Source organism: Ahaetulla prasina, chromosome 1 (genome assembly GCF_028640845.1).
Source record: "Ahaetulla prasina isolate Xishuangbanna chromosome 1, ASM2864084v1, whole genome shotgun sequence".
NCBI lineage: Eukaryota > Metazoa > Chordata > Lepidosauria > Squamata > Colubridae > Ahaetulla > Ahaetulla prasina.
This window is the reverse complement of record NC_080539.1, coordinates 199567298-199639386: the sequence shown is the minus strand read 5'-3', so window position 1 is coordinate 199639386 and position 72089 is coordinate 199567298. Positions and strand designations below refer to the sequence as shown.

At 38.0% G+C, this 72089-nt stretch overlaps 3 protein-coding genes across 5 annotated transcripts; 2 read left to right on the top strand and 1 right to left on the bottom strand.

The window, feature by feature from the left end:
• Positions 1-25172: 25172 nt before the first annotated feature.
• Positions 25173-34670, top strand: C1H2orf69 (chromosome 1 C2orf69 homolog). 2 transcript variants are annotated; one of them, XM_058187763.1, is made up of 2 exons: positions 25173-26311; positions 32870-34670. In XM_058187763.1, the coding sequence occupies exons 1-2, from the start codon at positions 25946-25948 to the stop codon at positions 33695-33697; spliced, it is 1194 nt and encodes a 397-aa protein (XP_058043746.1). In that variant the 5' UTR covers positions 25173-25945; the 3' UTR covers positions 33698-34670. The 2 variants fall into 2 exon arrangements, with proteins under 2 accessions (XP_058043746.1, XP_058043755.1); XM_058187772.1 differs by having other exon boundaries at positions 26169-26896.
• Positions 34671-35931: 1261 nt separating this feature from the next.
• On the bottom strand, positions 35932-49232 carry TYW5 (tRNA-yW synthesizing protein 5). 2 transcript variants are annotated; one of them, XM_058187793.1, is made up of 9 exons: positions 49020-49232; positions 46867-47021; positions 45576-45645; positions 45377-45421; positions 44371-44508; positions 42617-42704; positions 40687-40803; positions 36866-37066; positions 35932-36661 (listed from the first exon to the last, which is right to left on the bottom strand). In XM_058187793.1, exons 1-9 carry the CDS (start codon positions 49089-49091, stop codon positions 36657-36659), a joined length of 891 nt encoding a protein of 296 aa, XP_058043776.1. In that variant the 5' UTR covers positions 49092-49232; the 3' UTR covers positions 35932-36656. The 2 variants fall into 2 exon arrangements, with proteins under 2 accessions (XP_058043776.1, XP_058043768.1); XM_058187785.1 differs by lacking the exon at positions 35932-36661 and having other exon boundaries at positions 36745-37066.
• A 14-nt stretch (positions 49233-49246) lies between these two features.
• On the top strand, positions 49247-64341 carry MAIP1 (matrix AAA peptidase interacting protein 1). The gene is made up of 5 exons (XM_058187807.1): positions 49247-49745; positions 50947-51018; positions 51828-51954; positions 53978-54128; positions 56697-64341. The coding sequence occupies exons 1-5, from the start codon at positions 49395-49397 to the stop codon at positions 56773-56775; spliced, it is 780 nt and encodes a 259-aa protein (XP_058043790.1). The 5' UTR covers positions 49247-49394; the 3' UTR covers positions 56776-64341.
• Positions 64342-72089: the final 7748 nt, after the last annotated feature.

The window sequence follows — 72089 nt, the reverse complement described above, 5'->3', positions numbered from 1 at the left end:
ATTTTTCAAAGACACTGAAAGGGAAATCAAACAACTTCACAATTGTTCTGTCAGTGGCTTAAGAAGGATACATTAAAAATATAAGGATAGGACAGGGATCACCTACATGTGTTCTGGACAGCTACTCTTCATGAGGAGATTGTAGGACAACAATTTTTCACAGGTCTGAAAGCCAGGAGATGACAAGATTAGCTGTCTTGTTCACAACCATGGCAGAGACTTTTAAAGGACACTTACGTTCATAAACCTCACTTTCTAATCAGTTTTGGAAATTGCCTACTAACTGTCTTAAAGCTGTTAGAGGCCTTTGGAATAACACATTTGAAAAGCATTCATCAGGTGAATTTATCCAACTCTGAACAAAAAAATTTATTAGAGGCTTAAGAACTTAAAAATTTTTAAATAAACAACAAAAAGCTACAAAATGTTATAACACTGGAAATATCAAAAGATGATTTCTGAAGAATGGAGACATAACTAGTACCTAGAGCGACAACACTGTCAGTAATGATGTCTGCTTCTAGACATAGATTATGTCTAAAATGTCAATGAGGTGATAACAGAAGTGGAGCAAATTTTGTTAGACAAGATTGATCAAGTACTGAAAGCAGAACTACAAATGACAGGCCAAGAAAACAATTTGGGAACTGATTTTGTGTTTGTTTGTTTAATCACATTTCTGTACTGCCCATCTTCCTCAAAGCTTTACTGGACATACAAAAGAAACTGGCTAAAGTTTTAAAAATTAAAAGGGGAATACAAATAATAAACCAAGAGAATGACCTGGAAAATATTTTGTTATTGGGTCTACAAAAGAGGCTCCTTAACAGAGGTGGTATTTAGCCAGTTCGGAACGGTTCAGATGAACCAGTAGCAGAAATTTTGAGTAGTTCGGAGAACCAGCAAATACTACCTCTGGCTGGCCCTGCCGCTGCTCACCCACTCATCCTGCCTGCCCCACCAATCCCTCCCTGTCCCGTCCCACCCTATATATCTTGCGTTCACCACACAGTCAAGCTAATTTCTGCGCCTTGCCTACTCTGCTCACCAAAGATAAGCATGCCGCCCACTCGCCCTTTGTCTCGGGTCGGGGCCCAGGGACATGCCATTCTCCAGCTCTGGCCTTGCCCCCAAGCCTTGGCCTGCTCATCGTTTGCCTTGCGCCATTCCCCGGCTCCAGCCTTGCCCTAGAGCCTCCACCCACTTATCATTCACCTCGGCTGGATCAGGGAACGCATCATTCCCCCACTGCGGCCTTGCCCCAGGCCTCTGCCCGCATGCTGCCATCCCCTGTGGCCTCAAACTATGGCCCATCGGGTTGAAGCAATTTATTCAGCCTGCGGCCTGCCAAACTAGGCCAAAGGGCCATCGGTGGACGCAGGAGGGCCAAAGCGGTTTGGGAATGGACCGGACAGTTCTTCTTACCTGAAAAAAGTCCCATCTGGAAAGCGCTGAAGCGCTGAAAGCGCTTGCAGCCGCTTCTTCTGTCCCTTGCTGCCCTTGCTTGCTGCCCTTGCTGAGCCTCGGTCATTCACAGAGACGCTCCACATGCTCTCTGGGTCGGCAGCTGCTTTTCTCTACTGCTGCTCTTGCTGGGAAAGCATCTTGTACAATTTAGCAGCTGTGAGCCACCACTTTCCTCTAAGTCCCATCTGGGAAGCACTGCAGCTGAAAGAAACAGCATTCAACTTAGCTGCTGCTTCTCTGTGCCGCAACGCTTTCCGGATGGGACTTAGAGGAAAGTGGCGGCTCACAGCTGTTGAATTGCACAAGACTCTCTCCCAGCAGTGCAGAGAGAAGCAGCCGCTGTCCCGGAGAGGAGAGATGGAGGGGAGCAGGCCCTGAAAGGCTGTTGGTTGAGCCTTGCCATGTGGCAAAAGCCGTGCATGCGCAGAAGCCATGAGGGCGTACATGCATGCACTCACATTTTCGGCAAACCAGTAGTGGAATAATTTGAAACCCACCACTGCTTCTTAAAGCCTTGAAGAAATCTGTGTGATGGAATAAAGATGAATTGAAGAAAAAAATCAATCCTATGATAATATTTGATTATATTAAAGATTAAGTCTCTTAGAAATAAAAGCAAGGAATATAAAGCTGTTTTATTGCTCAAGCTTAAAATAAGACTTTTTTTTTCAATTTTCTGCAACCCTTTATGGAATTTTGTTGACATCAAGATTTCAAAATTCATATTTTATGGATTTGCTTACAGATAAAGGGTGGGATGTGGAATGAAGAGTTTTCTGTTTAAATTTAAAGAGTTAAATTTAAAGTGAAGAGTTATTAAATTTATTTATACTTGTGATGAAGGCAGGAAGTTACTGTAAATATTTTTATTTTTATTTATTATGTTCTTTTTTCTTTATTTTTTCTTTTTCTTGCACTTGCTATTCTTTCTTTCTTTCTATTCTATTCTCTTTCTATAAATTTAGATATTTTTAGATTTTAATAATGTCATTCAAATTCTTAATAAAAATATGTTAATACAGATAGATTTTCAAAATACTGAGATTTTCTAATACAGAAAATGTATTAGACATTTGTAAGAAATTAACAGCTGTGGAACCAATTGATAATAGGATATATCTGCAATTGCATCAGGGCTTAAAAAGATTTTAGATTTTGCCTAAAATTGGAACAACTTTTCACAGCTCAACTACAAACAACAGCACTATTGAGCATCTCATATGTAATATGAGCTTCATGATTCCCAAACTCTTGACTAGGGCTTAAGTCATGAAGAAAAAAATGACCCAGCATCAGCTGTGACATACTATTAGTGGAATTAAAATACAACAGCATGGTCACACTAATCTTAGATATCGAAATGGTTTCATTTGTACACATACTGACCTTATCTCTGACTTTCCTCATTTATACAATGGATGACTTACAGCACAAGTCTTTGACAAAAAAAATGACCTCCAGTTCTGGCTTTCAACTACATACTGACACACACATCATTTTCAGCCAATGACCCAGTCAATCAATTGATAATTTTCAGTCACACTCTTAACGTAATTAATTGGCACACGTCCCACATATCCCAGTGCCAAAACCCGATCAATTGGGAATCCATCAACCATAAGAATTCAAACATATTTGTATTCCTTATTTGTGTACCATCCTGCTTTGTTTGTTCTACCAATACAAATATCTTTCCATAAGAATGATTCAAAAGGTTATAGTACCTCACAATTGAAAAATATATCGCAAATGCAGTAGCCAGAGAATATTAGCTGTAACTGCCTAAACTGTAAGATGCAACAGTAGATATTTAATAACTAAAGGAAGATATCTTGCCAATATTTATAAAAATGATTTTCTAAATTGGATGTGAAATGTTTAATTTAATGCATCAAAAGCTCCATTTGGTTTTGCAGTTAAGTTAGGATTACCACGTGGCAGGCTTTTCCTGGACAGACTCTGTTTGCATCATAGTGACTTTCAATCAGGATTTTCAGAACAGTCATAATGGTATGGTATACAATTATTATTATTTTGTATAAGTTTTATTTGCAGATTTTCCTTAGCAACTGATTTTTTTTGTGGACAATGTATTGACTGGATTAACATATTTTTCACACAGCGTTCACAGTAATAATACAATTACATATACAAAATTTTTATCTTCCAGTTTCTGACCTTTTATTTTTATTTTTTTGAATATACATCAATATCAATACATGAACAGTGAAGCATCTGGGTATCATTCATTTGAATGTAGTAATGATAGTATTAATATTATTTGTTATTTAAATCATACTTATGTAATTGTAATAATATTCTTATACATATTTGTATTAAAATATAAGCCTTCATTATTTAATTGTTTAACATTTTAGTCCTCCATTCTAACAACAGTATCATTAGAACATACATAGTGTCACCATCTTTCAACAGCTAATCTTTATACCTAGCTATTACTTTTACTATATTATATAAAAATATGCATAATAATATTCCCCCTATTTCTTGTGTCTACTTCTATTCTAGCTCCTAATAAAGCCAATCTTGTGTTACAAAACATTTCCTTTATCTGTCATTTCTTGCCCATTATATTTCAATTCTTATTCGTTTTTTCACTTTCCTCCCAAATTCCTCCCTTGGTTCTTCTTCTCTATCTACATCTTTCCTATTTAATTTAAGTATTTCTTCCACCTCTATTATCTTTTGTTGCCAAACTTCCAGAGGATCTGCCCAACTCTCCATTTTCTTTTCAAAGATATCTTTCTGTTTATCTAGTATTGTTTTTTGGTCTTTTAACATGTATTTTCCCTGAATTGCTTCATAAGCTTTTATTACCTTCTTCCACTTATCTTCTTGTTTTGTTTATTTTCTTCTGTTCCCTGGTCTCTCCATTGTCTCCTCTATTTCCTGGGCTTTTTTTTTTATCATTATTCATTATCCCTTGTGGAGCACTTTCTAACTTCCCATTTATGTTATTTATGAAGACCATTATCTCCCTGTGGTTTCTTGTTGCAGTATCATGAATGCTTTGAAACATCGCCACCAATTCTTTTTGCAACCCACTTATTTCCCCTTGCTGAAACATCTTGCTTTCTTTTTTGATAAGTCCAAATATCGCTCAGTAGTCTATCAATGTTCTATAACTGCCCCAAAGTCTCAATTATTTTTGCCCTCAGAAAATTGATGTGGAAACCATTTACTCAGTTCTAATGTTGCTCCTCCGGTAATACAGTAGTATGGTTCTTTATGTTGCACAATTAATCAATTTAGCTCTTTTAAAGTTACCCAGGAAAATTTCCAAATGCCTCCTTAAATCCCTGCTATAAGTTCAATCATAACTCCTGGTATTTAAAAGTCACTTTACTTAGATGTCTTCCGTATTTTCATTGTTACAGCTCCAGTAATCATGGAATAGATAAGTATAAAGCAATAGATAGCACAGCAGTCCTCCAGGTGTTGTTTCCACTTTCTCCTCTGTTTTACCAGTATTTTTCTCAGGGTTGTAGGAATATAATGTATTCCATTCACCAGTAGATGGTGCCTTCTGTTTAACTTCAATGTTGCATAGATTCTAACAAGTTCCATTTGCATTTATTCAAACAAATAATCAAAATTATGACAAGTAATTCCAGCATTTTAAAATGCCTTATTGCCAATAAAAATTAGAGATCCAATCTTTCTGTTTTTAAAGGTTTTGTGCTGTCTTAATATCCTTTTCTTTTCTTTCGGGTCTATGATTTTTCTCTCAATAATTGTTTGCCGCTTAAACAAACTTCAAAGAATCCCTTTTTCAGAGTTTATTTTCTTTAGGGTAGGTTTCAGGTTAAAAAAAAAAGTCACCTCACCCAATTCCAGTCACCATTTAGCCACACCACTCCAGCACAGTCTTTGTTTCTTCGGCTGCCCCAGGTTCACGGCAGCCATAATGGCTGCCTCTCCTCTTTGTCAGATGAGAGGGAATTATCCCTGGATCAAGCAGGAGAGCTGCCACTCTCCACGACCTGCAGGGCACCCCTCCACTCTTCGTCACCCCATAGGGTGACTTTAACCCCTTATGGGGCCCTCCAACGAAGGGATTCGGTGCGACTTACGGAGCCCCGCTTTTTGTGCCCAATAGCACTGCAATGTCAACTGGAAGTCCCAACTTCTACACCTTAAGGTGCTCATAATTGTAATATAGTCTTTTATATACTTATTAACTCCTAACATTTTGATATTATAGATGTCACTCAGTGTTCCACCACATTTTCAATATCTCAACTTTTTATAAACACCATTAAAACCAATTATCAGTAATTGGTTTTATCAATCAATCAGTCCCAAGTCCCAAGATCAGTCCCAGTCCCAAGTTTATATTCTAACTCCCCTGGTTTTATAATCCTTATAGGCTATATTTTTCCAATATATTTTTCCATCCTGTTAATCATAATAATACTTTTAAATATACCTAGTCCTAGTCTTTCTCTCCTAATCTTATTTCTCCAAATAGTAACTTTTCACAACATTGTTTGGCTTTTCCAGGCTTTTTATGTTTTAAGTTTTTTCTTTTACTTCTAAATCTTTAATCTTCCTCTTTAGTTTTTAGTCTTTAATTTTTCTCCATCAATCCAACCACTTTTTTAGTGTTTGGAGATCATTTCTGGAACTTTAAGTTTAAGTTAAGTCTCTAGGTAACAGTTGGAAATTTTTTCACCCAGTTTCACTGCTCTGTCCACACATCGCTCCAGTTAATGTTCTAGCTGTCCCAGCTTGTGACTGACCAAAAATGGCTGTCGTCACTGCTGCTGTTCAGGAGAGCTTTCTTCAGATCAGTGAGGAAATTATGTTTTCCTCATGATCAACAAAGTGCCTTTCCTTTCGTCAACTCTCCTCCAGTGAGGCTTAAACCTGTAGGGTCTCCCAGCAAGCAGTTGCCAACTGCATTTTATGGAGCCCAGTGGAGCTCCACTATTTTCCAGCCATTCTCACCGCAACATCAACCGGAAGTCGGTACAGTATACAATGTTATTACAAGGAAGAGAACAGTGATGCCCAGTTGTAGTATCTGGAAAAGGCACCTCACTGATGCTATCTGAAAAAGTAGTTATGGTCTGGATGGATTTAGGTGGTTTTATGCTATAGAAATGGATGCGTAATTTGATTTCAAAGCAACTGTTTTAAGTGGCAGACACTTGTCATTTCAAAACAAAACATTGGTTTAAATGGCACAGAATTTTGATTTTGAAATACTGCTGCATATCCAGTTAACTTATTCATTAATTGCTTGGGGTTTTTTGGTTTAGACTTAGATTGTTCCTACAATGGTAAATATTGTTTTTTGGGCCTTTTCATTTTGATGGGTGCAGCCAAAGGAGGGTATCTTAAAACAGACTGAGGAGGTGGACTGCATTTGACACACCAGCTCTCCGTTTTTTTCTGTCAGATACAACTTTCTTGATTTTTTTTCTTTCTTTCATGGGGGTGTTTTTAAATCATGAAAGTGTTCTAAAAAACCTTGAAAATCCTAAAAACTCAAATCCATTTCCAGAGGTGGGGAGCTGTTTGGAAGCTACCTCAATTAATATTAGTTGTAAAATCATCAATCACAACTACTGCATCCCCCAGTTATAGCAGAAAGTATACATTCCCTCCAGGATGTAAAAGATTACAAACTCCATATTAGGCAACTTTTTACCTATATTGTGCTATGTACATTTAATTTTGATGTATTATCTTCAACAGTATTATAACATGCACATGATGCCAAGCCTTTTACATATATGTTCTAAAAGAGGCATGTTTAGAAGAGACAAACTCATTGCTCTGTATTCTTATGACTAGGCAGAAAATTATGAAATGCCAGATGGACATTGTTTGTCATATAAAAGCATGTCATTTATTCTTCACAGTAAAGATGGAGGCTGCCAAAAGGATTAAAGATGCAGAATTCACAGTGGTGTTCAGTAAAATTTCCAGTCAGGTTAGCACTGTGTGTTTATATCTATAGCTATATCTGTAAATGTAAATGTAAATGTATAAACAAGGAAATATTGTGTACAACCAATCAGTGAGACCCCTCCAAAGCCAAAAGAAAGGTTTTTTTAGATGATCAATGACATCCTATGAATTATTTAATCTCCTGATTCAGATCCTTTTGTTTTTTTCTGCCATTATCTTTCAACCACTCATCAAGGATTTATAGTATGACACCAGAGGTCTGTGGATTTGATCAATTTGGCCATGATTCCAAGTAGACCTAACCCCGACCCTAGATTCATTTTCATTGACTATGGGATTTTCCACTGTACAAACATACACTGTACAAACTGTACAAACTGTACAAACGTGCCTACCGTTCCTGTCCTATTGTTTTTCTTTTCTTCTTCCTATATATATATATATATGCTTATACCTCCTAATATTTACTCATATATATGTTTATATACTATATAATCTTTTTATATGATGTTGTGACAAAATAAATAAATAAAATAAAATATTTCATTGTGGTTCATAATCAACTATGAAAGAAAAGCTATCAAGATTGCTTTTCTTAGAATACTTATAAGAATATATCCCAAGCATTCCTTCTTGGCTATCATTCCTAGTAAACCTAACCCTAATCCAAAACTTAACCCTAAACCTAATCCTAGATTTATTTTGATTGGCAATGGGATTTTCCCATGTAATTTACTGTGGGTCATAATCAACTCTGAAGGAAAAACTATAACTGTTGCTTTCTTGGAAAAATTCTAAGAATCCATCCCTAGCATTACTTTTGGGGCATGATTTCAAGTAGACCTAACCCTAATCCTATATTCATTTAGATTGGCAATAGGATTTTCCCATGTATATCTTTCACAATCAAATATGAACAAAAAACTGTCAACATTGCTTTCCTTAGAATATCCCTAAGAACCCTCTAAAATGAGGATTATGAACTAACATATCTGGAGGGCCTAGATGCAGGAAGACTGATCCAGGCAATTGTAGTATGTCCTCCACTAGCAAGCTAGGAGACTAACCTTTGTCATGTTTGGGTCCTGTAACCTGGACCATGTCACTTAAAAACCTACCCATAGAGTGTCTCTCTAGCTTGTAGCTGTTGTTAAATCTTGCCCTCCAGAAATGTCTAATTCTGCAAGCCAGTGGTTATTGCTAGCACTGCAATCACAATCTCTACAGGTAATGATGCAAAGAGATGATAAACATGTTTTCTACATACAGTACATATACAGTATAGATAATGTTGAATCTGGTGGTATAAGAGGCATTGAAAGATGGAAGTTAATGGGTTTTGGGCATTCTCTGCTTGATGATAACCAAAACAAACAAACCAGTTGAAAATGAAAGCATATGTCAGCTTTATTTTTTTTTTCACCCAAAAAAGGTGAATTATTTACATCACACTTTAGGGTACAAAGCCTTTCCAACAGTGGTGAAATGCTCTGAAGTCTGCTACCAGTTCACTGCATGTGTACATGTGTGGTGCATGCCAAATGCACGCTTCATGTGCATGTGCATCACAGGCGCTACCGCACAGTGCTGAAAAGGGAGGCTTAAGAAGCCTTTTCTAAGGTAAGTAGAACAGCGAGGAGGGGGGAACAGCTGTGCCACACGATTTAGATTCGCTAGAAAGCAGGATTTCCTGCTTTCTAGCTATTATAAATCGTGCGGCACAGCTGATCGTCGGAAATATCGATTCATCCGAACCGGTAGCATTTTTTTTACTACCGATTCACCTGAACCGGTAGCTTTTATTACAACTAGTTCAGGCGAACCAGTCCGAACCGGTAGCATTTCACCCCTGCTTTCCAACTGCTTTATAGAATCAAACCATCTCCTATTTTACTCATCCCCCAAATAAAATTTAGGTTTTTATTTCTTTATTAAATGTACATGGCTGCTGAAATTGTACACTGCAACTCTGGATAGCTTACAAAAAAATAACTCCAAATAAATTAAAATGAATTAATTCCATGAAAATATACAAAACAAGGTAATCAGGAACTTGCAATTATCCTCCTCCATATAGGGACACCCACTATTCTAGCCCCAATACCTGACAAAAAAAGTGGAATTTTTAATTCCTTTCTAAAGGCCAGCATGTTGGAAGTCGGGGGAAATTATTCCAGAGAACAAATATCACTGTGGAGAAAGGAAGTCCCCTAGATCCCATGTCCCCTAGGTCCCATCAGATGCTGCCCCTATTGGAATGAGCAGGACAGGAAGATACATTTGGACAGAGTGGTCCTACAAAAAAACCTGATGCTGTGACATATAGAGTCCAATAGGTAATAATCAGCTTTTTAATAATAACCAACAGTTCCCTTCTGTTCTTTATAATTCACATTATTGTTCCAATATTATCTGCTGACTTATAATAATGTTGATGCTTTGATAAGTTAGTTTAAATCAGGGGTAGTCAACCTTTTTATACCTATTGCCCACTTTTGTATCTCTGTTAGTAGTAAAATTTTCTAACCGCCCACTGGTTCCACAGTAATGCGCCATGTATCATTATCTGTGCATGCTCTCGCACATCGTGGATGGGGGGGGGCGCCGGCTACCAGCTCTGCTTGTCTGTTACATCTGGGTGGTGTGGGGGAGATGTGCGAATTATTCAGGGATGAGGCTCTTTTGTTTGCGGTCACACTATAGCGCCATTTAATTTCACTTACGTAACGTGAACTAAACTTATATGTGGGCGATACAAATAGTATATTTTCAGAAATTTAAATTGTCACGGGAAATTTTATGAAAACCTAATGAAAATGTTTTTAAATAATGCTATGAATTTTTTTAAAAAAGTTAATTAAATTTAAAAAAAGGAAAGTGCTTCAGTATTGGACAAAACCCCTACCATCCACCATGAAAGTTGGAACACTCACTAGTGGGCAGTAGGGACCAGGTTGACTACCACTGGTTTAAATTGTAGTCCTGATGCTTGATGAAGGGAAATCACAGGAAATCCAAGGCTAAATTGAGAAATCAAAAACTATTGCACAAGGCAAGTGGCAAACATCTGCAGAAATAATACAGATGTGTCTATGGATTTAATAAGACTTGAACTCAACTTCCAGACAACTTTATGTTCATATTTATTTTACAATTTCCAAAGTCCTGGAGGTAAGATGGAAAATACAGCTGGGTTCCTATCAATGTAGAAAACTGAGTACAGCCAGCTCACTCAAAGTTAAGTTGCAAACATTTAATACTATTCTATGGCTTCAAGGTTTTATTCCCTCATCCTTGAAATTCTGACTCATTATCTTTATAGTTTATGACCCAGACCTTGGAGAGAAACAAAGAGAGTGAAGAGAAAATAATTGGAGCTCTTAAGGCCAGGTTACTAAGGTAGAAGCAAAGTAAAACAAACGTATTAATTAACATCTGGCATTTATTTCATTTTTTGCAAATGCAAATGCAGAATATGTGTGACACTGCTTCAATAAATTACTATGAACTTTATTGTTAAGCTCTGGTTAAAGAATTTTTGTGGCAGGTTTGTGCCTAAAGCAAGAGGAATTTAAAAATGGATTTAAACAAGTATTTTTGTTAAACAGAAATATGCAGACATTCCAGTTCTGTTGCTTCTTTGAACAAGACTTTCTTTCCCTGGTAGGTCAGCTTGACCCCAAAGAAATTGCCTAAATCCAGAGGCAGAAAGAAACAAGCTCTCTGCTGTAGCTGAAGGAAGAATCACAGTATATTACAGTTGGAAGGAACCTTAGAGATCATCAAATTCAATCCCTTGTCCAGGGCAGGATTCCACTCCTACTTACTATCCGTGATGGAGAGAGGTCTTCTTTAAGAAGGGTTGAGTCACTGTCACTTTCACATCTGTCAACTTTACACCCCTTCCTTAATAGATTCTTTCAACTCATCCCAACATCATTGACTACAGCCTGTTTTTAGAGCAAAGGAAGACAATGAATAAGAACATTCATCTCTTGACTACAGTGGTTGACATTGATCCTACAGTGCTCAAAATCTTTACCAGATTTATTTCAGTTTTGACATTCATATCATTTTGCCCATGAAGTGCAGAACAATCTCAGTGCACTGCTTCTCTGACCAGAGACCCAGCCAACAGAAGGAATAACATCAGCCAGATCTTTCCAACAAAGCTCTACTCAGCAATTCACTGGGTATAGTACAGGAGACAAAAGAATACAGTTTTTGCCTCTTTTCTTGCACATGGTAGACTTATATTGTGTTTTTACCTGTGCTGAAATGTGCACATTATCTCTACCATCTGTTTCATTCATTCTATGCCCATCAGTAAACCAAAGAATCCTCTCAGCTTTGTATAAGTAGAGCAGATTCTCTGATGTTATCAAGTCCACTGTCTTGGCAATAAATATATAATTTTGGCTTCCTTTATTCTGTAATTATTCTCTCATTCAAAAATTATACAGGGGTTGTCTTCCATTTGTTATCCTTCCACAATTAAGAGGGAAATCTGAAGTAGTTGCATAGGATTTAAGAGACATCTGTGAAAATGTACAGAAATCTACTGAGGTGCAAGTCTACATTTGTAGCTGTAGATAGATATATGCTGAGAAAAGTAGAAGGAAGGAGAAAAAGAGGATGACCAGCAGTATAGTAGTTTCAATTCAATTACAACAGTAATGGTTGCCCTTATCGGAAGACCTGAAAGACCAGGTTGGAGACTTGGATTATCTTGGAGATAATCTATCTATGTGATCATTAAGAATCAACACCAACTCAATGAAACATACTCATGATCAGAACAGTTATAGTAGCAGTTGGAAGATTTTAAGTGGCAGATAGGCAACTGGTTACCAAGGATGACATGCAAATCCGTTGCATAACAAATAATGATTAGAATCTGCATTATATTATTGAAAAGAAAGATCAGTGATCTTATCAGATTCAATCTTGATCTAGATATACAATGCAGAATCTGCATACTCAGCTTTGTGACAAATAGTTGAGGTCTTATCCATTACTATTTAGAAACAAGTTCCATCAGATGTAACAGGATTTACGCTTAAATTGTTTTTTTTAAAAGAATAATGCTGTGTTTTGTCAAAAAATATTCAGAATTTTAAGGTTATATAATTCAGTTTGTGTTAATTCTGTTTATGCTACTTTTATATAGATAATTTCCTTTGCTTTGTGATGGTCTGCTGACTAGGCACAAATAAACAAATCTGAGTCTACTCTCAAGTAAATAGGTATTGCAACCCAAGTGTCCTGAACATGTGATGCCAGCACGCAATGAAATGAAAATATCATTCAAGCTAAAAGGTCAGGATTAACACATTCCCAGAGCAGCCTTACAGCATGAGAGAGGCAAGCCTGGATTAAGCAAAAAAAAAAAAGAGTGAGCACAGAGTCTTCATTGACCCCTCTTGGTATCTTATGGGGTGAAAAAGATACTGCTGCCTCCATTCCTTGGTCACCCAGCCGCTACCATCTTCTCCTCATCAGGGACATCATAGTAGGAACGATATTAATAGTTTATATTATGGTTAATAATACTCTACAAGAGAAAAGAATGTGTTGACGCTTTAAAGTTCTCTTCTCCACTGGCCAGGTTTCCTGGAGCTGCAACTCAGCAAGCATGAAAGCAGGCTGGCTGACTTTGGGCCAGTAACTTTCTCTCAGCCCAACTCACCTACCTCACAGGGTTTGTTGTGCCCCTCTCCACAGCCGGGCCCCTCTCATCTCCTGTTATCTCAACCAGAGACTGATAGTGCAGACAAGGGCCTGGCATGCCTCCAACCCCCAGTCCTGGCACCATGCCCAGACAGACTGAGCAAGACTAATGGCCTGGCATGCCTCCAGCCCCCAGTCCCGGCACCATGCCTGGACAGACTGAGCAAATAACCCCCCCCCTCCAGCGTGTGAGCATGAGGAGCATGAAGCCAGTCACGAGCTAGAATTGCCGGCAGCTGGAGGGTGGACAGATCCACGCTTCCGGAGAATGGAGAGGCGACGTCAGCAAAAGGAAGGGAGGGGCAGGCCTGGATAAGTGCTGAGTCATGGAGCCACACCCCATGGCCTATATAAAGGATCTGCTTTCTGGCATTCTTTGAGTCAGGCAAAGTCTAATCTGGTTGCTGAAGTCACACCTTGGATTCCTGCCTGCCCTGAGAACTCTGACAGGACCTTGGCAAAGCTGCAGAGGCTTCGTGGCCACACTTGAGACAGACTTTACAGACCCGGCCGTCAGAGGAGGAGTGGGACACGACAGGGTTGTTGTTTTGGGGAAAATACAAGGAGGAAGGTATATTTAGGTATATTCACTGCCTTGTTATTTATGACAAATAATAAAGGCAGGATTAAAATATCTAATAAACAAACAACATTTAAATGGCTGACAGTCTCATGTGATGGGTGAAAACTGGGGTGTTCAAAGTCCACTTACTTTAAGAAGCCGCTCCATATTCTTCCAAATCAACATCAATCAGTGGAGAATGAGCACCACACCCAAGCATGCATGGATTCTGACATACGCAGGCATATTCACAGAGGCAAAACATCCTTAGCAATAATATATTATAGTTTTCTAACAAAAACAAAGGGGATAATAAGCTTCATCATATAAATCTGAAAGGAAAACGCAGATCTTCATAATAATTTTCACAATGTATTAAAAAGATATAAAAGTTTTGTTTTAGTTGAATTCACCTCATGAAAACATATATACATCTCATGTATACATCTATTCGGTTTTCTCGATTACAGTACAAAAGTGATATATGTCACTGCTTTTCTTTGAGAGTGGTCTCTCAGACAAGCACTCACCAGTCCCAACCCCGCTTAATTTCAAATGAAGTTAGTTTCTGTTAAGGTGACAGCCTACAAGAATCTTCTCCTGATGTGTAACATTTGTTATGTTAATTCCCCCAAGTAGGTTGGCAGTGGTCAGTGACTACTACAGATAGCAGCTGCAGTAGTACTACAGATAGTAGCTGGAATCAAAGACTTATTGGCTGTTCAGGCTAGCCACCTTGTCTTACCACCATTTTGCTTTTGCCTCCTTAAAGACATGGGTACAGTAATACTACGTAGTAGCCTCAGACTGCTCAGCCATAACTCTAAGTTCTTCAACTCTATGCCCCCTGCAAGTTTAACACAGAGCTAAAATAACGAAATTGTCGAATGACACCATCATATACACTTTTCCTTCAAATCCAAATACAAAGTTGGATTTGAACTGGATTTGAAGGATTTGCCTATTTAAAGGAAAGAGAAATTGAAAAATCAAAAATACCGCACTGCATTACTGTGCTGCTTAGTTTCCTTCATAATTTTGATTTAATTTGTTAATGTTTGTTCAAGTCAAGCTATGAGAGAATGAGGGGTAAGAAGAGAAACATAGAAATTAAGAATGAGAGAGCCCTTTGTTCAGAGCCCTTCCACCCCAATCCCTTCTGCTGGGTTACATTTGGGGAATGTTTCCCCTGCTGGCTTATGCTAGGTAGCCAGGCTAGAGGATTTAGCCATTCACTTTGCTTATTACATGCTGCAGCTACACAATCAGGACACCACTATGTGGCTCTGAATAAAATAGAAGTTGGAGAGGGATTGCCAATGGGGACAGCAAATTTCACACCAATAGAGCTTTCTGCTTATTCAAATACTAGTGTGAAGCATTTTAAGTCAGAATTGGGGAAGATCTTTACTCTCAAAAAAGCATACATAAGATTGCAGCCAGAATGTCTTAAAACACCTCCTACAAAAGAATTAAAAATATTTCAAAACAATTCATATTTTTTGTTTCTGGGCAGTCAAATGGAATAAATATTAGTTTGATGGATCTGTTATAGTTACAATCAAAAACTATACCAAGTGCTGCTGTTTGGGATCAATCAAGATCAAGATTCTAGACCATGGGTGTCAAACTCTGGCCCGTGGGCTGGATAAGTCACGCGCTGGCCATGTCCATCCCCATTTTAGTGAAAGGAAAACGCAGATCTTCATAATAATTTTCACAATGTATTAAAAAGATATAAAAGTTTTGTTTTAGTTGAATTCACCTCATGAAAACATATATACATCTCATGTATACATCTATTCGGTTTTCTCGATTACAGTACAAAAGTGATATATGTCACTGCTTTTCTTTGAGAGTGGTCTCTCAGACAAGCACTCACCAGTCCCAACCCCGCTTAATTTCAAATGAAGTTAGTTTCTGTTAAGGTGACAGCCTACAAGAATCTTCTCCTGATGTGTAACATTTGTTATGTTAATTCCCCCAAGTAGGTTGGCAGTGGTCAGTGACTACTACAGATAGCAGCTGCAGTAGTACTACAGATAGTAGCTGGAATCAAAGACTTATTGGCTGTTCAGGCTAGCCACCTTGTCTTACCACCATTTTGCTTTTGCCTCCTTAAAGACATGGGTACAGTAATACTACGTAGTAGCCTCAGACTGCTCAGCCATAACTCTAAGTTCTTCAACTCTATGCCCCCTGCAAGTTTAACACAGAGCTAAAATAACGAAATTGTCGAATGACACCATCATATACACTTTTCCTTCAAATCCAAATACAAAGTTGGATTTGAACTGGATTTGAAGGATTTGCCTATTTAAAGGAAAGAGAAATTGAAAAATCAAAAATACCGCACTGCATTACTGTGCTGCTTAGTTTCCTTCATAATTTTGATTTAATTTGTTAATGTTTGTTCAAGTCAAGCTATGAGAGAATGAGGGGTAAGAAGAGAAACATAGAAATTAAGAATGAGAGAGCCCTTTGTTCAGAGCCCTTCCACCCCAATCCCTTCTGCTGGGTTACATTTGGGGAATGTTTCCCCTGCTGGCTTATGCTAGGTAGCCAGGCTAGAGGATTTAGCCATTCACTTTGCTTATTACATGCTGCAGCTACACAATCAGGACACCACTATGTGGCTCTGAATAAAATAGAAGTTGGAGAGGGATTGCCAATGGGGACAGCAAATTTCACACCAATAGAGCTTTCTGCTTATTCAAATACTAGTGTGAAGCATTTTAAGTCAGAATTGGGGAAGATCTTTACTCTCAAAAAAGCATACATAAGATTGCAGCCAGAATGTCTTAAAACACCTCCTACAAAAGAATTAAAAATATTTCAAAACAATTCATATTTTTTGTTTCTGGGCAGTCAAATGGAATAAATATTAGTTTGATGGATCTGTTATAGTTACAATCAAAAACTATACCAAGTGCTGCTGTTTGGGATCAATCAAGATCAAGATTCTAGACCATGGGTGTCAAACTCTGGCCCGTGGGCTGGATAAGTCACGCGCTGGCCATGTCCATCCCCATTTTAGTGAAAGGGGAAAAACTCATATGTCACATGACAACAACATGATGCCGCAAGTTTGACACCCCTGTTCTAGAGGGTGAAAAAGACTAATAAAGGTTGAGAAGGGAACTAAGAGTCAGCTATACTGGACTTAATTCTTACTAACAGTGACATGATAGAAGCAGTTGTGGGAACTTTGAGGGAGAGGGACCATGTCATATTGATATAATATAAGGCAGACACAAGCAATAGAACAAAATCAAACTCGTGTCTTACACTTTAAGAGAGCTGACTTCAATAAACTTAGAGGGAGGTTGGGGAAGATTTTATGGATGAAAATCTTAAAGAGGAAAACAACTCAATGAAAAATGAAATTATAAAAGCCCAGTCCGGCACAATACCACTGAAAAGGAAAAATAAGAGATCCAAGAAACCAGCATGTATAAACATGCTGTATAAAAAATGGAAACAGGGATACATGGCTAAGACAGAATACCAGCATATAGCACGAATTTGCAAAGATGAAGTCAGGAAAGCTAAAGCTCAAAATGAATGAAGACCTGCAACAAATGTGAAAAATAATAATAAATGTTTATTTCAACATGTAAAAAGTAAGAAAAAATCCAAGGGAATGATTGACCCACTATGAGAGAAGATGGCAAGGAAGTGATGGGCAGCAGGGAGAAAGTGGAACTGCTTAATTCATTCTTTGCATCTGTCTTCACACAAAAGGACAAAATAGCCCAACCTACCAAATGCAGAACTGTAAATGACTGACTAGGAATACAAGTCAAAATAAGCAAGAAAATGGTAAGATCCCAATCCAGGGATCCAGAAGGCATTCTACAAACCCCATCAGCCAGGGTATCCTGGCTGGTGGGGTCCAGAAAAAGAGCCCTCTCTGCCATTGCGTCTGCCCTGGGGAACATCTTACATTCCCTTACCCCACCCTTCCGAGTGAGATTGGCTCTATTCCTCCTAACCTTCCGTAAGAGCTTGAAGACCTAGTTCTGGTTAGGGCTCATTTGGTTGGTTAATAGATTAACAACAGATCCCACCTCTCTCCGTCTCATCATACTGCCTCCCTTTCCATCTTTTTAGCTAGATTGAGTTTTATAGTATTGTATTTATATCATTAGATTTTAAACAGTTTTATCTTTTAATATTGTAAGCCTCTCTGTGTTACTGTGTGGTAAGATGGGAGGCTAATAAATTTTACAAACAAACAAATAAATAAAACAATACCTGTCTACCAGTGATGGGTTTCAAAAAATTTTACTACAGGTTCTGTGGGTGTGCTTGGTGGGCATGGCATGGCTTGGTGGCATGGCTTGGTGGGTGTGGCAGAGGAAGGATACTGTAAAATTTCCATTCCCACCCCACTCCAGGGGAAGGATACTTTAAATCTCCATTCCATCCCCCATCCAGGGGAAGGTTACTACAAAATCCCCATTTCCTCCCCATCAGCTGGGACTTGGGAGGCAGAGAATAGATGAGGGTGGGATCAGTCAGAATTTTTACTACCAGTTCTCCGAACTACTCAGAATTTCCACTACCGGTTCTCCAGAACTGGTCAGAATCTGCTGAAACCCACCTCTGCTGTCTACCCAAATTGAGTTCAAATCACCAGGATCAGATGGATTACGTCCCAGAATTCTGAAGGAGCTGGCAGATGTGATCTTGGAACCACTAAACCATATCTTTTAAAGATCCTGGAGCACGGGGAAACCATCAGAGGACTGGAAAACAGTTTAGATGGTTCCCATCTTCAAAAAAGGGGAAAAATGAATCCAGGAAATTACACACCAATTAGCCTGACATCAATACCTGGGATGATCCTGAAAGAAATAATCAAGCAACAGATTTGCAAACACCTAGAGTAAGTACAGTAAAGTAATCTAAGTATTACTAGAAGCCAACTTGGTTCTGTCTGACTAAATTAGTGGACTAGTGAAAAGCTGTGGACCTAGCATACTACTTGGACTTCAGTAAGGCATTTGACAAAGTAGACCACAATCTACTTCTTGGCAAGATAGAAAAATGTGGAATTGACAGCATCACCACCAGATGGATTTGTAACTGGCTGACAAACCATACTCAACAAGTAGTCCTTAATGGTACTACATCTACATGGAGGAAAGTAAGCAGTGGGGTACCCCAAGATTCTGTATTAGTCCCAGTACTCTTCAACATCTTCATAAACAATTTAGATGAGGGAACAGGAGGAGAACACATTAAAATTGCAGACCACACCAAGGTAGGAAGAATAGGCAAACCCTTAAGAAAGATTTTGACAAATTTCAACACTGGGCCGTGTCAACCAAAATGCAACTGAGTGACAAGAAAAATAAGGTTTTACACTTAGACAAGAAAAACCAAATGCACAGATATAGAATAGGTGGTGGCTGTCTCAATAGCAGTAATTGTGAAAGAGATCTTGGAGTCCTAGTGGATAACTAGTGGACTCCTAGTGGAGGGGCCGTGATAGATCAGGCTGTAAGAAGCCTGTTATTAGAACACAGCAGCCTGCAATTACTGCAGGTTCAAGCCCGGCCCAAGGTTGACTCAGCCTTCCATCCTTTATAAGGTAGGTAAAATGAGGACCCAGATTGTTGGGGGGGCAATAAGTTGACTTTGTAAATATACAAATAGAATGAGACTATTGCCTTATACACTGTAAGCCACCCTGAGTCTTCGGAGAAGGGCGGGATATAAATGTAAATTAAAAAAAAACCCACTTAAGTATGAGTCAGCAGTATCCTACAGCTGCAAAAAAATGCAGATATAGTTCTATAGTTCACAGGGAAAGAAAGATGTTAGATAAATCTCTTGCTGAGTTTTGCACAATTTGTGAAAACATAATTTTCACAGTTCATTATAGAAAACCAAAAGGACAAATTAAGCAACATAAAACAAGTATATTTTAGGCTATATAGTTAAAGGTTTTGTAAATACCTTTCTGCTTGAGGAGGGAGTTGGATTAGAAGACCTCCAAGGTCCCTTTCAACTGTTATTTCAGTTAAATATATGTAATAAACTTTGTAGGAATGCAGATGGTCCTGAGATTTTCTAGGTAGTTCAGGTTTCTGCACAACTTCGAATAAATTCTTTGTTTGTGGATGTTACACATTTGTGGATGAGCCTTGACAAGCCTTTGATTACCATAGAAGTTTGAAGGGCATTGTCCGAGGACATCTGGTTGAATCTAATCAGGAGTAGAAACTGAGTTGGGAACCCCACACGAATACCATTCCATGGTGGAAGGATGGCCAGATATAAATGCACTCAATAAAATAATTAATATAATACATAACTTAAACAAAAGCTATTGTCAAGTTTACCAAAAGGATTTTTAAATGGAGTTAATTTTAATGCAAACCACAAAATAAAGTCACTTGGTTTTGAGAGAGAGAGATATAAACACATTTATGGCTCAACCAAGAGGACCTTTGTCATGACAGTCTTTTAAAACAGGGGTCTCCAACCTTGGCAGCTTTAAGACTTGTGGACTTCAACTCCCAGAATTCCTCAGCCAGCTTTGCTGGCTGAGAAACTCTGGGAGTTGAAATCCACAAGTCTTAAAGCTGCCAAGGTTGGAGACCCCTGTTTTAAAAGATATTTTCTTAAATAATAAGGTGGTCAGAAATTTAGTATTGGAGTGCAGAATCATGGACATGGAAATTTTGACATCTTCTTTGAAGAAGACATGTAATGGAGGACTTTCAACAGTACCTAGCTGTCTCCCTTACTCACCAGACTTACATAAATCTTTGTGACTCTTAGCCTGGCAGGCAAGATATTGGTGCTCTTCTTACTTGGACATATAGCTACTATAGTTCTCCATGGGTACAAGGATAAAATAGATTTTATTTATTGATAATCCAGCAAAAAAACCTGGGATTTTGCAGCATCCGTCTTTAAGAGAATGCCATTGTTTTAATATGTATATCTTCTATCTAAGAAATTAATAAAAGTATTGCTGGTCTTTCATTTAAGTTCACACCAACATAAAGGGGCCCAGAGGGCAACTCATAAAGCTAAAAGGCTTCAGGATTTCCTTTTACAAAAAAAACAAAAAACCAACACATTTCCTTACATACTGAACTTCAGATCCAACCTCACAGAAATACTAGAAAAAAATATATAGACACCACCAGTGCCTTGAAGTATTAAAACATGCTAGTTAGTGACTCACTGATTAATGGCTTTCACTTGTGTAACAGATCATTCAAACCACATTCAAAAATCCTCCCCAAACTGAAAGGCTGCAATTTGGTGCAACTTCACAAGCGCACAGCACAAAACTGCTGACAAAAATATAGCTAACATAACATCAGAAAGCTGGATAGGGATGCAGGGTATCATTTATTTCAAGGGTGGGGAATCTGAGGCCCTCCAGATGCTGTTGAAATGCAACTCCTAGATACCCTCACTATTAGTCATGTTAGCTGGAGCTGCCAAGAGTTCTAATTCAAAAACATCTGCTAAGCCAGATCCGACACTTCTTATAGGCCAAGAAAACATTTAGTGTACAATATGTGTTGATTACAATTATTTGGAATAGGTAGCATCAACACTTGTCAATAAATTCATAGCAAAATACAGAGAGAGAAAGAGAGACTAACGATTGTCCTTCTCATAAGAAAGATGACTCTATGGTGTGAACAGAGAATCTATCTGGAGGTTCTAAGGCAGTAAGTGATTGCTCTGGTCTCTTTATGGTCCTCCTCAGAGGTCAAATGCTCGTAATTGGGGATGTACAATATTTTGGAGGGGAAAGTACCATGGAAAAGCATTGTGGTGGCACAGTGGTTAGAATGCAAGTAAAAAGGTAAAGGTAAAGGTTCCCCTTGCACATATGTGTTAGTCATTCCCAACTCTAGGGAGCGGTGCTCATCTCTGTTTCAAAGCTGAAGAGCCAGTGCTGTCCAAAGACATCTCAGTGGTTATGTGGCCAACATGACTAAACGCCAAAGGCGCACGAAATGCTGTTACCATCTCACAAAAGGTGGTCCCTATTTTTCTACTTGCATTTTTTACGAGCTTTCGAACTGCTAGGTTGGCAGAAGCTGGGACAAGTAACGGGAGCTCACCCTGTTACATGGCACTAGGGATTCAAACTGCTGAACTGCCAACCTTTTGATCAACAAGGCTAATTCTGCGGAATGCCAGCAGTTCAAATCTCACCAGGCTCAAGGTTGACTCAGCCTTCCATCCTTCCGAGTAAAATGAGGACCCAGACTGTTGGGGGCAATATGCTGACTCTGTAAATTGCTTAGAGAGGACTGTAAAAGCACTGCAAACCAGTATATAAGTCCAAGTGCTATTGCTACTTTGAATGTAGCAACTCTCTGCGTCTACTTAAAGCATTTCCATTTTTGTCTGGGATCACATGGACCAAAATGCATTCGGTTTAAGGCAGGGGTCTTCAACCTTGGCAACTTTCAGACTTGTGGACTTCAACTCTCAGAGTTCCTCAGTTCCTGAGTTCCTAGTTTAAGGAAAGGCAGATAGCCACAAAAAGTAGAATACAGGTAAACCTCAGGTTATGATAGTAATCGGTAATTTCATGATGGCTCTCCATAATTGATTTCTAGCACAATATTGGAATACAAATCATACAAATACTACCAAGAATGTTTAGGATGCAGTTCCTGATCAAATTAACTACAGCCTATACTTGAAAATGTAACTTAATAAAGTTGTGTTTCAAGGGCAAAATGATGATTTTCACACTGTTTGTAAATTGATAGAGACTCTCAAGAATACAAAAATTATTCCCTTCCTTAACCTCTAAGACAAAGCTAGCCTTCCATTTTGTCAGTAATATTATCATTATACATGTGCTATTACTTACCACGATTAAAGCTACTTATGTTTGCTTTAAGGTAACAGGAAGCATAAAAGGATATATAAATTGTATGCCTTTGCTGACTTATATACAGAAATTCCGATGCATGATCTGATCAATGACAGACATAAATTCATTAAGGTTCCAATCAGTATTTTTCTAACCGAATATGCTCCTAATAATGTGAATAAGGATACAAAATTAACCCAGAGAAGGTCTTCAAGAACAGTGAAGTGAATCCTCTGTGATCCTAGAGGGCCCTCTAGCTTTCAGAGGAATTCTGCAAGATGAAATGACACTGAAGATGCCCACAGCACCACAGGAGGAAGACAAGCAAATCTGATCAAGGACAGGTGAAAATCTTTATTAAGGCTTACCATGTGTCAACAAGAATGGCAAAATGGGCTATTACTTCATTCTCATAACTGGCATTCAGCAACTCTGTTTTGGGTAGCTATGTCTCTTCTTGGTAGAGAGAGAGAGACCGGGGAAACCCCTGCAGGAACAGTAGGTGGACTACTGTAAGCATGTATTGATAAAGTTAATCAGATTCAGACTGGCTGATCAGTTAGAACTGGGCTGGCTGTGCGGATCTTAGTAACTGATTTGAGGCAACATCGTGTTTGCTTCTTGGCAAGAGTTTCACCTGATTAGTCCTGAGGAAGTGGGTAGCATTCTTGGGACTGTAATTTCTGCCACCAGTGCTTTAGATCCATGTCTCTCCTTGCTGGTGAAGGCCTTTTGGGAAGTGATGCATGAATACAAGATATGGTGAGCTCCTCTTTGCAGGAGAAGATATTTGCATTTAAAGAGGGGTCTGTCTGTCCCCTTCCTAAGAAGTCATCCTTGGATCCAACAGTTCAGAATGATTTCTTTCCAATCTCCACCCTTCTCTTTTTAGAGTGGTTGTTTCACAACTTCAAAGGGTCCTGAAGAAAGCAGATTTTCTGGACTCTTTCTAGTCAAACTTCAGGAAGTTCAAGCATTCATTCTATGTATTCCAAGACTGATAAAATATAGATATTATAAACACAAACAAAAGCTATTCTTCTTCCTCATATAAATATGAGTATAGTCTTAAACCTGGAGCTGAAAATGGATTCTGGGGCTATTAGCTTTCTCTTGGATAGATATCTGCAATATGTCTTCATTCCTACATTGGAAAATATATGTTCTATTTTATATATCAAACACATCTCAGTACATTTTGTCCTAGGAGAATCAACTCTCCTTTCTCCATGAACCTCTTCTGCAGCTCATATGTATATTTATTGTGAAACTTTTTAAAGAAACTAAATTTGAAAACTTAAAACAGAGACAGCACAGAAATAAATGTTGCCAAAAAAAATATTTAATTTTTTCCAGTTTCATTTTGTAAATCAATCTTATAGTCAATATCAAAAATGAATTTGCTGATTTACACTACCCCTATAATTATGAAGTTTAAATATAAAATAACCAAATGATAAGTAGCAAATTTGTCATCAAGCTGGAACTACAGCACCATCTTGTGGTGATCAGTTTATTCCAGTAAAATATACTGTATTGCCTTTTCATAATAAGAATTAATACTTCTTGTCAGTTAAGTAAGGATTCTATTTAAGCTTCATTGCCCCAGCAAAAGAAATAGCATGCTGATTTCAACAGAATATTGCTATTGTTGTGGGGAAAATAGGAGGAGGAAGGATGTTCACTTCCTTGTGTTATTTATAAAAATAATAAAGGTAGGAAATGAATGAGTGAGTGAGTGAGTAAATAAATACCACAAAGGGAAAAATGGTGGGATTAAAGTTGTTCTGGAATAGAGAAATAAGACCTGCAACAAAATGTTACTCTATTTTCACATCAGCTAAAGTGTTCCCATTCTGTACAAGTAGTCCTCAACTTACAATCATTCAAGAGACTATTGGAAGTTACAGAAACAATGAAAAAAATAATGACTTACAACTGGTCTTCACATTTATGACCATGTAAACACCCCCACGGTTACATGATCAAAATTCAGATGCTTGGCAGCTGGCATACATTTATGATGGCTGTAAGTGTCCCAGGGTCATGTGATTACCATTTGGGACCTCCTCAGCCAGCTTTTTATTTATTTATTTATTTATTTTTGTCACAACAGTATACACAAACATCGTCATAAATAAAAACAACATATCATGAAAGAAAAATATGTATATATAAGTAAAAGTATGCAATAGCTATGTTAATTTGATATAATGAAGGGAACAATAGGACAGGAACGGTAGGCAAAGCCAATGGGGAAAGCCAGATTTACTTAATGACCATGTGACTCACTTAACAACTGCAGTGATTCTGTTAACAAAAAAGGTCATATGATTATTAGCAACTCACCCAACAACTGCCTCGCAGGGAACAGAAATTCCCATCACAATTGTGGTCATAAGAATTATTTGCATTTCAGATTCCCTCTAGGATATAGTCTTTCCTTCCATTCCCAATTTATAAAACGAACATTCAACTTTTTGTGGCTTTGGGGCCTGTGTTATTTCCTGATGTATTATTTTGATGCAATAGTTTATGCCCTTCAGATTTTTTATGATATCTTATGTGCATGGGTTGGAGTAGGCAGCTTTCTTTCCCAATAGTTTGTTTTAAATACTTAGCTGTTGAAAATTACCTCTTTAGTTAAATATCAGAGGAATGAGTCTATTCTTATTAAAGATCATTCTTGCTCATAGAATAGAGTTCTATTAGGTTTAGGTTTTACTTATCATGGATTGATAAAATGTATAAGCCAGGTTAGCATTTGAAGGATCTGAATGGCAAAATGAAGAATAATCATTTATAAAGCAAGTGACAATTACAAAGTGAGTGGCAAATATGATTCTTAAACATTTAGGGGGGGGGCGCTAAACTCTTTAGTTCATCAATTCATTCATGAAATTTTAGATTCTTCCCCAATCCATAAATATTATATTAAAAAAATCCTACTTTAATAGTACTACAAATGATAACATCCACCTTTGAAGGTTAATACTGATCATTTTGGAAAACCTTGCTTTTTTATAAGGCAGGCATTAATCAACCACATTGAGACTGTACAATTGACCCACTGAAACGTTTTTATCCGCGCTCTTCTGCTCCTAGGACCGGTCTTCCAACCTCTTCGCTTTCAATTTCCCCGCTCTCTTTTTTGCAGCCAACCAGCGGAAGCGACTCGGGACAACCAATCAAGGCTCCCTTTCGCATCTCCGACAGGGAACGCGCCTCCTCTTGCCCCCCATAGGCGCCTGCGCAGTCGTCGCTACGCCGCTTCGGAGGTGTGGGCAGGCCGGGCCCGTCGATTGGTTGGCGCGTTTGTTTGGGAGACCTTGGAGGCCTGGCCGGTCGCGCGGGGCCACATCGTTAGAGCCTCCATGAGCAGGTGTTGTCCACCTGTAGCCTCGGTCGTGAGGGGACTCCTCGGCTCCGTTTTTTTCTGCCTGACACGGACTATGAGCCTCCGAGGAAATCCGGCTGCCTACCTGTCGGGGGCCGCGAGCAGCAGCAGCAGCGGCGGCAGCGGCAGCGGCAGCAGGGCGGGCTGTGACGAAGGAGGCAGCGGAGGGAGCGCCTTCTTCCTGCCCTCGACCTCCTCGCCGCAGCCGAGGCTGCTGCGGCTGTCGGAGGTGCCGGGCGACGAGCCCTTCAAAGCCAACGACGCGCTGCTGCACCTGCCCCTTTCCGCCCCCGCCACGGGGCAGGCTCAGCATCACGTCGTCTACTTCCCGGGGGACGTGCAGGTAGGAGGCGGGCGCCGGAGATCCCCGATCCGCGAGTTTTCTTCGGATACTAGAAGGAAGGAAACGCGCCGCCTTGCACGCAACGCGCGGAGCTGAGCGGGGGTGGGGGCGCACCGCATGTTGTCCGGTGGGACCCGTTTGTGGCTCAGCCGCACGTGCGAACGCAGACCGCGGGCTCGGTGAAGAGCTGGCGGACGCCGCAGTCCCCGATCGGCGCTGAGCAACGATGCGGAGGAAGGAGTAAAGCAACCCAAGAAACGCCAATGGCCGGGAGTTGCTTTTGCGGTGCACTGAGGCGGGGGTTTCTCCCTCGGACTTCTGTTCTAGCGTGACTTGTGCTTTTCTGGCGAAATTCAGGAATCGCGGAATTAAAACGGAAAGGGAAGGGAATTTATGAATATGTTGGCCGGTGTTAAATCGCGGGGCGCGGGGGTCACTAGAAGAAACCGTGGCCTCTCTTGTAGGCCACGATTGGCACTTAAAAAAAATGCCATTTCACAGCTTTATGGGTATGCCGTTGTAGATGCTCCTGAAAGTGAAAATCAAATCGACGCTCTAAAGAAATATGCTGGGTATATATCAGAGGTTTGTCTGTTTTCTAATGGGAATCTGTAGATCTCTTGCACAAATCTTGACTTGCATCAGGGATCTTGACTGACCTTTGAGTTGCTCTTTGAGTTTGTATTGTTTTCAAACCAAAGAGGTTTTCCCCGTGGTGGCCATTATTTATTCTTATTCCACAGTAAAAGAAATGAGGCTGTTGTCTCTGTGGTGGTTGTGGGTGGTTGTTTTTTTCCTGTGGATAAATTGGTGGCAAGGAGAAAAACCATACAGTTATTATAATTACAGCCCAGCAGAATGAATCAGGTTTAAGCCAGGTGAAATAAAAAATATACAATACCTAGTTCAGAAAAGGTTAAGACATAATGGAAGATGTAACGATCTTGATATCTATCATTGTAGAGAAATCAATGAGAGTTTCAGCTTTCTAAGATGCAAATTGAAATAGAAGATATTTGTCTCCTTTTTAAAAAATATAATAATTCCATCTTCAATTAAACAGTGTGTTGTCAGGATACAGATACCTTTGTAAAATAATTGAAATCTACAACAATATTCATTACATCAACATTGATTCTATAATATTAAAATATTAAACATAATAATCATAATATTTGCTTCTCTCTTAATATATCTTCTTTATTTCACTAATTTTTTCTTTTGTTTCCCTGTTTCCAACTTCCGTTTTTGTTATCTAATCATTGATAAAATAAGTCCCATGTCATATAATATTGTTTGTTCTTTTTCCTTAATTGCTAGTATTAGTCTATTTATTTCTGCACATTCTAGTATTTTCCTGATCACATTCGGCATCTGTGGGGATCTCTTCACTTTTCCAATTTTGAGCAAATACAATTCTAGCTGCAGTTAGTATATGGATAATTAGTTATGCATTCCTTTTACTATATTTTTTGGGGTTAAATCCTCAAAAAGAATATGCTGCTTTATCATTTTTTCCAGCCACATATGTATTTTTGTCCAATATTTTTTTGCCTTTGATCATGTCCATCACATATGATAATACGACCCAGGTATCTGGTGGCACTTTCAGCATTTAGCTAACTTATCTTTTATACATCTTTGCCAACCTCGCTTGCACAAAATGCTATTTATAAAACATCTTGTACTAATTTTCTTTGTATGGAGTTGACATTGTTAATTTATAGTTCCTGTCCCACAGTTTCTGCCATTTGTCTAATTCTATTGTATAACCAAAGTTTTCTGCCCATATTATCATTGTATCCTTCACTTGTTCATCTTCCAATTTAATGCCCAATAATTAGCTATATGTTTTCTTTATCAATTTTTCTTCTGTCCCTGTTAATATCTTGTCTAATTCTGTTAGTTCTTTATAAAATCCATATAGTTTAACATCTTTCTCGTATCTAGAATGTATCTGCACTTGTGCGTACCATGCCCTTGATCGCTCAATTCTTGTTTAGTTTTGAGTTCCCCCTTTTCATTCAAAATATCTTTGTACCTTACAATATTTTCCATGTTAATAACATTTGGGTGAGTCAGTGCTTCCATTGTTGAAAGCCAAACTCAAATAATGTTGTTTTCTAATTTTTTCCCGCACTATCAATCTAATATAATATCTTTGAAAGTATTTTATTTTTCCCATACCACAAGAAGGCATTCCAGCCCAAATGCAAATTGTGCACCTCTAAAGTCAATAGTCTTGTATGCCTCTATACAATCCATTCTTGCACCCATATAAGTACCACAGCCTGGTAAGGCAGTTCTCAATTTGGTAGCCCAAAGCCGCCTCTATTCCTTGAATCCTGCAGCATTTTTAAGCTTATCCTTACTTTTTTCCCTTGCCAGATATATCTTAATTCAGTTACTTTATTGAATTCCTCAAAGTATTTTTTCCCCCAGTTTTATTGGAATTGTTTGAAGTAGTTTTGGTTATCTCGGTAATATATTCCTTTTTATTGTAGTTATTCTTCCTATTAATGATAATTGCAGATTTTTCCATTTCTCCAAATCTGCTTTAATTTGTTGCATCAGTTTATAGTAATTATCTTCCTTAATAGTTACACATCTTGCTGTCAGATGAATCCCTAAGTATTTTACTTTCTTAGTAATCTGAATATCTATTCTCTTCGTTAACTTTTTTCTGCATGTCTGTAAGATTTTTAACTACTATCTTAATTTTCTCTTTATTTATTTTCAATTCTGCCACTTAGCCATATTCCTCTATTTTTTTTAATTAATTTAGGCCCTGTTTCTTGTGATTTTCCAAAATGAAGAGTAAATTGTCTGCAAATGCATGTAGTTTATATTTTTCCTTTTTTATTTCCATACTTTTTATCTCTGCATCTTGTCCAATATTTCTGTTTAATACTTCCAGTGTCAATATGAATAATAGAGGCGACAAGGGGCATCCTTGTCGTGTACCTTTTTTAATGTTAAACTTCTCTGTCATATCTCCATTTACTATTACCTTTCCAGTTTGTTTATAATATATCACCTTAATCATGTTAATAAATCTCTCCCCAAAATCCATATCTTTTAATTGTGCTAGCATAAACTGCCAGTTCACATTGTCAAATGCTTTCTGTGCATCTAGACAAATCAACGGCATTTGCTTCCCTGGATGTACTTTGTAGTACCCCAGGGTATTTAAAATTATATTGTCTTTAATTTGTCTCTTAGGTAGAAATCCATTTTGAGCTGAATGTATGAATTGATTTAAGAACCTTTTTAGTCTTTCTGCAATTATTGAGGCATATATTTAGTCCGCATTCAGTAAAGATATCAGTCTGTAATTTTTTATCTGTTGTAGGTCTGAATCTTCTTTCGGTATGAGAGTAATATATGCTTCCATCCATGAGTTTGGTACTTTTGCTTCTAGCAGTACTTGAACACTTCCAACATTGATATACTTAAAGTATTTTGTAAGTCTTCATAGAGTTCTGCTGGTAGACCATCTAGGCCCAGTTTTTATCATTCTTTTGTCTCTTAATTGCTTCTGTTAATTCCATCACTGTTATATGTTCATCAATAGCTTTCACTGTTTTAGGTATTTTAGGTAATTCTGCTTTTTCTAAATATTGTTTTATTTTATCTTCTGAAACTGTCTCTTGGTCATATAATTTTTCATAGTAGTTTTGGATCACTTTATTTTTATTGTCACTTTGGTGATAAAAGTTTCCTTCCTCATCCATTAATTGGTGTATCAGGGTTTTTTTTCCTTCTCCTTTTTCAGTTTGTATGCCAGCCATCTTCCTGGTTTATTTGCATTTTCAAAGAAATTTTGTTTAGCATTTTTAATTTTTTATGCTAATTCTTTATCTATTAAGTTCAAATTATGTTTTATTAATTCCATTTGGTTTTTTAGATTTTTTTTGTGGTTCTTTTTGTAGTTTCATCTTTAGCCTCTGCTGGACTAGATGCTGATGATGCTGATGCTGAGGATGGTGCAGATTTAGTTTTCTTCATTTTGAGATGTTTTAATAAATTTAAACCAATTATTAAAGATAATAATTACAATACCCTAACAGCCCCAGTGCTGACAGCCCACTTCACTATCTCCTTCCAATTTCCCTTTTTACAAAGCTATTCAAGAGTCAAAACATTCAATATTACTGTATCCCTTTTTCCTTCTTTTTCCTTCTTATTTTCAATCTACAAATGTCACTATTTTTTTTAATTGTAATCCCAGAGGAGCTTTTTGTGAATTATAATTCACAAAAAAGAAGAAATAACACTATTAATTGTAATCCAAGAGTTGTTAAACTGTTGACCCCTTTGTTCTTCAAAAAGTATTCTCTTCTTCTCTTGTTAAATTTATAATCCACATAGGCCCACCAAGCCTGAAAATTCAACCACCAATTGTCTTGTATCTTCTGAGGGAGAGTTCACAGAGCAGAAAATAAAAGAGAAGGAAAATATTTTACTGGTCTCAGTTCTATTTGCTTTATCTGTTTAGCTTCCACTTGAGTTCCAAGAGCAACACTATTTTAAAAACTCTCTGTGTTTCACTCTCTGCCTCCACTATCTAACATAAACAACTTATTGATGCAGGTGTTCTTTTTTTAACAGCCAGTCTTTATCTTCTTCAACCTCTCAAGGTTATGTTTTCTTTCCTTTCTCACTTGCACCTCTCAACATTTCCTTCTACCTGTAGGTGTCATTGTTACCATTTCTCTCCCTTTTCTTCCTTTTATATTATATTATATTATCCTGTCTTTTCAAAGTTTTTTCAAAAAAGGTTCCCTAGATCCAAATTTTATAATCCCCAAAATCTTCCAAGTTAGTCAATATTATATTTGAGGTCCCCAGTCCAACTTCCTAGTTTCCAAGTTCTTTCACTTTTAATCAGTTCTCTTATCTTTCTTCCTGTTTTAAAAACGGCTCTCAGGCATGCTTACCACTTTTCTTGGGAAGTGGGAGGAAAACAATTCCACCACCTCCTTTTAGGGTTCCACTTTCACCCAGGCTAATTTCCAGGGGGCTCGTTTCTTAATAGAAGTCAGAAGTTAGAAATCTGTTACCCAGATCATTTGCACTGTTCCTCATTCTTTCACACTTTCTTCATCGGTGGCTGCCACAGCTTCAGTCAGGCGTGCAATGGCCATCCTTTTCTCCCTGCCTTCTCTGGATCTATCAGGGAGCTTGCAAACTCCCAGAGATCAACGGAGCATGCTCTCTTGCTTCGTCATCCCTCCGAGGTGATTTAGGTCCAACAGAACCTCCTTGCAGTTTGAATTTCGGCACTATCCCAGAGCCCCATGGAGATGCATCATGTTGCCATGACATCAGCCCTTGCTCCATTTTTTTAAGTTGGTATTGAGGCAGGATGCTATGCATCTACCCAAATTCCAGAGTATTTTGTAATAAATGGAAGTGTTGGAAGATATTCTAAGTCATTTTAGCTTTAAAGGGTTTGATGGCATTTAATATCAATGGGTTGTAAATCAATCTTAGCAAGATGAAGCGGCTTTGTGTCTTTGGTCCTTCCAGAGACCAAGGCTCTTCCATCTTTAGTTCTGGATGGGATTATACACCTCAGACAGACCCGTTGTGCGATCTGGAAACCCTCCTAGAATTTTAGATTTACTCAGAGCAGGTGGCAGTCATGGCTAAGAGAGCCTTTGCACACTTTCAGGTGGTACACCAGGTGCACCCATTCTTGGATTAGAAGGCCCTGCTCACAGTAACTCACCTTTGTAATCTCTCATTTAGACTAATGCAACATGCTTTATGTGGGGCTGCCCCTGAAGGGCATTTGGAAAATTGATCTAGAATGCAGGCAGTAAATAGCACAAGATATATAGCACCCGTAACCCCACTTTTGTATGAGCTGCATTGATTACCAGTTTGTGTCTGGGGGCAATTCAGTGTCCTGGTTGTCACTTTTAAAGACCTACATGGCTTGGGACCAGATTACCTGAGAGATCATCTTTTTCCAAGAGTCTCTAGCCATCCAACTCAATCTAGCAGAATGGGCATGCTGCAGATCCCATCAGCAAAAGAATGTCAACTGGTGAGGACTAGATGATAGGTTTTTTTCTGCAGTGGTCCCTGCTCTGTGGAACCTCCTCCCTTCGGAGAGTAGAATGACCCCAACCCTTTTAGCCTTTTGTAAGGCCCTAAAAACCTGGGTATGTTTCGAATTCTGGGGTACTGAAAGTGTCAAGGGCCACATTTCTTGGCTTTTCTGCTAACCCTACACCGGCCAAGTATCTCAGCTGCTATGTATATTCATTTAAGATGTTTTTATGATTTTTAATCATTTCATTTTTAAAAAATACTTTAGTGTTTTAATTGTAATACATTTTTTACTTGTAAGCCACCCAGTCATTCAGAAAAATCAGATAAATTACAGTAGGCTGGAATATCTTAAAAGGGACAGTTGTATTCATTTCAAATACATGCACTCGTCAAATTTTATTACATTAAGTATGTTATTGCTACTCTGCATGTGACCTGCATTTTTTTCCAATAGTTTCCTCTAAAATAGTGCCTCTTTTATCTTTTTCATTTCAGAACTATCATGAAATTATGGCTTGTCATCCAGAGAACTTCCAGTGGAAACAATGGTGCTTAGAAAATGTTGCAATTATTCTTGGTCATCGTTTTCCAGGCAGTTACATTTGGATTATAAAATGTTCCCGTATGCATTTGCACAAGTTCAGCTGCTATGATAATTTTGTGGCAAGCAATTTATTTGGAGCACCTGAACACAGTACTGACTTTGGAGCCTTCAGACACCTTCATGCCCTGCTAGTTAATGCATTTAAACTTGCTCAAAATTTTTTGGTGTCTCAGAAAAGCATGTACGATTTCAGTGACAATACAAAGGCTGTTTCTTGTGAATTACCTACTTTTGCAACTAGTAATGGTTGCCCAGCAGCAGAGAAATACTGTGAACATGTTAGCAATTCTGCTTTGAGCTTTAATGAGCCTTCTGCTATTGGTAGAGCTTCATTCACATTAATAGGATTCAGTAAAGGTTGTGTTGTCTTGAATCAATTACTTCATGAACTGAAAGAAGCAAAAAAGGACAAGGATATAGATGCTTTTATACAAAATATAAAAGCTATGTACTGGTTAGATGGCGGTCATTCTGGAGGAAGTAATACTTGGGTAACGTACCCTCATGTGCTGAAAGACTTTTCACAGACTGGAATTTCAGTTAATGCTCATGTCACACCGTATCAGGTATTTGATACAATGAGAACATGGATTGGAAAAGAGCACAGAAGATTTGTACAACTTCTTGAGGAATTTGGTGCAAATATAAATAGCCAACTTCATTTTGCTGATGAAGCACCTTCGTTGGACAATCACTTCAAAGTGCATGAAGTATTTTGATATGTCAATAATGCCAGTATACTGTCTCTGCAAAATGGATCTTAAACTTCAAGTTAATAATGTTTTCTTAACACAGGGAAGAGGAAATATATGCTTTCTAAGATGTTTATTCGTCTACTGCTTGTAACTGAAGTCACCAGAAAGTTGGCTTTTTGATCTGAACAAGGCAATATTATCCATGAGGAAAACCAATTTAAGAGCAAAAAGGAGAAAAAAACTTAATTCAGATTAATGTTATAAGGAAAGTTTGTGTAATTGTCTAGAATTATAATGAGCAAAACTTTCAAGCCTAGGTATAAAAAGATTATCTTCAGATTCTTCTAATTTGATGAAATTGAAGTTTTGTTTTTGAATAAAATCCTATTATTTAGATGGGATAATTATTAGAATATCAAAGCCACTCTAAACATTATTTAGTACTTTAGCACAAGCAATGCAGTAAATTGATTATTTTGGCAGTATTTATCTTCATTGCAATAAGTATATATTAACCTTGGGAATAAGGTGAATAACTACTGTACTGTTGTGCCAGAGATGCCCTGCAGTTTCTAACAGTTGAAAGCATCTACAGATGTTGTATTTTTGTTTTCCTTTCCGGGGGCGGGCATTGGAAGAGAATTGAACAACTTTGTGTGTGTGAGACCAAAAATGTTCACTCTCACACGGTTCAACATTCCATATTAATGGTAAAGCTTAACTAATGCTCAATACAATTTTGAGCTTTTGTAACTTGAGACTGTTAGAACTTTTATAACAACTGTAATTATTACTTTGCTGAATATAAAGCCATGTAATTACATTATATTAATACTGTAAGTTTTGGAAAAATGATAGTAGCATATAGTTACTATTTATAATGCAGAAATATCAAGCAGCATTCTCTATAAAATGGCAACTATGTGAGAGAAGAATCACTACAGTGTAAAACATTTTGATGTTTCTGTTAGTTAAAAATTAAATTATTAATCCATCAGTGCAATTGATATTTTTATACATTGTTTGAAAGCTAGCCAGCACATTATCTGAAAATGGAATTTGGAGAATATAGAACTCATTTGTATTTTAAAGGATTTGTGACACAATAAGGTCCCTTAAAACAATTCCCCAACATTCCCATCTTTGCGCCCTTAGGGAGGGAGAGGGGATGGTTCTGCACAGATGGGGTGCATGTGCACGCACTTGCCTACTGCTTGTGCACGTGGGGATGTGCGCGCACTCGCCCATCATTTCCGCCACCCAGTTCTCAAGGCCCGGTAGTGGGCCGTGGCCCAGGAGTTGGGACCCCTGCCTTAAAACTGATGAACAAAATATTGTTGAAAGATAATCTAAAATTATTGCTTAAAAAACTTATATTAAAAGTCAAAGGCCATGTCTAAATTGTTTTTGCTATAGCAGAAACTTTGATAATCTAATTTTCACAGAATATCCTAACTACATTTCTCCATATTAATTCATTCTGTATTTTGCAAGAAGGGCACCTTTCAAGAGTAACTTTTTAAAATGGGATAGAAAGTTAAGGTAGCGGAATCGATACAATTGGAGATGCTTATATGCAAGAAAGCACTGCCTGCTTACTATCCAGTATATAAATCACACAGCTTTTGAGCACAAATAAGCTATAAAATTGTTTCATTATAATGGGGGGAATTTAATGATATGCTTGTTCCATGAAAGCCATTTTTCCTTCTCTGGTATCTCTTAAACCCTCTGCAGCAGATTTGAATGTCATGAGAGAGTTGTGAGAATAAGTTGTGTTTTGTTAGCAGTAGACCTTTAGCATAGATTTCGATGCCATCTCATACTATGTAAAGATGATGCAGGTTTATCACATCAGTCTGAATGTGAAATGGCTATTTGTTCTGATCCAATAATTCACTGTAGGCACTTGAGATTTTGTACACTGACCCCTTTTTATTTATTCCCCTCACTTCAGCATTTCCAAAGGGATGTGCGCATGGAAGAGGGAAAGCCAGGATGTTAAGTAGGTCAAATCTCATAATGTTGTTTGTGCAGCCAAACTGCAGGGATTTTTGCTTTTCATACCTTTCAAAGAGATTTTTGTTATTGTTGCACTTTGAAATATATTCTGAAGCAAAGTTTACTTCTTAGTTCATGTTTTAAAAATAATAAAATGCTGGTAATTTAGTCATCTCCAAATTAATAGTCTACAACCAAAATATCCAGCTTTTAATAGACATTATTCACATATTGCTTCACAATAGAAGTTAGAAGTTGCCAGAAAAATAGGTGAGTCTTAGAGTATTCTGGAGAAAATTAATTCCATCTACAATTAGGATATTGTATCTATTTACTGAAATGATGTCTAACAATCAAGTGAGTTCCGTTTCCCAAATTCCCTCTTGAGGATTGGGAAAGATTTGGGGCTGAAGTAAGAGGGAAATAGTATATTGCATGCCTTCACTATAGCTCATTAACTCTCTCACAGTATAAAGATATACTGAATTTTCTGTGCCAATAAATATTTTCAATGTGACATACATTCTTTACCTTTGAAAGCTCATTTTATAAATAAGCTTTGTATTTTTCTTAAAGTAGATACTGACATAAATTGAACTTTATTTTCCTGAATGGAGCTAAGATACTTACTTTTGTTTCTATAGAGAATTGGAAGACCATTGGATAAGAAAATTGAAAGTAGTATCATGTTAAAGATAAGCTTTTTAAAAATATATATTCAGTTCAATAAAATGTTTTGATGTTTACTAAAATGCAGAGTATATTGTTCAGTACTAATCTTTTGAGTAGATGTAATTTAGAGATTTATTTTTAAATACTAAATTAATTTTCTAAGCATGAAAAAATAAATACTGTATCTTCCAGTTACACATTTTGCTTCCAATCAGTAGCTTAGATTGTACTGATACTTTACTGGACATATCAGTTGGAGAGAGGCTGTCCTGGCCAGGAGGAAGGGTCAAGTATCTGGAATCATTCAGGATCAGTCTGGAATTGTTACACAGACACAAAAGGCAAGGTAACTAACAAAAATGAAATGTTTTGCACAAATTACACCAGTGACCATCCTATTAATTGGTTCACAAGAGAGAGTTTAATATATGTTTCTAAAACAAGAAGTATTCAAAAATATTTTTTATTCATAATTACTGCTGTAAGTTTTTTCTTGGATGTGTAATGCCATTCTCCTACCATAGAAGTCTCTGTATTCCTCAGGAAGTTCTTCCAGGGTTTTTAGCGCTCTAGCCAAAATCTGTATTGCTCTTGAGGCTGCAGTGAGATCTTTGTTTCCATACGTATCTGTTTTATCATAGTATTCAGAAGGAAGCTGCTTCCAGAAAACATTGACTCCAACTCCAAATTCCTCAGAAGTCACATTATGGAACCACAAGGCTGGGGGGGGGATGGGATCATGAAATATATTTTACACATGCACTGAAAAAATATTTAATTTCTAGTTATCAACCGGTAATTGTTTTACAATGACAGCTTTACAGGAAGAAATATACCATGTTTCCATAAACCGAAGACTTGAAAATTGTTCTGAAAATATATTCGGGACTATAGATTCTTTAGGCTAGATTAGACCACTAAATCTAAGAGGAAATTTGTAGTAGTGAGTTGTAGCTGGGAGAAGACTACTAACCACAAATCCCAGTGAATAAAGTTGAAGCCATTTTTGGCTGATTCTTCAGCTGCACATCTGAAACTGTTCAGAAAGACCCTTGTAACCCTTGATTTAGGACCGGTCATTTTACTACTATTCACAATTATGACAGCCTCAGAATGGATCTTTGAAGACTCTAAGGCACATCCCATTTCACCTAGCAAACTAATTTAGATTCAAGTGATATCCAGAGTACAGCTTCAAAAATCTACTCCTAACGTGTTTTTGTCTTCCCTTTTCTTTCCTGCCTCATGTACCAGTTTGAGGTCTAAAGAGATTTATACTTCTAAGGATACATATCTAGGAACTATAAACATCATTCATAAACATACATATGGATTCTTTGAATTTTGTAAAAATTAAAAATTGACCTGTTGATGGTTATGCCAAGAGCTTTCAAATTAGCAGATAACTACTATGAACTATTATTTTTATATATGAGGGACTTTATTCTAATTCAAAGAGCATTCTTCTATAATGATCATCACTCCAACCTAATTAAATCTAAATTTGATAAGAAAAAGATTATATCTGCTCTCCAAATGACCACCGACCAACCCAGCTAGTACCCAAGTCAATGTACTAAAAAAAAACTTCAGCTGAAAGAATAGTCAGATAGGCTTAGAATTCTCACATTATCTGAAAAAATGTAATAAATAAAATGGATGTAATAAACTCTTGCTGTCTCTTTTGGCTCTAACCCAATCATACAATGGATCTGACATCAATTTAAATGTGCAGAATAAAAATGAGGAGCATTTCTTCAGACAAATACATTTATTAAAGGCATAAGCTATTGGCTCATGATTTTGGCTACTATGGACCAAACAGCTTTCCTCTTGCAGTATGCAGGATAGTATAACTTGTAAGATGAAGTATATGTTTCAACCTATCCATACCAAAACTGCTGTTCTTCTCTATTGAAAGCCCAAAGGGAAGCTTCCTGCAATCTGAGTGATCTTCCAGTTATATAAAAAATGAAATGTCGCCTCTTGGACATTTAATCTTATATTGGATTATGACATGAGTCTCACCCTCTTTATGCATAGAATACTACAAGTAGGGGATCTTATTACTAAATAAACAAGTATATTAACTATGTCATGTATTATGTTACGACATTCATTTTTAATATATTAATGCAGTCTCATAAATGTAATCAGATACATGGCCCACATCTCTTGCATCTGCTAATATTTCAATCTTGCTTGTTTTCCCCCCAATTTCTACCGCTTTTTCTTATGTTAGAATCAACTTGCTTGTAAGAGGGAGTTATTTGAGTTAGAAGGTGGCAGTGGCATATCTATGTAATGACAAATTTAAGATTAATAGAAATATTCAAAATCACTGTTAGGTATGCCATATTGAAGGTTTGGAATAATAGATATAACTTAAGATTTATGTCCAAAACTCCTTTTGGTTGCTACCCCAAGGTTTTCAAAGAAAAGAAATGATAGCCACACAACTAGGTTGATTTAAACAGACTTACTTTTTCTGAAAAAAACTTGAAATTAAAAGCAAGGAAAGAACTGGAAAAGGAGGGTTTTACTGTCAATGGTTTGCTTATGTCCAATTGATAGAAAGATTTAAAGTACATAAGAACATATTGGTTTTACAAATGACAAAACTGAAATTGGTTTGGGTACTAATGATAAACATTATTGCCAAGATGTATACACTTTAAATGAAAATGAATATACAAGATGAATACATTAAAGAGTGAATGACTATTTGAGCAAAAAAAAAAAAAAGATAAAATGCTGGAACAGTGGGAGAATCTGGGGAGTAAGTGATTGAAAATATTCTTTGAGCTATAATTTGAAACAATTTTTACAAGATGATGTCATTAGTATTTAACATCTGATAAATTGTCAAAGATGTACAAGTGTGTCAAACATATGTTGGAAATACAATGCTTCTGAAGGCACCTTTTAACATCTTTGGTGGACATGCAAGAATGCTACAAATTATTGACATCAAATAAATAATTTAATTCAGAGAATTTTTAAATAAATGTACAAATGAAACCAGAGGGTTTTTTTCTAGGTTTGATGGATAACGATTTGGAAAAAAAATGGGACTTTGTTTTTATATATGGTAATAGTAGAAAGACAGATAGTCCTCAAGTTACAGCCATTCATTTAGTGACTGTTCAAAGTTAAAATCGTACTGAAAAAAGTAACTTCGGACTGTTTGATGCTTACAGCCATTGCAGCATCCCCATGGTCATGATCAAAATTTGGACACTTGGCAATTGGCCTGAGTTTAGTGTCCTGAAATTGGCCAGTTTCAGTGTCCTGAGATCATGTGATCACCTTTTGCAACTTTCTGATGGGCAAAGTCAGCGGGGGAAGCCAGATTCACTTAACAACCATGTTACTACCCTAACAACTGCAGTTAACAACTGTGGCAAGAAAGGTTGTTAAATGGGGCAAAAATCACCTGTCTTGCTTAGGAATGGAAATTTTGCCCTCAATTTTGCTCTTAGGTTGAGGACTACCTGTATAGAGTGCCACAATGTAATAATGGATGGTAAAATTAATGGATGGCTGAGATGGAGAAATTAACTCCTTTGATTAAAGAAAATATTTTTATAGCTTTTGCTTCTATATGAAAACTACTCGGACTTTTTGCTTGAAACTGAAAGAAATGTTATATTTTATGATTTTACATAATTGTTTAAGACAATTCCACTATGTATTATTGAATTTTAGTTCAAATGATTAATGTTTTTATATTATTAACTGTATCAAGGAAAGTTGGAAGCTACGATTTTCTTATTTTTTTCCCCATCTTTCCTTATTGTCTTGCACTTTCCCTCTCCTGAAGTATATTGAAAAAGAATTAACTTACTTATTATAGATACCATAATTGAATTTTACACTTGATATAGATTAAGGCCATGTAATTTTGTGCTGTTCAGAATTTAAAACCCACATTTATTTCACCAGTGACTTATTAAAAAAATACAACTTATTATACCATTTAAAAATTAGAGTTTGTATTAATTAGAGTTTGTATTAAGTATTTGGTTTCATAGGTGCTCACAGATAAGAATGGAAGTGTGTTCAGTTATTTTTTCAACTATGGTTTAGCATGATGTGCGAATAGTGAGACATATTAAGGACAAAAACCATGTCAAAAGCCATCAGATCACTATAATGCAGGGCTGAGATAGAATTGCCATTTTACTGTGATTTTAAATACAATTTGCTGCACATAAACATACATTCATAAAAAACAGTCTGTGACTGACTGACTACATTCTACGCTGAATAAGGCCAAAGAGTCTTCTACAGTCCTTTTAAAAAAAGAAAGTAACTGAATTTGTTGTTGGTTTTCTTACCAGGAATGAATAAGACATCTCCTGCTTCCAGTTGACATTCATAACGTCTAGCTTTGATAAAAAGAGGATATTTCTTCATATTTGGTTTATCCACATCTAGTACCTCAGACTTTGTGCCTAATGAAGATTTCAATGAACAATCAATGACAATGCTTCTATTACACTGTATTACTCTTAATGCTACCAGCATAATATTTACATCTCTCATTTGGGAGTAAAACATCCAGGAGGCAAAGACTGTATATGTATATATAAACACACATAGAATGTTATGTGCCTCAAGTTGATTGCTGGACTGCTAAAATGATGGTTTTCCATTTCTCTAGTTCTCTTAAGCTATCAAATGGTACTAAACCAATTTTAACTATAGTATGTTGCAATTTAAATCTTTATTAGACCAAATGGGACATCCTTTCTCTGCAATCAGAAGGAATGCTACTGTACTGTTTAACTGATCAAAGACATTGATCACACTATTTCATTCCAGAGTAGTTATATTCAGTGAATGCCAACTTTGAAAATATATATGGTTCAAGCAAATATCAGACAGCAAATCTGTTCTTCAGTCTCATCTAGAATGCAGATGGTGCTGTACAAAGCAACTGTCAACTGATCTTTAGCTATTTGCATCTCATTAGCAACTGCCTACTCTGGTTAGCTATTTTAGTGGGTGAAAGGGGCTGTGTTGTTTTATGTGCTTTTTTTTTAATTTTGTGTTTATTTAAAGTTTATAGACAACACCACAGAACGGCTTTATTTAAAAAGAATACAAGTCGGCCTTAAGTTACAGCTGTAATGGAGCCTGCCCATTACAGTTGGAAGTCAGGACAGCCATTAAGGAAGCACCTAATTTTATGACTCTCCATCTTTGCTCTCCCCAATGCAAATTTGCAGGTCCTTAAATGAAGCATGGTGTGCCTCAAGGTAGGAGAGATCTTGGCAGGGTGGATAAAAATCAATGGTGTTTTTTTTTAATTTAAATCAATTTTTTTTAAATTTAAATTGATTTTTTTTTCATTTTTATCAAATTTATTTTAATAAAATGCTTTTGGAATAAAAATCTACCTAAAGATAGTTTTATATTTAAGATACATTAATCATTTAGTTTATTCAGCATGAAATGGAGCTTAGTTATGTAGCATCAGGTTGTATATTCTGCAATATTGGGACTGTCGGTGAGTTAACAGCAGGTCAGAGGAGGAGATGCTGCAGGACAGAGATGACAGTTGCCCTTTAAAACTTATGATTTAAATCGAGTTGATTTAAATCGAGCCTTTTTACTGGTGATTTAAATCGACTTGATTTAAATCAAATCCACCCTGGATTTTGGTAATAGTACAAGTTCCAGTAATTTAATGTCTGTTTACAAAGTTATCATGTGGGTATCCCGGTCAAAAATCAAGGTTATCCTGAAGGATAAAAAAAGGATATCCAAAATTATGAAAAACATACAAGTTTACAAATGAGAAAAATGACAAAGAGATTCAGGGAAAGAGACCCAATAAAGGATTATTAAAAATGCACAACAAATAAAAGCAACAGAATACTCAACAGAATTTTGAATAACAATTGTTAATTGTTATTAACAATTATGTTGAAGATTAAAAAAAAATTGTACACAATGCAAGATAAATGGTATAGAAGATAGCTACCTTAAATAGTTGCAAAAAGGAATTATGCCAAATATCTGAAAGGTAGTTTACTGACAGCTACTAAATATGATCTAGGTTTCAAAAGCAATACATAGTTGAGTTTGTCTGTCACTGGATCAAAGAACACAAGACACTTATTCCAAGGAACCCTAGAGATATCTGGGCAACCAAAGTGGAAACTGGAACATTGCAAATAAGGGAAATGTGATCTGATGCAACAGGAGTGTTCACCCTTATGTAGTGTCTCCTTTTAAGCTAGGTAACCCATACAAACACACCTGATAAATATAAATATGGTGCATCACGGGGACTGAACAGTACAACTCGTTTCTTTCCCGTCACCTGAATTAAGAAGTTATCCATTATCTACAAATATAAAAACAGTAAACATTACTGAGCATGCAATCAGATAAGACTTTCAATATTAAATTAGAGCTATCATATTAGCAGTAATACTCATTTACAGTGACTCTGAAAACTATGTCAGATCATGAACCTTTGGTCTCTTGCCCTTTTCTTATGTGGAGAAAGAGGAGATTCTCTGTTAATAAAATAAAAAACATGTACAGAACACTTAGCATTAAGACAAATTTTCACATTATAAGGGTAAAACAACCATCTCTCATTGTCTCTCTTTATATCTTTATCTCTGGGTCACACACACACACAGACACACACACAGAGATTATATAGCTACACCAACAATGATTGTAGTATTAGCAGCAAAATATTGCATTATTTCCTGTCCTCCCTGCTTCACTGGAGACGTTCAAACAAAGTTAATGTCTTGCTCATTAGTCCCAATATACTCCATGTACAGATCATGCTGTTGTTTAGATAGTTTGAAAGATACTGGTACTCAATCAAAATCTTTAGGCATATGTCCAATGATATAGAAACACTTTTTCTAGCTGTTAACTATATAGCACAGGTAGAGTGAAAATAAGACTTGTTTTATTATTGAAAAAGTTTTTACAAAAATTTTCACCCCCCTTTTTCACCCACCCCACTCCATCCCCTCCCCCCTCCCTCCAAAACCTCCCTCCCCCGCCCGACTTCCCAGAACAAACACAAGGTATAGTTCAAAAGAAAAAACAATCATACGCTAAATTTTTCCTAACACAAATCATAATCCTCCCCTTCTTCTAAAATCCTAACTTTCCCCCAAAATAATACTTTTGAAGAGGATATATTACTAAAAAAAATCTGCCCTGGAGACCTAATAATTACCATGCTCCTTTCAGCTGAGAAACAGGATCCAGTCAGAGAAAGAGGATCCATATTAGAGAAATGAGAAACAATGTTTACATATTTACAAGAAGAAGAAAAAACCAGAAGCAAATTAATATATTCCATGTGCAGCACTGAGATAAGAATAGAGCTCGGTTAACAACTGTAATTGTTAACCAATTACACTGTACTGTACACTGAACTGTAAAGATCAGACATTCCATCACTAAGTGATGTGGTTGTAAAGTATAATGACTGCATGATTTGCAATGCTCACTGTGAGGACCTCGGGTCATTAAGCAAGTGCCAGGCAGCTCACAAGCAGGCCACCAAACTTTCTTCACATATGAAAGCTCATTCATTATATCCCATTCATAATTATTCCTCCAACTGAAATTATAGGAACAAAGTAGAAATAGCTTAGTCTAGAATTAAGGCTTTTCTAGTTGTATCTAAATGGACAAGTTGTATCAAGCACGGATAGGAACAAATATTATAGGAGGGATTCCTGAAGAATTTCATAAGGATCAGAATGTTTTATAACTTTTAAAAAATTATCTGTTTCACTGTCTTTTTAACATTCAAACTGGATTCATTGTGTTTTAAGAGTTTATTATTGTTTGATGGAGTATAAATCCTTAATCTTGATTTAGAAAAAGAAGTCTGAAAGTCCTTAGTTTAGCACCTACAGCGTTCCCTTTTAAATATTTTTTAAGGAAACAGCACAAAACCCTCTTCACATACAGGTCAAAATGATTTAGCCTACTTTTCATTAATAAATGTTTAGGAATATATTATTTACATCATAGTGTGTCCAAAGTTGTAGACCTTCTGAACTTATGCGGAAGACAGTAGAGAAAAACTGTTCCTTATTGAAGTATTCTGGAATCTGAATGTCATCTGCCAATAAAGGAAACTGCTTTCTCAGATCTGCAATATCCTGAAATAAAAATATTTATCTTGACTAGAGTTGCATATAGTGCTAAGTTATAAAACAGCTTTAAGAAATCATAGCAAGGTTCACACAGCATACGAAGCCAAAAGCAAACCATCCTACAGCTTAGTGCAATATAGGACTCTAATTACATCTGATACCCCTGAAAGAGGAAAATGATTATTAAGATATTACAGAAAGACAAAAGGACCTTAGTCCATAACTGTAAGTCTACTAGTTTCCTCCCCCATGAATTGCAAAATCTCTTCAATTCAAGAGATTTTGATTAGCTTGTGCTACCAATAAGGCATTTAGAACAAGCCAAGTTTCCAGGCCATCCATCAAATTTATCCGTATTTCAACTGAGCAAGTTCAAATAATACACAGTAAGTATGGATAATTGGGCTTCACTTGAAAAAATTCAAATCCTAGATTCATTTCCAGATTCTGAAGAAATTGGGGCATACATCTCACAAAGGAATAGAAAAAAATGTGAATATGTTAGGAGCAGTTTTAATTTTGAATTGCTGAAATTAACACGGGTAAACAAGATAACATTTGGTTCAGAAATTCGTTGAACAGTCCAATGAAATACTGTTTTTCAAACCTCTTTCCAACTCATGAGTCAGGGAGTTGCAGGGTAGGATAAAACTCTTTTTGCAAAAATATCTATTTCCTCATCTGTCCCAGGAAATAGTAGTGATAACACTAGTCAATCCTTTTCTCTATCAGCTTTATGATTCTCCATTCTCTCTATTTAAACATAGTAAAAAAGCACAAACTAAGGACAGAATTTATATAAGGATTATCTAGGATAGCTCAGAGGAAAACTAACATTTTTAGGATGAGTTTTTATCTTACACAATGTACTCACCTTTCGAGGATCATCTCCCAGTGATCGTAAATAATACTTTTCATCCTTAAAAATACAAACACATGAAAAATAAATTGCAATGAATAGGCACATTAATATTTAATTCTTATCAAGTATCATGTAGTTTGATAACTGAAAAAGAACCTACACTAAAAAAAATGAGCTGAACTAAACTATTAGTAAGCAAATAATATATTACCTCAGAAAGAAAATAATCCAAATGTTTGATTTCAGCTGCTCTCTTTACAAATACATCAAAAGGCAACGTTCTGAAATTTAAAATGAAATTATCAAAATATTTTAAACAGATGGGACTGACTTTTAACAATAACTATCTCAAAACATCTTTGATCAAAGAAAAATGATAAAATTAAGAATAGCTGTTTAACATTAATACCTAATATCCTTACTAGAATTGAACTTCCTGAAACAGATTTAGGATCAGCTTGAAATTTTCTGCAGATCAATTACTGGTAAATTTATGTTGGTTGCCATATAAATGGATTCAATTCTTCAAGTCAATTAATTAATCTAGTGAAGCATGTCCACCAGCAGAATTAGGAACAGAATCCTCAACAATTCCCAGTCCTGTCTACTATGCTTTTTAGAAGATTGGTGGACCTCCCCAAAAATTCAGGTGGTGATGCTAAGGGCACAAGGGGGCATCAGAAGCTACTGTAGGGAAAAATTTCCCTTCCCCAGCTTAATAGCTGAAAATTCCTGGAAGAAACTGCATGAAGAATTCCCAACAGTATGAAGAGACAGCTGGATCCCCACTTCCACATGACAGAAAACTATCAGAGTAACCTCAGTAAAATACATTTCATGTTGAAACTAATGGCTTTATTTCCAAGGATGTTCTCATACAGACATTAGCTCCACCAACTACTTGATACATTATCACTTTATGATTTTCATTCACATTTGTGGTAGAATGCAGAATTGCTTTCATTTTTAATGAGAATAAGTCTGACTTATAGAGTACAGTGTGACTGATTATAGTTGCAATGGGTGACTGACTGAGGCACAGAGAAGGCAGCTATAGAAAACAGTGTAGGAATTTCATAGACAAATTGTAATAATTGGATTAACTGAATTTGAAGATTACCTATTTGCTTCATTAGTTAAGGCAGTACAATTATTTACTGTGATGGGAAAACAAGTTTGTATAAAAGACAAGTGGGAGAATCTGAAAATTTGGTACACAAAGCCTGCCAACTGTAGACATCATGAAAATGTGTAACTGGATTGACAACATAAAGTCAGTACAAAAATCTCTACTATCTAGGTCGGGAAAAGCTATGTGAACCATAAGATTTATTAATGCAAATAGTTCTATAGCTGCTTGTTTTCCTCCCCAAACAGCACATCTCTAGGTTGTTATGAGCTAAGCATGGTGTGTGACAAGTCTACCTCTAACCAGAAGAGCAACATCTGAGTTGCTACCAGTTCCCACTTACAGAAACAGAGTAAAGCATGGAACAGAATACCTATACACAAAGTTCTTACTAAGGAAGTTCATCTGTGGCACAGTGGAAACATGAACCTTTACTTCTTTTTTTCCTGATGCTTGACAAAGGTAATCTACTGTCCATTTGGTCACACAAGGGCCCAGATCTATTCCTTTCAGTACCGCAGGCTTTCTCTGAGAATGAAAAAAAAAGTTATTGAATTTCAATCCACCATTTTGTTATTAGAAACAAATGAACAAAAGGCTATGACTTATTGTCTACTCCCAACTACCCAAACCTAAGAAAAGCATACATTTTCTTAGAAAATTGTTTATCAGTAAAATGAACACCTATATTTCTAACTTATGATTTTTCTAACAGAGCATGCTTTAGTGAAATATATCATATGGCAAGATAAGCAGTAATGAACACCCTACAACACAGTACTGGATTAATCTACATTTTACAGAGTTTTGCAGCCTACTCTGCAACAACTACTTTGAAGCAAGGCCCCCATATTTGTAACTGATTTCTAAATAATATAGTTAGTCACAGTTCACTGAACCCTATAGGTTCAAGTCAATACTTTAATTAGATTGTTTTTCAATAAATCTATGAAGATAAGCAGTAATGAACACCCTACAACACAGTACTGGATTAATCTACATTTTACAGAGTTTTGCAGCCTACTCTGCAACAACTACTTTGAAGCAAGGCCCCCATATTTGTAACTGATTTCTAAATAATATAGTTAGTCACAGTTCACTGAACCCTATAGGTTCAAGTCAATACTTTAATTAGATTGTTTTTCAATAAATCTATGAAAGAGACAGGAAACAAAGTATTGTACTGGAAGAACATAGCAGCAAATCTAAATATTAAAGGCAAAACTCAAATTGACTATTTAAAATGCATATAGATTACTTTAGTATATTAAGAGACAAAGTTGATGGAATGAAATGTATGCTAAGTCCAAAATTAAATAGCAACTTCTATGGTAGGTCTAATTGCAAACAATGCTGCAGCCTATCCTTCAAATACAACACATTATCTTTTAAGCATTAGTTAAGGAAATGAATACAACAAGCACTATTGAGGCCAATATGTCTAAGGATATTTCACCTTGATTTTTAATAGGATTTTTAAAAAAAACAATAAATAGAAATATCTTAGGGATATGCAAACTGATTCAAATCTGAAACACCCCACTTTGAGGGTCAAAAGCTGTTTTGAATGCAAAATGGGCTTTTTAAGACTTTGGAAAATTATTTAAAAGTGTTTCACATTCAAAACACATTTATGATGCTTGATCCACCTTATTTCATGCTTGAAACAGAATATTTTGAATTCAAAACAGGTTACATGGTTGAAATCTGTAATATTCTGCACATCTCTAGAAGGCACGAGGTTGAAAATAAAGCAATATCAAACATAATCAGAATTTCTAACAATGGTCCCCAGTGCCACACACCGCAGCTTTTTTAAAAAAATAAAAGTGTGGTTGGCTGCAATTGAAGGTAGGGAGTATGCTTATGTGATCAGAAAAAAAAAACCTCAGAAAAACAAGATTAAGGAGCATTCTAGGAGGCTAAAGACTGCTGGGGAATATTTATTCATTTGTGGTAAATTGGCATGTTGTGAACACATCTGAACACATCCACTTTGGCAGATACTTTCTGAGAGTGCCCTTAACATGCTACCAAAATTAGCCTGCAATCAACATTCCAAATATGCCAATTACCAAAGAAACGGTTAATTATCTCCATCTCCTATTTTATCTGGAGAAGGAAAACATGTCTCGCTTTATGTGGTTTAGGATGTAAATACTAACCACACAGAGCAGAGCAAGTACTAGATTAAACGCAGGATTAATTTGAAATGTATTCTTTTCCCTTAAGTCCAAGAAACAAAGGACCCATCTGAGTACTATATATTGAGCGGTTTTTATTAATAAATTTCATCCCTTTTAATTTTTTACTTATACCAATTACTCCTGCCTATTTCCCCCGTAACAACCACCTTGTAAGGTGGACTGCGCTAAGAGGAAACCGGCCTAGAACTCACAACCTCCGTTTTTTAGGCCGCCAGCACCTCCGCCACTAAACGCTGGCTCTCTTTAGCATGTCTTTCTTTATCATGCCACGATATTTAGAAACGGAAAGAAGGCGTTTGAGGCGCCGGGTTTCACCCACCAGAGGATAGACGTCCTGCAAAAAACGATCCCGAGTAACCCCGGTGTACTGCGGGACTCGCTGCCTCTCCATGTCCAGCTCGGTCACTTCCTCCTTTGGGTCCGGCAGTGATTTCCTTCCGCTGGCAACGAGGCCTGGCAAAAACCAATAGACCCCCCCACACACCAGCCCCCCCCCGTGCCCTGAAGGCGCCCACACCGCCGGGGGGGGGCGCGAGGAGAGTGTGGCCCCTGCTCTACAACTCAAGGGCGGAGCGAGGCGCCCCCCCCTTCCCCCCTGCAGGCCCGAGAGGCGGCGCAAAGGCCGCTCCTTCGCCGCGAGGGGAACCTGTTCGCCGCCTGCCGATCCCCCCCGCTTCTCTTCCGCCGCCGCGGCATGACGGGAGGGCCGCGGCGGGGAGTTATGGGGTTGACCCGCGGAGTCCACTGCAGGCGGTGCTGGTGCTGGCAGCTGCGGGGCTTCCCCGCCTTCCCGAGAGGCTCAGCCGCCCAGCGCGGAGGGGTCGGGCGCCTCCTGCCTCCCTCTGGCCGTTGCCCGTTTCTGCCGCTGACCCCCGCGCGCTTTTATAGCAGCGGCAGCGGCGGCTCCAGGTCGGAGGAGCGGACGCTTTTCTTGGGGTTCCCCAACCCCTTGAGATGGCTCCGCACTCGCCTCTACTTCTTCCTCATCCGCACCTATTTCGACCGCGACTTCAGCGTCCAGGAGTTCATGCAAGGGGCGAAGCACGTGAGTCGTTGGTTGAGCCGCCCCGCCGCATTTCGGGGGATTGTGTGTTAAAAAGAAGGGCAGCTTTTTCCCACCCCCACCCTTTTCTTTTTAACACACCCCCCCTCCGAGGAAGCTTTGGGGTTCGTTTAGCAATGGCTGCTTGAATGAGAAGGTGTTTATGGTTGCGCGATAGCGGAGGGCTCTTGTCCTCTTGCTCTGCCTGTGTGGGTCGTCGTCTTTCCACTGCATCAGTTTTTAAGCTCAATAAAATCACAAGGTCCTGCCTGCCCTTCTGTATTTTGCATTAAATGAACCTGAACTGTTTACTTTTTAAATGTGCACAAAGACAGCGCTGCGTTGCATTCTAGTCTATAGAACCTGCATCTTTATCGGACTTTGCATTTCAAATTGAGAATGCTGTACATCAGTTGAAAGACTAGAAAAAATGTTTTCACTACAAGCAGGGTGGATAAAAATCGATGATTTTTTAAAAAAAATTAAAAAAAAAGGATTTTTAAAAATTAAATTGGATTATTTCGATTTTTATCAAATTTATTTTAATAATGTGCTTTTGGAGTAAAAGTCTATCTAAAGATAGTTTTCTATTTAAGATACAGTAATAATTTTATATTTTATAATTATAAAATAATAATAATAAATTTATTATTAAATAATTTAATAAGTTTATTCAGCATGGAATGGGTGTTAGTTATGTAGCATGAGGCTGAATATTCTGCAATATTTATATTTTTGGTAAACTCATTCAATGAATCCAAGCTCTGCAAGCTAAATAGGAAACCTTTGTTTTGTTTGCAAATAATAATATTAAAGATTCTAACTACCAGCAAGAATGAGTCCTTACATTTAAAGAGCACCTGTTATTTCAGATCCATCATGGCAGCGCCTGTTAGCGGACATCAACTCACCTGCTGTGTCCCTCACCTTGCTGTGTCACTGCCACATTAAAGTGAATGGGACTGTCAGTGAGTCAACAGCAGGTCAGAGGAGGAGCCGCTGCAGGACAGAGATGACAGTTGCTCTTTAAAAATTATTTAAATTGAGTTGATTTAAATCAAGGCTTTTTACATTACATTACTAACCATGATTTAAATTGTCTTGATTTAAATTAAATCCACCCTGACTATAATGTATTTGAGCTGCAAACTTGTGCTTAATTGTAGGAATCTTAATTCAAGTAGCATTTTTCTCTGTTTTCTAGGCCTTTACTGTTGTTTCAAGGCTAATTTCTCAGTGTAAATACGATGTATTGGAAGAACTTGTATCAAAAGAGGTAAAATATTTAATATTTCTCATATGTGAAAAACAAGATTCTCCTCACTGTTCCTTGAACTGAACATTTCTTTTTTACAGAGGACAGCATCAGCCAGCTTTTCACAACATAGTGGATTTGTTAGGTGTCAGCTCCTATATTTGCAGTATAAATTTGGCCATGTTGGCTAAAAATTGTAAGCATTGAAGTTCTGTATATTTGGAGAATGTGAGAGGTGTAATCACTGCCTTAAGTTAATTAAAAGTGGAAGGAAAAATGTGGATTTATATTTTATTCCTAAAGAAGAACAAGCAAATAGCATCTAAACTGATAGCCTTTTATTCCAAGAAACTCTGACAACTTACGTTTGATTTTCTTAAAAGGGCAACAATCAGGTTATGTCTTCTCTTCAGTATAATTTAACAACCATAACTGTTTGTTCCCTTTATTCTAATTTAGGTTTATCTACTTCGGCTGCACTGTGATTTCTAGAAGTAGGATTTAATTCATTTATTTTTACAACTTCCATGCCACTTCGTTTCCCAAAACAGAACTGCCTACAGTTTTAATACAAATTTTAGTAAAGAAGGGATGGTCTGAATATTCAAGACCTTCCAAAAGTGTGTGGGCATGACTTTCTCTCAGCAGTGGAAAACTTATTTAAAGCAAGACTGAGATTGTTTAAAAAATACTTCATTTTTGAAGTGGCAGGGAAAAATGGCAGCATAGTTTTCAATAATTATCTTATATAACTATTATATGGCTGATTAAGTGAGTTGGTGTAAGGGAATTAGTAAGCACTAACATTAACAATTCCATTTCCAATCCAGATGATTCAGGTGTTAAGAGAGAAGCTCTCTTCATTGTCTGAAAACCACAGAAAAGCCCTGGCTGCGGAGATGGATGAAATTATGTTCACAGCAACAGGAGATGTGGGCATTTACTATGATGACAGTGGTATGCCTTCATTCTATTTTACATGCCTTAAAAGCATCCCTCAGTCTTTTTAAACAGTGCTTAAAATTTCTTTTCTATCCATTTAATTACAATATTCATGTTGAGCATCTGTCTGCTATTTTGACATGTGTCTGGTTTTGTATCTATTTCAGTCTGCCAGCAATCTTTTGGACCCAAGTAAAATCAAGGTGGTTATTTTATTAAAAAAAATAGCTCTCAAAATGTGATCTTGGACAGGGGTCACCATCCTTTCAGACCTCAGGGACCACTAAATTCATAATTTTTAATCCTGCGAACCACTAATCTGATCTGCCTAATGACCGGCTGGGTGGGCGTGGTGAAGTGGTCATGTGACTGGGTGGGCGTGGCCAACTCCTTGCCTGCCCGCTCTTTAGGGCCCCAACAGGAAGCAGTTGCTGGAGCTAAGCAGCCACCACGAGAAAGAGTTGGCAAAACAGCTCAGTTCAAATTGGATCTGACCAAAAAGGAGGCTTAGCAGGAGCACCTCACTGAGGACTAGGAGCATAGGCTTTCCAAGCAAAGGGAAGACCTGTGGGAGTGCAAGGCCAGGTATCAGTGCCTGGAAGCTCAGTGGGCTGAGATGGTCAGCCAGTTCCAGGCAGTGATGCAGTCCCACTGGAACAAGGCCCTCCAGCTCTTCTCCACTAGTGGCAGTTTCCTCCACCCTTCGCCCAAAGCCCCACACCAGGAGGCCGAAGCAGACCCCAAGTCAGAATTTCTGCCCCCTTCTGATCCACACAAGAAGACCCCAAAGTGGGAAACTCTCTGCAGTAACACAAATGTTCATTGCACGTATCCATCCCAGGGGCCGTAGTTTGAGGACCCCTTATTTAGTGCAATATTAAAAATGCAAATTTTCTGTGGACCACCAAAATTTTCTCACGGACCATCAGTTGGTGACTGCTGATCTAGGAATCTCTGGAGGTTCCTGAGACCCTTTCAGAGAGCCCGTGAAGTCAAATAACTTTTTAATTTCTCAGTTTTAATTTCTACTACTACTTTGTTACTACTAGTAACTAATAATGGACATAACACATACAAACCAAAACTCCCTGGGGTCCTCAATCATTTTTAAAAATGTAAAGGGATCCTAAGATACTGTTCTAAAACAATGGAACCTAATATATAGAATGGAACTTTATATCAACTTGCAACTGAGAACTCAGTGAGTTTGCTTGGCCTTTTAAGAAGATCCATAGTTTGCTAGTTAAATAGTTATCTAATGTTTATTCAGAGATTGGTGAGAAAAACCTTTTATACCTTTGATTATCAACTATACTCCAAGAAATCAGTATGAGATTAGATGTAGTACAATGAATAAGACTCAGGTTTTTTTTTTAAAAAAGGACACAGAGCTAATTTCTCTCCTGTAGGTTGGCCAGCAGGACAAACAACTTTCATAATTTTATTTTTAAGATGAATTAATCACCTGAATGGCAAACATTAGAAACAATAATAACTCTAATTCATACCCGAGCCATGAATTTTCCCATTTGATATCTACAAACATACATAGAATTACGTTGTATTGGTCTTAGTAGGAGAAGGCAATTGATTTGTTTCTATACCACTTCCTGGATTTTTGCTGGGAAGAGAAAGGAAAATATAGGAGAACCATCTCTTTTGTGTTGGAGGTGGAATAGGTTCTCTGGTAGTTGGCTGCAACTATGAGTGGGTCATGGTTGAAGAGTCACATACCAAAAAAACCACACCAGAATTCTGGCTGGTTTTGTGCATTGTGTTAATCCATAATATCTGGTCTGCATCCTGCTTGTTATGTATGTTGTTATATATTTAGGAAACTCTGGACAAGTAAATTTTGGATTAGCCTAATACATGAACCAAGTATGTGCTTTGTCTCTGAAAGAGGCTTTGGGGCCATTGCTGTCCTCAGTTTTTCATCCTCTGTGTGTGTGTGTGTGAGAGAGAGAGAGAGAGAGGTTTTCTTCATGTATTATAAGATGTCTTTCTCTGTTTCAAATCTATCTTGCGCTCTAAACAGGCAGGAAGTTTGTTAGTATCCTGATGTCGTTCTGGTATCTGAGCAGTGCTGACATCCCTGATAAGACTCCAGAAGGAGCCAAAGTATTCCAGATTGCACTTAGCGGTGAAAACACACCAAAAAGAAGACATCTTTTATTAGCAAACTACGAGTAAGTCAGTCATTGATTTTTCTACCTGACTGTGATTTTGTTCTTTGGGTATGGTGAAACTTCAGTGCACTTTAAACAAGGGTAGCTCTGTAGTATAGAAGTGATTTTGAGCAATATGCCTGACTAATCAAGAGAAAAAATGAATTTATTGGAAGGCCATTGTTGCAAAGAATAAAGATCACAGGCAATACAGTGTGAACAAAACGTCCTAGGAAGCCAATAATAATTTAAGTTGATCTTTCAGAAAGGCAATCAGTTTATAAAGGAGAAACTGGATGGGGCAATTTCTCTGTCTAATAAGTTTATTTTAGCCTAAAAGAGGTATCTAAAGAGATGGGATTGGTTTATAAAATGAACAATGAAGAGTTAATGCTGTAACAAGATAATATATAATGAAGAATTTTGATTGGAGTAATTATAGGAGACCACTTTTATATTGTTCGTAGTTCACCCAAAATATTTGATTGGCCAGCAGCATAGCAATATTTTAATTAATAAATACATTGCCACATTTCTAGTACTTTATTGCTTTTAAAATAACGTCCAAAAATATTTTTCCCTTTCTTCTACTGTAAAAGTAATAGAAGTTAGTCTCGCAAGAATCAGTCTTGTGTGACTGTTTTCATCCACCACCAGAAGAGAGGTTGTGCAGACAGAATTTCTGTTTCCTCCTTAAAGCTATTTGTCTGGAGCAAAGAATCTTTGGAGCAGATTTGGGGAGTTCATGAGTGTCTAAAAACCATTTTGGTGGCTCAAATGTAGACATTTCTCCTTGAGATGCTTTTCAAGAAAAAATGAATCACTTTATATCTGGTTTTACCACATAAGATTGCCAACTGCAAACCATTTTCTCCACATTTTATCATTCATTTATTAGAGAAAAAATAAATGTGTATATTGGAGGACTGTATTGATGTAGCTCTATACTGGCTTTAGTTATACTGTGTGGGATTCTCTCTTACATTCTCTTTCTTGTATAATTTATGGGAATTAATGTCCAACACATCTGCAGAACATGTGGTTGGGTTGCCTATTCAAGACTGATAGAAGCCAGAGCAGCATTCACACACTTAAATCCAAATATGAGGATGACTTTTAACAAGGCAGTTAAGAATACCTTTCTCCTTAGCTGTAAATGAGAAGCAGATGTTTAGAGACAATGGTTCTTAAGCAAAAGATTGTGTAGATTTCCAGAACTGAAAAATGAAAATGAATAGGGGTCTATGTCATCTCTCCATTTTTCCCTAACAATTTTCTGTTGAGTATAGTTAAAACACGAAAACTCCAGAATCTTGTATTATTTAAATATATTCTCTTGCAATTTTTTGTAATGATCACAATTGGTATTTTTCTTTGCATTAATGATTTATTGATTTATCTGCCTTCTTTTAAGATCAAGGTTTCAAGTTATTATGTTTTCTTACAGTTTTGGAGACTTTAAAATATGAGGGACTTTGCATAGAATAATAATCAAAGCCAATGAGATAAACCCTCAGGTAGTTCTAATAAGTAATAGACACTCTAGCAGAGAACAGTTCTTGAAGAACAATGTACAGTAAGTGTATTCTAAAGAAATGTCAGAATAACAGGAACGTTTTGGTTCATTCCTATAGTTTTTCTCTGGCTCCAACTGGATGTTTGTGTCTAATCTAGTCATCTCTGCTTTTTTAATTATTACTTTAAGGGATGCAATAAATAAAAAGTATCAGTTATGAATGTTGACAATGAAAACAAGTACTTTGGATAATCAGTTGCTCCATTCGCATAGCCTTTTTGTATGTCAACATCATAAAATTTCCAACATTAATTACTGGAAGAGCATAAAGGCTTCCAGTTGCTTTTATTATTATTATTATTATTATTTATTAGATTTTTATACCACCCTTCTCCCAAAGGACTCAGGGCGGTTTACAGCCAAAAATAAGAACACAAGCAACATACAATTTAAAAAAAATTTAAAAACTTATTATATAATTGGCCGAAAATTTAAAAACATTTAAAATCTAAAAACCCTTAAAATTCATCTAGAAATTTAAAATTTAAAAATTTAAAATTTGAAATTTAAGCCAGCCCCATGCGAGTAAATAAATATGTTTTCAACTCGCGGCGAAAGGTCCGAAGATCAGGCACTTGGCGCAAGCCAGGGGGAAGTTCGTTCCAGAGGGTAGGAGCCCCCACAGAGAAGGATCTTCCCCTGGGGGCCGCCAGCCGGCATTGCTTGGCGGACGGCACCCTGAGAAGTCCCTCTCTGTGTGAGCGTACGGGTCGGTGGGAGGCATAGGGTAACAGTAGGCGGTCCCGTAAGTATGCTAAACATGCCTTCTGCCTTCAACCTAATGATATGACTTGCATAAACCTCCAGATTTCATTAATGTTCTGTCAATTTAAATCAGATTAAAGTTCTTATCTGAGAGATTTGGCAGCCAAGTCTTAAATCTATTTTTAGTATTATGTTTGTTCACCACTTTAATATTACATTTGTATTTGTAATATAAGGCCATTCACAAAGGGTTTGTTGCTTGACTTATGCAATTGTCTCTTCATTATTTTACTTTGTTTTTCCTAAAGGTTTCGAAGAGAATTCACACAGGGTGTGAAGCCAGACTGGATGATTACATGGATTGAACACCCAAACCTATTGGAATAAGTTCCTAGAACAAAGACTTTCATATACTAGTAATATTTTGGCATATCAAGAAACATCTCAAGATATGTATACCACAATACATAGTGGACTAATTTTGTGGGGTTTGCCTGAATACCATCTTGCACTGAACAATATAAATAATGTCTTTCCCATCAGAGTTGAAAGCACAGTTTGGACCAATGTGTAATGGGGAACATGTTAAGTTGGTATGATAAACATCTTGATGTGCTCTGGAAGAAGATAATTCATAGTTCATAATTGAACATTGCATCTTTTTTCTTCAACCATCTTCAGAAAGTGAAATGGGTGGTCTCAAAAAAATAAAAAAGAGAAAGAAGTGACTTCCAAATATCAGACTTTACCTGAGTCCATTGATAACGCAGTACTTAACAGCCAAGGTCTTGATTTTAGGATCAAGTACACTAGAATGCATAATTTACTTTTCAGTGGACATATTATCTGGATCATTCAACAATGAAAGTAAAGATAGATTTCATATTTATACAGAATTAAGTTTTGTACTTTTTTTTTACTTTGGTACTTTTTTCTGTATATTTGATAATGAAAGTAAAAACTATAATAGCCATGTGCAACTTTTAGCTGAGATCCAAAATACAGTATAGTGGGGTGTATGGGGTATGGTATGGTGTGTGGTATGATGAACTTAATTTCAATGTGAGGCAGATTTCTGTATTTTTTTGTGTGACAGTGCCAGAGCTTAAATGTAGGTCTTCATACATATAAAATATATAGGATTAAATTGACATCTACTAAGTGGCTAAAATCCCAAGGTGATTGTTCTCAGAAACATTCACCAATCCGAGTATTGCTCCTTTTATGCATTTAAAATGACTTATTGAAGCTTGACAGCATAAGATGATTTGAATTAATTCTCTGAGATTGCAAAAGATTTTGTGATATTTTAGTTTAATCTTCAAACTCTCCTGCTTGTGCATTTTACTGGAAAAGCAGGACACTGAAGAATGTCTCAGTTAATGAAAGAACAGCAGAACAGCCAACTGACCATCCAGTTAGCCATTTCCACAGGGATCATTGTACTTCTTATGCGTAGACAGCAGGCACAGTGCCTGGATGTTAGGAGCTCCTTTCCATGAGTCAGACTATTGATCCCCTTGATCATTCAGATCACACTAGATGATCTGTTGAAGCGGATGCCATCATTTACTTTCCTGTTGTGACAGTATAAGAGGCCTGCCAGTCTGAATCCATTTATTTTGGAAATCATACTGATGCAGGGTATGTGGGCTATATGAGGGCCACATCATTGTGTTTGACCTCGGAGGGGGAGGCATGATTAGGAGAGACTGACCATGGCGGGCATGGCTGGTGGGCGTGACAAGGGACTCGTATTGGGGGCACCTGTGGTGGCCAAGTGCTAAGGCAGGATTTCCCTGAGATCCTCTCTCATTCTCATTATAATCTTCCTTCCTTCCTTTTCTTCTTTTTCCTTTCCTCTTTATTCTTCCTTCCCCTCTTTCCTTCCTTGATTTCTTCCCATCTTTCCTTCTTTACCTTTGTCTTTCCCTTTCTCCTTTCCTGTCCCTTCTTGCATGCTCAAATGCAAAGGGGAAACTTTTCTCCTTTCGTTTTGTTTTTAGTTTGTTTTGATAGCTCTCTGCCAGTGAAAATGGAGCCGGGGGGGGGGGGCACATATGGCCCCCTGGGCTCCGTTTTCACTGCCAGAGGCACTGTGGGCCAATTCTTTGCTGTTTCCAGGCTGGCCCCGCAGGCCAAATCTAAGCACCCCTTGGCCCTTGAGTTTGACACCCCTGTTATAGGGTGTCTGCATTTACAGCCTTAATGGTGCTATTAAATTTACTCAGAGATAGAATACCTGATTTGCATGCAGACTCCAAGTTTATTCTCTGGCTTCTCAACTCAAGTGGTGGGGGGGAGGAAATAAGGGGAAAGGTCGTTGAAACCCTGAAGAGCTGCTATGAGTCAAAATAGCAAATGGTGAGCAGCCTGGAGAAGTACTCTGGTATAACAAATAATTATTGAACTCCCCTATATCTAGTGGCAGTGACTCAGAAATTGTCTTTAAGACACTGTCTTTTTTCGCCTACGTTTGCTGCATTATGTTAATGCATCTATTACTTTTGAAAACTGTTATAATGCAGTTTCTGATGGAATAGCTTATCTCATGCAACAAAAATACCACTTGTGGCACTTGAAAAGCTAACACGTCTATGACTGCTAACCTTTTCTGGATCACAGCCCACTTTATCAGATGCCTGGAGTATAGTCTTGAGAAAAAGTATTTTATCTCTGTGTACAACTGTGTATATGTACAAACGCATCAGAAGAGCTGTTGAAAGGGTGGAAAGAGATGCATATGAAGAATGTGAAGCAAGCAGCAACTATACCCTCTCATGCCTACAATTATGCATTTGGGGATTGATTGATTGACTGATTGATTCTGGCTTGAAATTGATAACTTGGATTGAATATGCATTCCCCAGTAGCTATGTTGTTTCAGCATATGAAAGAAATACAAGAGAATGTCAATTTTAACAAGTTAAAAGGTGGTCTTCAGTCTCAGCCTTCTGATTTTTTTCTTGACCAGCTGGTTGTTGACCATTAATTGATCTATTTGAATTAATTTAATTGGTAATTTAAACAGTTCAGCATATGCAGTGATAATTTTGATTCTTTACATTGTATACAATTATATGTCGTTAGGATCCAGTGTCTAAAGTTGTAGATCGGAAAATACCAGAAAGAAAAATATTAGCTGAATTGGATAAGGGTGGTCTCATACTGGATCTCAGCCATGATTATGTGTTCTGAAATAAAGGGAGTTCTTGGAGCCTCCTTGTCATGATCAAATCAACCCCTAATGACCATGGACTTCTCTAGCACCACTATCCATTGCAGGGAGGTTTCACCCATTCGATTCGTCCATCCCTGGTGACTGATGAACCTGGATGAGTTTCAGAGAGAATTGGGGGCTGTTCCTGTTGGCCTGCTGCACAGTCCATCTGAAGCCATGGTCACTGCCTAGAATGGGGTAAAGCTGAGCTTTAGATCAGATCACATCCATGTAATCTCTCCCACTCACAGAGTTGACGAATTTGAAGAAGAGACATCAATAGTATTGCTGGAGCTCACAAAAGGTGAACTTGACCAAACATAGCTTACAGCCATTAACAAGGTCTACCTTGTGGCAGTACAGATGGTGAAGCATCTATTCCCTCACCCTTATTGCATCTGTGGATAGCTGGCCCTGTTTCACGTGACATGTGCCTTCTTATGTATTGGGTGGTCAGAGAACCACCTGCAAGGATGGTTCAAAGGATTTTTTTTTTCAGCATCTGCTGGACAAAAGTCACTTGAATTTGCTTGGGGTTGGATGCTAGTCTTGTTGCAGGTCTGGAGGTGAGGCTTGGGGAGAAGTCTTGCCTGATTATCTGGAAATGGTTCCAACTTCTTGGGTCTGGGGAAATGGGCAGCGTCCTTGGAATTGTAAATTCAGCCACCTGCTCCTTAGATCAGTGCCTCTCCTGGCTTGTTAAAAAATTTTGGGGGGGGGGGATCGTATGGATAGATTCTTGTGGTGAATTTTTCCTTGAGTGAGAGGGTCCTATTCTTAAAGGGCTTGGTTTATCCCCTTTTCAAGAAGCCATTGCTGGACTCCAGAATACTGGACAACTTTACCCAGTATAACCTCCATGTTCTGATGAAAGTGGTTGAGAAGTTGGTTGCCCAACAACTTCCAAATCCCTTGTTGAAGTGGATTACCAGGAGTCCTTTCAGTCAGAATTCAGATATGAGTATGGGTTGAAAATGACCTTGGTTGCACTTTTGGGTGATCACTGTCAAGAGCAAGATTGAGCATGGGCAGCATTGTTATATTGGTTTCTCCAAGGTCAATTCCAGTTGGTGATGATTGGGGAAGAAAGATCCCACTCACAGCCCCTATTATTGTATATTGGGTGCCACGTTGTTAGGTGTGCTCTCCGTTCATATTCAATACCTAAATGGGGGAGATGAAGTCCACAAGTCTTAAAGTTGCCAAGGTTGGAGATCCCTGCTTTAAAGCCCTTCATGGCAGAGGGATTGGTTATCTGAGGGACCGCCTTTCCCTGATTATACCACCTCAACCAAACAGATCAGCAGAAGAGACATGCTGCAGGTCCCATCTGTTAAGCAATTATATTTGGTGGGTCCCAGGAGGTGGGCCTTTTGTCATGGTGCCTGACTTACAGAATATTCTCCTCCCCCTCCCTCCCGAAGTGAGATCAGTTCCATCCTTACTTACTTTCTATAAGTCCCTCAAGACCTCGCTTTGTCATCAAAGCTTGGAGAGCTCAGGACCAGTGAGATCTTGAGGTGGCTCCCTTGCTAGTCTAACATCATGTGTGCCATATGCTTTTAAAACTTTTAAAATAATGATTATTTTAACATGTTTTATTATTTATATCTTTGTTGTAAACTTCCCAGAGAGACTTCTTGTCGGATGGGTGGCTGTATAATTTTGATTAATAGCCTGAAAGAATAAGCTAGCATGAATCTCCCTAGTAGTGGGATTTACTTGCAACTTGAAGAAAAAGTTCGTTTCTCCTGAAATCCTGTACACACTATTGGGAGAAATTGACTAGGATACTTTAAGTAAAAGCAATTAAAATCATCTCTTCCTTGGGAACTCCATTCTGTGCTGACAAATACTAGGAACGCTTGAGTTGATCATGGGAAGAAATTGCTATTCTCCAGGCAGAATGGGGGAAAAATAATATTAGATAAACATCTCTGTCTGAGTGGCTTTCTCTTGCATTTCACTCAGTGGCTTTTTCTTGCATTTCTCATCTGTGTACATTAGGTGGGAGTATTTTATCACAGCCAAAACATTTTGTTGCTCCCAGTCAAGGGTTATATCTATATATACACAGTAGGTATAATGTCAGTAAGTACCTATAATGACTTCTTCCTTGTTATAGACAGGAATATTTCTCTGGTTGAATCCAGCATAATGCTTGGAGCATTGGAAAAAAGTGTAACTACTCAATAGTTTGTTAAAATATGATTTTGTCTGCAACATGTCTAATACAATCATACTATAATAAGCCAGCATTTGAATTAATTAAAGTAAAAATTGTGTTGAGAGAGAGAGATAGTTTGCCATCATATATTTCACTTAAATTTTGTGGGAAGAGTTACTGAAATTCTAACAATTGATAGATTTTCTTTCAATTAGTGAATTGCTTAGTTAATCTTCCCTTGAAAAAATGTCCCCAAGCTGAAAATTGATTGCTCAACCCTGAGCTAGATCAGTCACTGCACCTAACTGAATGTTATACAGTACTTAGTGTTTCTCACAGTTGTTGTACTGTGTTTCCCCGAAACTAGGACCTGTCCAGATAATAAGCCCAATTGGGCTTTCAAGCGCATGTGCTAAAATAAGCCCCCCCCAAAATACTTAGACGCATGCACAGCTGCCGTGCAAACACCATGGTGTGAGGAGGCGAGGCTAGAGGGGGAGGAAGGGAGGGGGAACATGCCCCACACGCCACATACGAACCTGCCATCCACACAGAACAGCCTCATGGAGGCCGCTCCTGCAAACTCTCGCTCACGTGACCCTTCTCTTAGGGCAGCGGTTCTCAACCTGTGGGTCGCGACCCCATTGGGGGTCAAATGATGATTTGCTTAGGGGTCGCCTAAGAACATCGGAAATATGGGAAGTATACTTGCGAGTCAAAGAATCGCACTCCAATGGTTGACTCCACAAGCCAGCTGCAGGCTCTTCAAATCGCTAGCCGAATTCGGCTTCAGGCGCGATGGATTAAAAAAGAGAGAAATCTTTGCTCTGATGTCTCCCTCTCAAGCCAGCTGCAATCACTCCCAATCGCTAGCCTAATTTGGCTTCAGGCGTGATAAACTTAATAGGGGAGGAGTCTCCGTTTTAATGCCTCCGTCCTCAAGGCAATCGCATGCAGTTCAGATCGCTAGCCAATATGGCTTCAGGCGCGATAAATTAAAAATGAAATTAATTTTACAGTTGGGGTTGCCACCTCATGGGGAATTGTATTAAAGGGGTCGCCACATCGTGGGGAATTGTATTAAAGGGGTTGCAGCACTATAAAGGTTGAGAACCACTGTGTTGTGACCCAGGTTCCTGGACCCGGACTCCTGGACTTGGATGATTCAGAAAGTGAGGGAGAAGACCTGGCAAGCCCTGCTTCTCTTGAGCCCTCTCCCTCCCTGGCACCCACTCAAAGGGAGGAGGAGGGGCCGGCAAGGCCTGATTCTCTGGAGCCTTCTTCTGATTTGGCAACACCCCAAGAACAGTTTTGGAGTGATGCAAGACTGCGCAGACGTGACCGGCGCGCGCAGCAGAAGCAGCGTTGGGATAAAGCCAAGTAATAATTGTCATGCAGTGACATCTGCAGAGACTATAAATAGGAGGCGGGACTTCCTGGTTTTTTGTCTTGGACAAAGCAATGAATTTGCGCGGGCAAACTGTATCAATGGAGGGAAGAATATATTCGTGAGTAATTCTGGCCTTATCTATAATTTCCTCGTTATCTCCAGAAACTTGGCAGGCCCGTGGGTAGACGTGGCCAGGACATTATCTATGTAAATAAATTAGAAAAGAAGGCCTCTGACTGACTCTTTGCTGGGAGTATTGGGGGGAGGGAAACAGAACACACTGTCTTAGTGGCAGCCGCAAAAAAACCTCTTGCCAGCCTTAGCATGTCAGGAGCTGGAAGTCAGGTAAGACACGGCAGAGAAGCGAGACACGTGTCTTACCTGACTTCCAGCTCCTGCCATGCCCAGTGAGGGGAGGGGAGAAGAGATGGCAAGGGGAGTCCCATCTTGCTCCATGTATCTTGCTTCTCTGCCACCCACCCCTCCCCACTTGCCACTCCCCCTCACCGGCTGAGATTGGCAAGCCAGATTCAGGGAGCTGCCGCCGAATGCGCTGCCACCACCCAGGAGGAGAGGAACATGAGAAATGGACTCTCTCATAGCTCCTTATCTCTCTCTTCTCCCAAGTAGCAGCAGTGCATCAGGCTCACCGAATCTGGCCTGCTGATCTCGGGTGGCAGCAGCTCTGACCCGATCCTCACTGGCAATGCCGTGGGCAAGAACCCGCCACGCCGATCCTTCTTAATGGCTGTGCAGACAGCCCGCACCAGCCACTGCTCGGAGCTCTGACACCAGCCCCCTCCCCACACTCCCAGGTCGACAGGGTTAGGGCTGGCAAGAGTTTTTTTGCGGCCGCCACTAAGAGAAAGGGCGTGCGGTCTAGAGTTTGCGGGAGTGGCCTCCACGAGGCTGTTCCACCTGGATGGCAGGTGCATGTGGGGCATGTTCCTTCCCCTTGGCCCCCCCACCACCTCACCTACTCACCTCATGCTGTTTGCACAGGAAGCAATGAAAAAGCTGCCACGATTGCTGGGAGCAGCAGCCTGAGCAGCACCAGCAAAGCAGCTGGTCAGAGATCCGGCATCAGTCCCCCTGCCAAAAAACGAGATTTAGGGGCCTCCTGCACCTCAAAAATAATAAGACCCCCAAAATAATAAGGCCAAGGCCATATTTCGGGGGTCAAAAGAAAATAAGACCCTGTCTTGTTTTCGGGGAAACACGGTAGTAAAACCATGTAAGATGCAGATCCTTCATCATTATGTAGTTACAAATTGAATTTTTTAATGCATTAAAATAAAAACTAGCAAAAGATCAAGATTAGAAAGTATTGCACAGTCCAGAAATCCATAGGTGTGAGTTTTCAACTTTTGCATAGATTTGGAAGCTGCTGTCTCAATGGAATAACACAAACTGATGAATCTCCATAGATTTACTCCCTGCTGTTCAGACTGTCACATCTGAGAAAATCTGATACTGCAAGAGTGGCACAAAAGGATTGGTTCAGGCTAGCAAAAATGAATTGTTTCCAGGGCAAATAGTTTTCATGAGACTTTGTTCTGCAAACACTCAGCTAGCAAAATAGCTTTTTTAGAATTTGACATATATGAGGCAGAGAACTCGTGCATAACTGGAAAATGTGAAGACAGAATCACCCATTTCAATTCAGATTTGGGCTTTTAGCCTCTTGGATTCTTACTGCACTCGTTCCCCATTAGAATATTTTACTTTTCCCCTACAAAAGGAAAATCCACTGTAGTCAGTTAAAAATCTGAAAAGACTTGTCCTTATCTGCTCAAAAGTGAATCCCACTGAGTTCCATGGAAATTTTTCCCAGGTAAGTGATTTTACGATTGCAGTCTAAAGCTAAAGAAATGAAGACAAAAGTATAACTAAGGAATGTTAGTTGCGAGTTGGAGAAAGAAACTTAGTTTCCTAATAAAAATATTTTTTTATGGCCTTAATTTATTTGCAATTCTCTTCACTATTGTATTATTTTTGAAATGACATCTAGTTCTTTTAATCTTACTGAAAACAGAAATGTGAAATACAGTACTCAAAATTCTCTTTGGATTGAAGTGGCATATGCAGCAAAATAAACGAATGTATAAATGGCTTTGTGGGCTAATAAATACCATTGTCTGTTCTGACAGAACAACCATTTTATGAGGCTACTTGAAATATTTGCTCTACTCGTTTGTTAGAAGAAGACAACCGGAAGAAGAGCTCTCCTCATCAATTTCCACCATTGTCACTTCTAGATTGTAAACTTAAGGGTAAAAGCTATCTCACAACTTCTGTCTGTAATCTAATCTGGGAACATTTTGGCTATATTAAAGTTAAGGCCAGCGGGGAGGGGAAACAATAAAAAGAATGGAAAGCCTGGAGCCTCGGCAGCAGAAGCCACAACCAACATACCTCTATATTTCTTCAGGTTCCATTGATTACCGGTAGTCCTCAACTTATGACAATGGAACCCAAAAGTTTCATTGCTAAGCACAGGAGTTAAGTGACTTGTGCGCCATTTTACAACTTTCTTTGTCACTGTTATTAAATGAACCACTGCAGTTGTTAAGTGACTCTGGCATCTTCCCCATTGACTTTGCTCATCAGAAGCCAGTTGGGAAGGTTATAAATGGCAATCACATGACCCAGGGGACAGAGTAACTCTCATAAATACATGCCAGTTGTCAAGTGCCTGAATCATGACTGGGGATGCTGCAATGGTTGTGTGACAAATGGTCATGGCCCTTTTTTCAATGCCGTAACTTCAGAAGGTCACTAAACAAATGATTTTCAGTCAAGGAATTGTTTGTATTTTGTTAACTCATTCTTGGAATGCTTTCCTCCATTCCTCCAGTTATTCATAGAAAGATGGAAAAGGGAGCCAACAGGATAAAAGACGGAAAACCGAAGCAGGTTGAAAGAATGCAGTTTTCTAAGGGTTTGGGAAAAGGCAGGGTTAACAGTATGATACGTGTGACAACCAAATGGTGGCAAAGATCTCTTTGGAGTACTTTGGTAAGTAAGAGTTTGCACTGAGCAACAAACCATTGAAAAGGTAGTGGATCATCAGATGTGCAATCACAGAAAATGAATTAGATTCCTTCCATTCATTTGGAATTCTAAAATGGTATCAGATGCATCCAGCATCAGCACCATACATGCCATGTAGAAAAGAGAAGTCTCCGAAACTGTGTTTATTACATTAGAAAATTAAAACTCTCTTTAAATGGACCCATAGGTTAAGAGGTAAATCTTTCCAGGAGCTTAATGCAAGAGTGTTCGATCTTTCCTGGAAGTAAAATGATAAAGACAAAGTTATTTTTCCTCATTCTGGAAATTATATGTTACAGTGAATTTTCAGTGAGGTGCAAAAGGGGAGCATTCTTTAAAATCTTGTTAGCTTCACTTCCTTTTGCTACTTGCTTCTGTTCTGTGATAGAATTTCAGTTCCTCCATTGATGCTTATTTGTTATGGACATGAGGTTTGTGGTTTGCAGCTGAGCATCTGCATTTTTGTCTTTTTCAACAGCTATAATAAATACATAGAATAGAATAGAATAGAATAGAATAGAATAGAATAGAATAGAATAGAATAGAATAGAATAGAATAGAATAGAATAAAATTCTTTATTGGCCAAGTGTGATTGGACACACAAGGAATTTGTCTTGGTGCATAAGCTCTCAGAGTACATAAAAGAAAAGATACATTTCTCAAGAATCATAAGATACAACACTTAATGATAGTCATAGGGAAACAGTCAATATAAAATTTAAGGATACCAGCAGCAAGGTTACAATCATACAGTCATAAATGGGAGGAGGTGGGTGATAGGAACAATGAGAAGATTAATAGTAATGCAGACTTAATAACTAGTTTGACAGTGTTGAGGGAATTATTTGTTTAATAATAAATACATGGGCAATTTTGTAGGGGAGCATAAAAACATCCTTGAGTTCAGTTATGAAACCTTGATGCGCATCTAAAGGATATGTTTGCGTTTCTAGTGAAAACCAATTCCTTGCCCCATCTTGACTGCAATGGCTGATTGCAGCTTTCAAGAACATCTTCAGGAGTATCTGTGGTTCCACTGATATCTGGGCACTGAGTCTCCATGCCTATAGGCTATGTGCAGTTAAAGTGATTGGTTTTGTTAAGTGTTTCCAAGCATTCCTGTTTCAGCGTTGCAGCAGGAATATTCAGGTGGGTTTTGTTTTTTTTAATTGAGGAAAGAGGCAAAAAAAGATAAGATTGCTTTCTTCCATTTCTTTTTCATATATATAATATTATTTGATTTTCTTCATAGGATACTTTCCCAATCTATTTAAAGGACCAGGGAGAAAGCCTGCTTTTTGAGAGAAGTAATGCAAAGTATTGCTTCCATCTTGATTATTTGTATATAGCTTTTTTCTCAGTTAAAGCACTTAATATTATACATTTCCTATTAATTTGCTGCAAAAGCAATTGGAAGACAGTCCAGATTTAAGTATCTTCCTAATCCATGATTTATCTAACCTTAAATTGTTAAATAAGCCATACTTTTGTTCAGTCCACTGAGCAAAAAAAACAAGCCACATTAAGCTTTAGTACAGTGTGTGAATTAAATTATAGGTTATACTCAGAAGCTGGTGCTATTTCTAAAATCTGATTGATAGCTAACCATAGATTCTTTTGTCAAAGAATCTGTCTGAATACAGTAGACACGTATGCAGAAACAATATTCTAAAAGGATCTGTCAATATATCAGGGTTACATCAGATCCCACTGCTGCATCTATCTGTTCTAATTGCACATCTTTTGCATTTATACAATTAGTTTCTTTCCTTGTAGAAATACAAGTATTTCTCTGTGTTTCACAAAGCTTTGCCAACAATAGCACATCCTAGTTGCAAATGTCCAATACTTTCCCATGAATGCTTAATTGGGGGAGATATAAGTGTGTCATGAGTATACAAAAAAGTGAGCTAATTGACCCAGAGATCTAACCTGGAAAAGGGGAGGTAAAATGTATAATAATTCAAACCCAGTCATGCTCAGTTTTAAACTAATTCTTCTTGTAGGAATATCAAAATATCAGTCAGAATTATTCATTTGCATATAATTTCCCCTATCTCTAGGATCTATAGACAAACACATGCAAATGCACACAAACACACTAGCCTTATTTGGAGCAAGCAACTGGCTACAAAGGACCTCCAGCCCCAATATGCACAATGTCAGGTCAGGGTGGGTAACCTTAACCCTAATCCTCAGAGCCAGTGCCCACCAGAGACTCCTTACTATCCATGGAATAAAAGAAACTGGAAAGAACCCAATAGTTCTGCTACATGCTATCCAGAGTCTCTCTGTGTGAGATCATGGGCCATATAAAATTGACAAATAAAATATAAATAAATAGCACAAACACCACCTATCCTGTCAGAATTCCTGACCAGTGAACAAGTCCAGGAGGTAAATAAAAAAAAATGATGAAGAAAAAAATAATGAGAGAAGCATCTGTTGTACCTGCCAAGATTGCATAGACAAGAAGAAAATCATAAAGAAACAGCTCAAAAGATCACTCTTGTGTAATAAACAAAAGGATATCCCATCTTTGGAATGAGAGATGTTATCCAGGAATATTTGGCTGGCAGTGGGATCCTATTTTAATGACTTATCCTATCTATGAACCATGGCAGGGGTGAATTCTACTTACCTTTACTACTGGCTCATAAAGGGAGTGCGCTCATGTGCAAGCTTTGCTCGCGTGCATGTGTGCACTTCTGTGCATGTGCAGATCATCAATTATGATGGGCGGGTGGGCAGAGCCTCCCACCCCAAAGGTGCATTTCAGCAGGTTCTGACCAGTTCTAGAGAACCAGTAGCAGAAATTTTGAGTAGTTCAGAGAATCGGTAGTAAAAATTCTGACTGGCCCCGCCCCCATCTATTCTCTGTCTCCCAAGTCCCAGCTGATTGGGAGGAAATGGGATTTTGCAGTAACCTTCCCCTGCCACACCCACCAAGCCATGCCACACCCACCAAGTCACACCCAAAGAACCGGTAGTAAAAAATTTTGAAACCCACCACTGCTCCCGCCGCTTTTACTACCAGAGCTAAAGAACCGGACAGAACCGAGAGCAACCCACCACTGAACCATGGCCATCTTGAGCTCAGCAACGGATTGCTACTGGAGAATCCAGGTTTGAGAGGGAGGAAGCAGAAGAATAGTACAGGAACCTTCTGCTATGGACAAATGCCAGATGATCTCAATGGGCAGGAGCAGTGTTTCCCAACCTTAATCATTTTAAGATGTGTGGACTTCAATTCCCTAGCCAGCATATGCTACTCAGCAGTGGTGGGATTCAAATAATTTAACAACTGGTTCTCTGCCCTAATGATTTCTTCCAACAACCAGTTCACCAAACTGCTGAAAAAGTTAACAACCGGTTCTCCCGAAGTGGTGCGAACTGGCTGAATCCTACCACTGCTACTCAGCCAACTCCAGTATAGAGTTGAAGACCACACATCTTAAAATGGCCAAGATTAAGAAACTCTGAGGAAAGGGTGGAACAACTGTATTTGCTGTTGGCGCTGCTGAGCTGAAAGAAGCGGTAATGTCCTGAAAGCTTTTGCTGAAAAGTTCATGGGATGCTAGGACTTTCCTGTCTCTAGAGGGAAAGACTCTTACCTGATGACATGTGACACAGCTAGTTTTTTATATTGCTAAAATCACAGCTGATGAAAGCTAAGTAGATGAATGGCTAACTAAATCAGGCATTTTGTAGTAGCAGGACTAGCAATGATCTCATTAGTCATCACCACCTCTTGCCTTTCCCTTCTCTTGATGGGGCCCATTTTTGCAATTCAGTTTGATACAAGCCTGCTCAATTCTCTTTGCCTTTACCTTTTTCTCCCTGTTTCCTTTACAGCGATTGATGTACTTTGTGCCAGCAAGTCCTCTAGCTTTCTAGCCTGCCTGAGCAATGCCAGGCAGTTGTGGAAAATGTGGATTAGAGAATAAAACTCCCTAGATGTTTGAGGAAGAGCAAGTCTGTTGGAGAGCTAATTGATGCATTCACTCAACATGGTGCTTTGCCTCATTAAAATGTAAATGGTTTTTTGGATTCAAAAGCAATAAAACAGACAAGATAAAAAGCTGAAAAGATTTATAAGCAAAGCGTATCAAAAGAGTAATGTTAATTGCAACACGTAATATAGAATGGAAATACCCAGAGGCGATGCAATAAAATCAGGAAAGGAGTGCAAATAGAGGCCAGAATCTCGCATACTTTGAGTAGATAGTTACCCCTTGTCCTCATCAAAAAAGCTATGAATGTTTCTCAGATTATTCCAGCTAGGAAAAAGCACCTTTCTTGGGTTGATGGCAGTGATGGGATTCAAGTAATTTAACAACCGGTTCTCTGCCCTAATGATTTCTTTCAACAACCAGTTTGCCAAACCGCTCACAAAGTTAACAACCGGTTCTCCCAAAGTGGTGCGAACTGGCTGAATCCCACCACTGGTTGATGGTCATTTCTTAGGGGTGATTTAGAGTTAAGATTAGAGTTCCTAAGCCTAACCCTTCCTTTCCTGTTGTTTTGAGAAAAAAGGGGGACACTGGTATACATGATAAAAATATCATGGTGACAATCATGCTGATTGTGCCAATCAGTTTCCAAAAGCAGCTCACCTTGTGATTGAGGGTCTGAGATCATGTTATGCTGAAAACTTAAATGGAGGGTCTAAAGTAAACACACAGCTATGGAATGTTGATTTCATGTCATAAAAGTCACATTAATCCATTAAAGTCTATAAGTATTGATCACAGGGGAAAACATGTGCCTAGGGAAAGGGGTGATCTCTATTAACTCCTTGACTTTTTTCATGATTCTATTACAGATCCTAGACTCCTGTGGCTATTTGTTGTTGTTGTTGTTGACATGGAATGCTATGCAAATCCAACCCACTTGGTAGGTATCATTCAATATAATATGTGACCCATAAAATGTATTAATTCAGTAACCAGGTAAAGTATGTCGTGTGAATGCAGCCGTTCATATATTTTAACAGTTGCCCTTTGACTAATTGATTTTAAAAATGGGGTAGTGGGATAGGACGGACTTTGGTTCCTTCAAGTTCAGGACAATTAAGAGAAGGGCTGAAAAATCTAAAGTGAAACACTAGTGGCAGGAGGTAGTATCTCTTTATTTAGGCTATGGGTGTGGAAATCAAAGCATTTCTATATTTTTGTTGGTTATATTTGTGTGATCAATTACAGTATGTACCCTAATCCTGAAGGGCATTTTCTGAAGCACTTGTCAAGTCCTATATGGTCTTAAGTGTTATGCTGAAGATACAATTGACTCAAATCAGGAATGAGCCAGGTTATGCTAACTGTGTATTGCTGGCTCTGTTATTATTTACCAACAAAGTTTACCATATTTTTACTGTTTTTGATATGTGGACATAAATATGTGGTTTCTCCTCAGACCAATTCTGGTTGCTGTTATCAATTGCTTTCCCCAAAATGTCCTTGCATGACTCTGTCCCGCCAGTTGGACTACTATTGCTAATGGGCATAGCACTGTTTCAAAAGCGCACTAGAGCCATGTTTTGAAATTATCCTACCTTGAGAAATGGTAAACCAGCCATTCTGATCTTTCACAATTATTTATTATTTATTTATTTATTTTATTTAATTTTTATACCGCCCTTCTCCCGAAGGACTCAGGGCGGTGTACAGGCATAATAAAAACCAGCAATACAATATACAAATTTAAAATCCAATTTTAAAAAACTTATTTAAATTAGCCCAATGATTAAAATTTACTCTACTAAAACCCCATTTAAAATTAATAAATTTAAAATTTAAAATCCCAATTTAAGCCAGCCCCGCGCGGATAAAAAGGTGAGTCTTGAGTTCATGAAATGTCCAAGGTCAGG

What these genes read in the sequence shown, in the direction of transcription:
- C1H2orf69 (XM_058187763.1), top strand. Translation starts at nt 25,946, where the DNA reads ATGAGCAGGTGTTGTCCACCTGTAGCCTCGGTCGTGAGGGGACTCCTC. An exon ending in ACTTCCCGGGGGACGTGCAG is followed by an intron (nt 26,312 to 32,869) that starts GTAGGAGGCGGG and finishes TTTTCATTTCAG; the next exon opens with AACTATCATGAAATTATGGC.
- TYW5 (XM_058187785.1), bottom strand. Translation starts at nt 49,091, where the DNA reads ATGGAGAGGCAGCGAGTCCCGCAGTACACCGGGGTTACTCGGGATCGT. An exon ending in TGCAGGACGTCTATCCTCTG is followed by an intron (nt 47,022 to 49,019) that starts GTGGGTGAAACC and finishes TTTCATTCTCAG; the next exon opens with AGAAAGCCTGCGGTACTGAA. An exon ending in AACTTTGGACACACTATGAT is followed by an intron (nt 42,705 to 44,370) that starts GTAAATAATATA and finishes TTATATTTGTAG; the next exon opens with ATAATGGATAACTTCTTAAT.
- MAIP1 (XM_058187807.1), top strand. Translation starts at nt 49,395, where the DNA reads ATGACGGGAGGGCCGCGGCGGGGAGTTATGGGGTTGACCCGCGGAGTC. An exon ending in TCATGCAAGGGGCGAAGCAC is followed by an intron (nt 49,746 to 50,946) that starts GTGAGTCGTTGG and finishes TCTGTTTTCTAG; the next exon opens with GCCTTTACTGTTGTTTCAAG. An exon ending in CATTTACTATGATGACAGTG is followed by an intron (nt 51,955 to 53,977) that starts GTATGCCTTCAT and finishes CGCTCTAAACAG; the next exon opens with GCAGGAAGTTTGTTAGTATC.